Source organism: Pongo pygmaeus, chromosome 14, assembly GCF_028885625.2.
Source record: "Pongo pygmaeus isolate AG05252 chromosome 14, NHGRI_mPonPyg2-v2.0_pri, whole genome shotgun sequence".
Lineage (NCBI taxonomy): Eukaryota > Metazoa > Chordata > Mammalia > Primates > Hominidae > Pongo > Pongo pygmaeus.
The window spans coordinates 39,500,089-39,571,919 of record NC_072387.2 but is presented as its reverse complement, the minus strand read 5'-3'; the positions used below and the strand labels follow the sequence as shown (position 1 = coordinate 39,571,919).

Sequence of the window (71,831 nt, the reverse complement as noted above, 5' to 3'; positions counted from 1 at the left end):
GGCTGGGAGTGAGTGAGCGAGGAACAGAGGTCAGAGACGAGGCCAGAAAGGGAAGGACTGGGGTGAGTCACACAGGCCCTGGGAGACTCTGGCTTTTAGTTTGAGTGAGATGGGGCCCATTGGTGGATCTGGAGGGCTTGGGCCTATAGTTTTATAGGATCTCCATGGCTGCTGTGAGAGAATAGGCTGAAGGGGCAGGATGGAAGCAGGGAGACCAGTGAGGAGGCGCTTGCTGAAATCCAGAAAAGAGAAGATCATGATTCTTACTAGATGGTAGCAGCGGTGCTGGAGAGAAGAGGGCAGGTTCTGGGCATATTATGACTGTGGAACCAACAGTAGAATGCAGGTTGTAGGAGAGAAAAGTCAAAGGTGGCCACTAGGTTTTTGGCCTGAGCAACCGCAAGGATGGATTTAGCCCCAACTGAGATGGGGAAGCTGGTGGAACAGATTTGAGGGAGAAGATCTGGGTTTGGGGTTTGGACTTCATTTTGACTTCCATTATCTATCCAAGTGCAGGTAACCATGTGTGAGCCAAGATCATTGGAAACACCAGGCTGAGATTCAGGGAGAGACCTGGGCTAGAGATACAAATTTGGAGCTGACAGATACCAATGATACTGGGAGGTATCAGTAAGAGAGTGATGCAGACATGGAAGCAGAGATGAACGAGGACTGAACTCTGGGGGCTCCAACATCAAGTCAGGGAGATGTAGAGGGATGAGAAAGGGAGACAGAGAAGCAGCAGCCAGGGGAGAGAAGGAAAACCAAGACCGATTGGGGTTTTGAACCCAAGTGAGAGAAGTATATGAAGAAAGCCTGGGTGATTAGGTGCTTCAAATGCTGACAGCAGATGAGATGAAGATCAGTACGTGGATTTAGCAACAGGAGGGGCACTGGTGACTCTTATGAGAGTGGTTTTGGTGGCATTGTGGGGACACAGAGTAGGTTGGAGGTGTTCCTAGAGAGAATGTGGGGAGAGGAATTGGGAAGGGTGAGTCTAGGCAACTTTTGTCAGGAGTTTCACTCCAAAGGCTTTCTGAGCTTCAATATCTCATCTTAGCATGGTGCCTGGCACTTGGTAAATACTCAAAAAAAGTCACTAGAATGATGTCGATCTGGGCATGAATCCTTTCTACAGTCTGATTGTCTAGCTCTCAAGAGAGACTTGTTCAATGAAATCATAATAGTTTAGAGCTGTAAGCAATTGTAGTGACCTCAGCTTTCTGTGATGTGGGAAGAAAGAAGAGATAGACCGAAAACTTTCTTTAGAATAAGGAGTCTGCATCTGAGTTGGAAGGGTCCTCAGAGCTCACACCCAATCGTGTGATTGAGCCAGAGGGGAGACTGAGGCCTAATGTCACAGCTCTGTTAGTGGCTGAGCTGGGGCTAAAACTAAGACTTTCTTGTTCTGAAGTCATTGCTTTTGATGTGTCCAAACAAATACTGGATTTTGAGCTGCTTCAGCCTCCAAAGGCTGAATTTCCATTTCTTAGGATTCAATTCCATTATCTTTCTGGAAAACTGAATTTCTTAGTTCCAAGAAAGTCTAATGAACGTTCCCAAGAATCTCTTTGACCACTGATTATCTCTTTCTAACACGTTGGTGACTTAAATGTCAGTGAATCAGAACTTTATAAAGGATGCTTTCCTTGAAAGATAATGTGATGTGCACTCCTAGGCCATAAACCAGAGAGCTGGAGGGGGCTTAGAGCAGACTTCTAGCAAGAAAATGACAAGGTGATATTCCATGGAAGGCTGACACCTTGGGCATGAGTCGTTACAGATCCTCCATGATGTTCAGATGTTCAGCGGCAAATGGGTCTAGATTTTAAAAGATAAAAAGAAGGAGAAAACTAGGATTTCAGCCTTCTCAAAGGCTCAGAAATGCTCAGGCACCACTAGCCTGGAAGGCATCAAAAAAGAAATGGCTGGCGTCATTGTGTGGGTGGCTGACTGCTGAGTCGCTTAAAATGGTGTTAACTATTTTGTGCATTACAAATGCACCACTTGGTGAGTTCAAACCAGGCCCTTAAAGTCCAGGGGTGGGGCTGGTGAGTGGAGCTGGGAGGAGGAGGAGAGGAGGGAGAGAAGGTAACTAAAAGATAGTTACAGTTAGGAAAAAAGGGAAGATAATCCCAGCGAATGAAATATCTGGAGAAGATCTCCAGCAAGAGTGACCCAAGTCATTACCATCCTCTCCATGATAAATATACAACGCTGACCTTCTCTGCTTCTGCCTCCTCCCCAGTGGGTGGGCCTGGCCGGGCAGCAGGCAGGACCGTCTGTGTTCGGGCTCTTCAGGGATTCCTGTCTTCTGTTGCTGCTGCTGCTGCTGCTGTTTCTGTTTTTGCTCAGGTAGGCAGAGAGCCCAACCAAAGATCCTAAAGAAGACCAAAGGCAGCAACTCAGGCAGCTTTCTCGGGTTACACCTTCTCAATGCCCTAGGGATGAATAATAACATTTCCTTTTCCTGGGATCAGAGATTTATTCTGCTCCAGGGCCAGAATCTCCCTTTGATACTAGGCTGTCCCAGTATAAGTCCCGGAACCTGAAGGGCTCTAACAGCCCAAGTCTAGGGGATGGCAGGTGGGATCCTAGCTTTGGGGGTCAGAAAAACTGGAGTCGAGTCCCAGTTCCTCCTCTTTCAGCTAAGTGACCTCGTGGGCAAATTTATCTGGGCTTAAGTTTCCTCGTCTGTAAAATGGTGATGAGCACAATTCATACCCAATGGGATACCATGAAGACGAAATCATGTAACGCATGTGAGTGGTCCTTGACCTTGGCTACGAATGAAAGTCACTGGGAAGTGCCTAAAAAATACAGATACCTGGGCTGTACCCCCTTGAATAATGGTTTTTGCTCTTGGCTGTGTACTAGAATCGCTGCAGGGGCTTTTAAAAGTCTCAATGCCCAGGCCAATTAGGTCAGAATCTCTGAGCATAAAACCCACGGAACGAGCTGTTATAAAGTCCCCAGATGATTCCAGTGGGCACCCAAGACTGAGAGTCACTGACAAACATGAAAATTACTGAAACCTAGTAAGCCAAACACATGTAAAGAATCATCATCAGCATCAACTGAAAATTAAATGTGATAATAGTGACACTGGCTATCTGGATGGGGCTTTCCAACATACTCTCGAAAGCTTCACAATATGAATATAAAGTTTAATACAGTAAGTGTGAAAAATTAAGAAGGTCTTCAAGAGACAAGTTGTTAGGAAACATCACGGTAGATTATTGTGATTAAAGAATGCCTCATGCACACACAAGTCACCCACAGGTCTTCTCAAAGGTAGAATCTGCTTCAGCAGTTCTGGGGTGGGGCCTGAGGCCCTGCCTTTCTAACACATGCCCAAGTAATGCCCCTGCTGTGGGCCCCAGGGTTAAATGCACAGGCTCTGGGGACAGATGAGGTTCATGTGCCCAGCCTTCCATAGCTGAGTTGTGTGACTCAGGGTACCATTCTTCATGTTTTCTGTCGTCAATGAACCTCCCCTCCCTGTCCCCGTTTGTGGAGAGTGCACCCCTCCTGTACTCTAATCTTCTGGGTTAGTTGAATCGTCCCACCCCTGCTCTTCTGGGTTAGTTGAATTGTCATTGTCCCTGAGCCAGACTGGTTCAATCCTGGGGTGGTTGAGGATCAAGAGCATCAGCCAGTCCCTGTGCAGTTTAGCAGGGCAAAGGCTCATGGCCCTCTGAGGGGAGCGGTGTGCAGAGGGAATTAGGTGAGGGAGGAATAGAGATGAAGCAGCATTGGAGTCCCTGTTCCGTGGAGCTGCTTTCCTGCCCTTCCTGTGTTATATAAGCCATCCAAAAAATTCTTTTCGTTCAAGTCAGTTTGAGCTGGGTTTTTCTCAATGCAGTGTTGGCGGCGGGGGGTGGGGGGGGTGGGGGGGTGGGGAGCAAAGGCCCCAAGAAATGGCTTAACTATTCTATACTTTAGTTTTCTTACCTGTGAGATGGAGTGAATAGTAAGTGGGATGTAAATCATAAGGTTGTTATGGAGATTAAATAACATAATACATGTAAGGCACTTTGTACAGTGCCTGCCCTTAAGTAAGCATTCCAGTTAGGAACATCCACGGCTGGCCAGAGGTCTGCATCCATTTCAGGGATTCCTGGGATCCACGGAATGGTCCATCGTAAAGGCATTAGATTCCTGGTTCAAATTTGGATCAGTCTGACCTCTTAAAGTCTACCGGGTGCTGAGAGAGTGTGTCCTCAGTCTAGTCCAGACAAACTGACTCCCACATGAATAGCACAGCCTCACCCTGCCACCCTCCCCACTCCTTTGACCTGAGATCAGCTTGGTAAAGTCCATGCCCAGACTTAGTGATTCACTGGGGGCTGTAAGATTGAGGGTGAGTCAGAAGCTGGGTTCTCCCTGGGCCTTTCTGGGAATTCACTTGCTCTAAGTCTATCTTCCAGAAACTCGGCGTGTCTTCAGGTTCTGGGCTTTCACTGATGGCTGTCACATCCAGCATGCCTTTCTTGAAATTTTCTAAAAATTTCCAAATTCCATTTCGTACAAATGCCCCATATCAACTGTCCATGTCAATATCACTGTATATTTCACATAATGTAGCACATTAGGGGTGCTCAAACGGTATAGCCTGACATGACTTGCAGTGGATTTTGCTCTGATTTCAAGTCAACATACAGTAATGGAGCTCTCAGTGCGTGTGAAGCCCATGGTAGGAGTGCCCTCCCTCACTCTGCCTCCCTGGCGGCCACGTGGTGTGAAGCTTATGAAACTAAAGGCAAACTAAGCAGTGGAGGATGCTACATTTTTGAGCTGCACTGGGAGTTATTAGCAGAGTGTGGGATGCCTGTTGCAATGCTGAAACTACAAAGGTGGGAGCCATCCGAGAACCCAACACCCCAAAAGAGCATATCACAAGCATGATAGGCATAAAAGCAGTACCTATTACTAGAGCGCTGGGCCCATGGATGGAGCTGGAAATGACAGCTTTCATAGAATCCTACTAGTTCAGCTAGAAATAAAAAAGTGAGAAAACGCTAATTAATAAGATCACCCCACAGGTCACAAGAGTTTGTAACAACGTCTAAAGCATTCTTTCAAAATGCATTTCATGAGGAAGAAAGGAACCACTTGCTCAAAAGATAGGAATGTTTCAAAAAAGCACACGTCTGTGTGGGCAGACGCGTGTAGGTGGCCTGGTGGAGTGTGGAGTGGGTGACGGTCTCTTCCCGTTACACTCGCTTGAGGCGAACACTAGAACAGACAATCCCTGGGTATCCTTTCTGACAGACCGTGTTCAAGTTTCTACTGGCTATTTTAGATTTTTCTGAGAAAATCGGAATGTTGCCTGCATAGCTGCAGGGCTTTTACAGAGAAAACAATTTGTCCTTCCCTAGAAATCATTTTTAAATTGGAAGCTACGCTGAATATCATACCGGGAGGAAAAAAACTGCCCCTGACCCCCGTCTTTGAAAATCAAGAGCTGGACTCTGGAACAAATGTGCAGGAATTAGGGAACCAGGGCTTTTGGGCAGGACCCTGAGAAAAGGCCAGGGGCAGTCTTAGCTGCATGGGACCAGATTCCATGGGGTTTGAGGAGCTCCTCTCCTCTCAGGCCACGTTTCCCAGCAGAAGTCCTTATTAGGAATATGGGTGTGGCTGGGAGCCAGTGGTTCACACCTGTAATCCCAGCACTTTGGGAGGCTGAGGCAGGAGGATTGCTTGAGTCCAGGAGTTTGAGACCAGCTGGGCAACATAGCAAGAACCCATCTCTACAAAAATTAAAGAAATAAAAAGAATATGAGCATGTAAATTGGATAACGCTATCCTGGTGCTGGAAGTGCAACACATTAGCTGCAAAGGATGATGCATTTGTCACTTAGCTCACAGGCAAAGTGCTAGGCTCAGAGGATGCTGGGAATATAGTAGCTTTTGGTTCTAACCCTCACAGAGTTTGGCAACCAGAGACCAAAAGAAACAGGAAGAGGAAAGGTAAGTAAATTCGGAGCTAAAGGACAACAGGACTGAGGGGCCAGTGGGCCACCTGTAGAGCAGAATGGTGCAGGTCCCTGGAGCTGTCCTGTGCCTTCTTTTCTCTGTTGGACAAGGCTTCCCCAAGGTGGCTCACATGGCAGTCCCCTCAAGGAGCAAGGTCATGAACATACCGCTGAGGCAAGGGGCAGAACAGGACAGCAGACTGGAGAACTCTCCCGCTGGATGGCTTCTCTCTCCAAGGTCCTTTTCCACACTGCCCAGGCCAATGCTGGCTTTGTTTTCTGTCCGAAATGCAGACTGGGCCTCTTGGGCGGCACTGGCTCTGCATCTTGGGCTTGTTCCTTCCACCTTCTGAGGCACAAGGGTCTGACTAGGGCCAGGCAGAGGAAGCATATTATCTGGGATGGTGGAGTTGGGGGCTGTCAATTCAGGGGGATGAAACATCCATAAGCAACAAAAAGCACAGTTCTGTCAGGCTGAGTGGAAGAAGCCAGGCCAAAAAGGCCACATATTGTAGGATCCCATTCACATGAAATGGGACATAAAAGGGAAATCTATAGAGACAAAAAGTAGATCAGTGGGCCGGGTGCGGTGGCTCACGCCCATAATCCCAGCACTTTGGGAGGCTGAGGCAGGTGGATCAACTGAGGTCAGGAGTTCGAGAACAGCCTGGCCAACATGGCGAAACCCCGTCTCTATTAAAAATACAAAAATTAGCCGAGTGTGGTGGGGGTGCCGGTAATCCCAGCTACTCAGGAGGCTGAGGCAGGAGAATCACTTGAACCTGGAAGGCGGAGGTTGCAGTGAACAGAAATTGCACCACTGCACTCCAGCCTGGGTGACAGTGAGACTCCACCTCAACAAAAAAAAAAAAAAAAAAAAGAAAAGAAAAGAAAAGAAAAAGAAAAAAGGTAGATCCATGGTTGCCTGGAGTTGGGAGTGGGGATGGGCAGGAGGGAATCTTATCAGGGTCATGGAAATGTTCTGAAATTGGATTATGGTAATATTTGCACAACTCACACTTATAAACTGTACACTTAAATGAGTGAATTTTATGATATAAATTGTACCTCAATAAAGTTGAAGAAAAAAGAACCCTATTCTACATTCCAGCTACCCTTGAGAAACACGTCATATTACTACGTATGCTTGTTTATTCAGATTATTGTTTTGTTTTTTTTCTTTCTTCTTTTTTCAGGTTATTGTTTTCTTTTTGTACCTAGCTTTCTTAATTCAAATTTCTGTTCTATTGCAGGATTGGTACTTAATTTTCTTCTCTTTGTGTTCACTTTGTTGGTTTTCATCTTTTAGACAAATGCTATTTTCTTGGCCCAATTTTTCTTTCCCTTTAATTTTCCTTTTCACTTATCAAATGTTTGGTGATGTTTCTGTTTTTCCTTTCATTGTATTGTATTTCCCACGACTCTTTTCTTACATATGGCTTCATAATTAAGAACGTTCTCTGCCTGGCCGAAGCCTGATGTGTTTAGACAGAGTTAAGAGGCGTGGGCATGAGACCGTGCTCCCCCACTGGCTGCTCTCATCACAGCCATCCTCGGGACACTGCTCCCCTCCTGTTCCTTTGGCTGGTGTGTCCACTCTGCACGTGGTTTCTGGGCTCTCTTGACATAAAGGACACTGTCTTACGTCTTTATGCATTTGAGAAATACAAATATAGCTTCTCAGAGCCAATAGAAGTCTCAGGGAGTCAATCTCACATTGGTAATTACGTTACTGGTCCTAAGACACTCTGACCATTTGAGTTGCCTCTTACTCCAACATGAGGAAGGAAACCCCATCTGCTATCTCCAGACTCAAAAGACACCTGGGATAAATAAGGCTCTCCCAAGCCAATCACAGCACAAAGCTCAAACTGATTAATTTCACTAGCTTCAGAAAAACAGATGTGTATCATTCTTTATACTATTCTGTGTATTTCATGGAACATTTAATTTTGTTTTCAGCTAGGTTTGAGAAGTTATCTCCAGACCATCGGTGACTTATTAAAGAATACTTATGATTTCTTATTTATTTGACTGCTTGTGGGATGTATCTGGAGAGAGACAGAGGACAGGCTGGCAAATTCTTTTTTTTTGTAGAGATAATATTTCACTCTGTCACTCAGATTGGAGTGCAGGAGTGTGATCATAGCTCCGGGTAACCTCCAACTCCTGGGCTCAAGTGATTCTCCTGCCTTAGCCTCCCAAATAGCTGAGACTACAAATGTAGACCACTGCACCTGGCTAATTTAAAGACATTTTTTGTAGAGACAGGGTCTTGCCATGTTATCCTCAAGAGATCCTTACTCTTTGGCTTCCCAAAGTGCTGGGATTACAGACATGAGCCACCTCATCTTATCACAAATTCTAGCTTACTTTTACTTTTTTTTTTAACCTGAGTAACCCAGTCTCCATGCACTTTCCAATGGATATAGTTTACATTTGGAGAGGTCACTGCATTATTAATGGTAATGTTTGGCATGTTCTTAATTTTGGGCATCTTTTTCCAAGTTCTAAGGGGAAAAACATAAAAATCTCAAAAGATGAGAATGACTCGCCATCGCACATCCTTCTCATTCTAGCTAGGAGCCTTTTCTCAGGCTCTTTCAGGTCAGGAATCACCCCCTGCCCCCATAGCCTTCACTCATATAATTCTTCTCATTCTCGGAGGCCTTAATAATCATCCTCAGGGCCTCTCTGCATATGCCAGACCATTTGAGCTCTCCTTTTTCTGGATTCCAGAAAAGTTGAGCATGTAGCTGCCATTTTTGATGTGTGCTACTCTTATTTCCTCATAAGATGTATACAGCCTGAAGGCAAGTGTGCTTCCTTTAGAGTCCCACGAGCCCCAGCAGTGAGCAGGACTCAACAAACTGACTGGGTGAGGGCTCCAAGGACTAACCTGTGTGTTCCAGTAAGGGCTTGAGCAGCCTTTCAAAATATGATATTGCACTTTTGAAGTCAGTCCCGCAAAGAAGTGGACCTTGCTTGTAGTCAACATGTATGAAAGCAAATGGTGGCATCTGTGAAGTCCCATGTCATAAAAGTTCTTGAATAATTGATTAACTCAAATGAGGGCTCTGAGACAGGCTGTCCTTTCTTTCCATGGCCAAGGCAGGAACAAAGCGGTTGGTGCAATGAGGAATGATGAACTGTGGAAGACACCATGGATGTCCACCCAACAGGCAATCTCTGCCTTCTTCCGAACAAAATCAAGGCACAGATCTCCTAATCTCAGGGGCCTATTGTGACTCAGTTCTGGCCAGTGAAATGAAGTGAAATCAGCAGAGGAGCTCTGGGAAAACTTTTTCTTGTCTAATAAAATGTGAAACTAGTGTGAGACATACGTCCTCTCTTTCCCCTCTCTGTATGTGTATGTGTGTGTGTGTCTGTCTATCTGTTTTTCCTTTCCCCTGGTTGGCCCTCTTCTTCCTGATTCCAAACACAATTGAGATGTCTGGAGCTATAGCAGCCATTTTGAGACCATGAGGCCACAGTGTGAAAGACAAAAAGCCAAGATGCTAAGGATGGTGAAATGAGAGGATGAAGACTCAAAACTCTTGACTACATCATTAATCAGCTAAACCCATGTGGGCAACCACCTATATCCGGACATGTTTGTTAAAAGAAAACCCTTTTATTCTCTATGAGTCATTTTTTCCTGTTACTTAATAATAGCAAACATTTATTAAGTTCTTACTATGTGTCAAGCACTGTTCCAAGCACTTTATACCTTTATAGTTATTGATCCATTTACTCTGTTTTTTTTGAAACAGAGTCTTGCTCTGTGGCCCAAGCTGGAGTGCAGTGGCAGGATCTTGGCTCACTGCAACCTCCACCTCCCAGGTTCAAGTGATTCTCCTGCCTCAGCCTCCCCAGTAGCTGGGATTACAGGCTCCTGCCACCACACCAAGCTAATTTTTGTATTTTTAGTAGATACAGGGTTTTGCCATGTTGGCCAGACTGATCTCAAACTTTTGACCTAAAGTGTGTGCTCCAACCACATCAGCCTCCCAAAGTGCTGGGATTATAGGCATGAGCCACCACGCCTGGCCTCTTGATCCATTTACCTTAAACACAACTCTATGAGATAAGCACTATTCATTATTCCCTTTTTAGGGATGAGGAAACTGAGACACAGAAAGGTAAGTATCTTGCCAAAGTTAGCAAGTAGCAGGATGAGGATTCAAACCCAGGCAGTCTGGATTGCAGCTTAAAACATTCATAACGGATGGATTAACTATACATAATAGTCTACAATGGACATTCCATAGTTCAACAAATCATAGAATTGTGGGACTGTTTTAGAGTTGTGAGGGATCCTTTGAGATGAGTGAATATGTTACAGTAGATATAACCTGGAATGGTGATCTCTGCCTTATGGAAACCTGTAGGCAAGATGTTTTTATACAGTTTAGCAGCAATTATGGAAATGCATTGTCTTCTTCAAGGCAGTCCCCATATTGGAATTTCCCCTTAGTAGTTGTTTTCCCATTTTATTAAGCATTTCATAATAAAGTTCTCCTCCTCTGCACTTTTTAATTGCTATCATGGCAGTATATTATCTTGTTTAAATTACTCATTACTTTTGACTGTATTTTTTTCTTTCTTTTTTTTTTTTTGAAACAGAGTCTTGCTCTGTTGCCCCCGAGCTGGAGTGCAGTGGCGCTATCTCGGCTCACTGCAACCTCCACCTCCAGAGTTCAAGCGATTCTCCTGCTTCAACCTCCTGAGTAGCTGGGATTACAGGCAAACACCACTGTGCCTGGCTAAGTTTTGTATTTTCAGTAGAGACGAGGTTTTGCCATGTTGGCCAGGCTGGTCTCAAACTCCTGACCTCATGTGATCCACCCACCTCCGCCTCCCAAAGTGCTGGGATTACAGGTGTGAGCCACCGCACCCAGCCACTTTTGACTACTTTTTAAGTGTTATGTTTGTACGTTTTGATCCACTACAAAGTTATTTCTTGGTAATCTTCTGTGAATAGTAGTCTTGTCAGACACTCTTGGTTTCTAACCAACAATTACTCAGCACTCACTCCTGATTTGGTGTAACCCTTGCTAGACTTTCTCACCTCATGGAGGAGTGAGGGAGAGTCTACATGAGGACTCACTTTCTCTCCAGGTGAGCTTCCTGTCAAGCTTCCTCATGTCTTGGAGATGCTTTTCCATCAGGCCTTTCTTTGCCTGATGAAGTTCTTTACTGCTGAGTTTCTTGAACATTCCACACAAGTCCCTGCATCCTCTTCTCACCTATTCACACAGTCCAGAAAGTTAGAAGCTAGAGTAGGTCTCAATCTTCACACTTCAGAACTCTCAAGATCTATGCTTTGTCTTGTTTCAGCTTTCAGAGGATGGCGCCTCAGAGACTAATGCTGAGTACTTGACAACCTCCATTTTACCTGTGGAATTGTCCTTTTAAGATTTATTTTATTGTGTAAATTTACTTGGCTTCCATAACAATACCCCACAGCATCTAATCTCATTGGTTAAATGAAACATCTCTTTTTGAAAAGCAATTTTCAAATAGCAGTTTAAAAAGTCTGATATTGTTTCTTTATGAATTGTCTGTTCTCCAACAATAGAGCAAATAATAAGTACATCTCCTCAGCCTGCTGCTTCCTTTGTGATACTTTGAGAATCCTTCAACTCATTTTTTTTTTGTCAACTAATCTTCTCCTAATTGAATTTCCCTCAAATAAAATTTTTTTCTGGCCCTCTTCCACTAAGCTGTCCTTCGTAATACCATTCACCATCTCTGTTGCCTTTCTGTAGATACAGTTAATTTCTGGGACAGAAAATGGGGCAGAAGATAAAAACCAGCCAAGTTTACAGGCTTAGTGAGATTACAGAGATAGTGATGATGATCAGAAATCAAAGGTAACTGATTTGAAACATGCATTCATATTTCAAGAAAGAAAACTAGGAAAAATATTTAAACTTCTTGGAATTACTTCATGGAAATGTGGATTCAGTCACTTGTGAGTGTATTAATTGATGGGGACAAAGTCTCTAAAATAAGGACTTCATTGTAATTTATTTTTCATTCTGATAATAGTTTCTGTATTGCCCACCAATATTTCCTTAATTTAGAGAAGACTCATAATCTGTTTTTTAACCTCCAGCAGGCATGAAGCAGATAGATTTCCTGGGATACTAATGATACAAGCTGTTCTCTTTTGAGAGCATCTACAGGAGAGATTTAAAGTCTTTCTTCTTTTTTTTTTTTTTTTTGTTATATAGATGAAGGCTTCCTGTGTTGCCCAGGCTGGTCTTGAATGCCTGGCCTCGCCTTCTTATGCGCCAGGACAACAGACCTGAGCCACCGTGCCTCCCTTAAAGTCTTTCTTCTATCAGTTTATTTCATCTACTGTGATACTGGTTTGGTCAGATCCAGACAACAGTTCTCCATGATGCTGGGTTGGTGAATTTGTGTCATCAGCCAATTGTTCACTTTGAACTTCATCTTTCAGCTTGTCAAAAAATGATCTAATATTTATCCAAGCACCAGCATGAATCCCTAAGGAAGCAGGATGGAGGAGGTCATCAATGCAACCAGGACCTCCAGTCCTTGCCCTGTCCGGGACGCCCTGAGAGGCGGTGCAGAGCTGTGGGTGTGGTCTCTGAGAGCCCACTCCCACATGCCACAAGGTCAGGGGCATCTGGAAGACCCAGAACCACGGCTGTGAAAGGCCTCTGCCATGTGAGACTCTTGATCTTAGCAGAGGCATTGAGCAATTGTCTGTGTGTGTGTGTGTGTGTGTGTGTGTGTGTGTGTCGTGACAAGGGCCTGTTCATTTTAGGGCAAAGCTCTAATCAGTTCATTCTTTTTTACCCAGACACAACTGACAGATACTGTGAATTGTCCTGCTGTGACTCTTCAGAGGGACAATTCCTGAAACTGTTATTATCAGTACTTTCTCTTTTCTATTTTCTCCTTAAAGATGTGCTTGTATTATATCCTTTGAGCAAATGAGCAAACACCTCTACTTAAAGTGAAGCAAATCATATGAGTGAATCTCACCCGGAGGGATGTTTGTAGTAACAGGCCACAGGGCTGTTCTCAGCTGTGGCCTATTCAACAGTCTAATCCAGGACTTGGATGAACACATAGAAACACTGCTAAATTTACTGATGACACAATGGTGAGAGAGACAGCGAATCTACTGCATGCCAATATTAGCAGTGAAAATTATTTTAGCCAAATAGGATAAGAATGCAAAAAAGTCAATAACATGAAATTTAGCATCAATGAAAGCTCTGGATTTAGGTTCAAAATAGGAATTTGTAAGTAAAGGATGTGGACTATATGGCTCGAATATGGGCCATATTACACCAATGGACAAGGTGGGCTATAAGGTGCTGTGTGGCATCCAGTCCTGAGCACTCGGGCCACTGTTGGGAAGAGAAAGCCAGGACGGTGAGGCATCCTGAAACAAGGTCATATGAAGAACAGCTGAGAAAACTAGAAATGGTCACCTGTGAGAGGGAAAGGCTTAGTAGTCATTTTCAAGCTCTTGAAAATTGGACATTTTTGGACATTATGTTTTGTTAATTTTTCTTTTGTTTCAAAATTTATTTTGATTTTTATTGAAATTATGTACATTTTTTGAAATCATACGCTTTTCCAATGGGAAAGGGGAATCCTAAAACCTACACCAGATGAGGACAACCCTAGAAAAAAAGATAAACTAGGAGATGCTTATGCAATGCAAAAAGACTCCTCATTTTTCTGGAAGGATTTTCCTCAGTAGTTTGTCAAACAGAAATCAATCACTTTCAGCTGAATAGTGTATCTGACAGAAGTTGGTAGGGAAGGAAAGTATTGAGGAATTTGAAGTTTTCGCGTGACCTCCTGCTAATTGAATAGCATGTCAAAAAAATAAAGCATATCTCAAATAATATTTAGTCAATGGGCAAATAAGATCCTGTTTATCAAAAGTCCTTTTGTATTCAACTTTCCAGCAACACAGCCATCATGTGCAGTTGATGAGTACGTATGCTCACAAGTAGTTACCTGAACATACTCCTTCAGCCACCTCTCCGGTAATGAAGAAGTTAATGTCTTCCAATTAGTTTCTGAGCATTTTATAATGCTTAACTAATTGTAAACTAAAAACAAAATCCCTTGAATTCAATATCTAATGACAGACCCAGCATCCATTGACCTGCCACCCACCCATCCACTATCTATCCTCCATTGATTCTCCATCCTTCCCCCATGTATTCATCCATCCATCCATCCAACCATCCATCCATCTATTCACCCATCATCCATGCATCCTCCAACCATTACTCACCTATCCTCCATTCATCCTCCATCTATTCATCTATCCATCCTTCATCCATCCATCATCCACCCAACTGTCCAAGGTCTACTAGAGATTCAGAAATAAAAGCTCTAGTTTCTAGGTTCTATTAATAGTAGTGCCCACTCTAGTGAGAGAGACAGATTGTGGACAGAACATTCTGATTCAGGGATAAAAATCTCAATCGCTGAGGTATGTACAGGACTTCATAGAGACTGCATTGTATAGAGAGGAGAAGACCTCCCTGAGGAGAAGATGCTCAGTGGAGGCCCAGAAGGGCACTACAGTCAGGCAAAGGAGAGCACCAATGCAAAAGCATGGGGCCATGAGAGAAGGGGCTGCTTGTTTGATGCTTACCTGCTCCAGAACATGGGGGTTGAGGGGATGTGAAGGCACCATCAGAGATGAACCAGGAAAAGTAAGCAGAGCCCCAGTCCTGAAATGTTTTGTGGGTCACACTGAAGAGTTTAGGTTTTTGAGTGGGAGAGAGACATCAGCACCTCTCACAATCTTTTCTGCTACTCTCTTGTCTGAGGGAGCAGGATCATTAGAGTCATCATCCAATAGAGAAGTCGGAGCAAGTTGTCTACAGCTTAAAACCCTGCAATGGCACCACCTGCCATAAGGTCCAATATCACCTGACCCCCTTATAGCTCCCTGATCTCATTCCCTCCACTCTTAACCCACACCTATCCTGCCCCAGCCACCCCAGCCTGTGTGCTGTTCCTTGAAGCCCCCGTGTACGTGTATGTTCTTACCTTAGGTCATATCTCTGAGTCTTCTCTCTGCAAGGAATGCCCTTCCCACAGATCCTCAGGTGGCTCCCTCCCTTACCTCCTTTGGTCATATGTCAACTTCTCAGTGAGGCCTACCCTGCCTGCCCTACTGAAAACTCCACGCACATGTGTGCACACCAGGAATTCTTGATCCCTTACCCTGCTTTATTTTTTCACAGCACTTACCACCTTCAAAATTATTATGATATAATTATGTTTATTGTCTTTCTCCTTCCACTAGTCTGAAGGTTGTGGTCTCTGTTTTGTTCACTGACCCCCAAGCACCTAGGACAAAACCTCACACATGCAGATGCTCAATCAATGTTTGCTGAATGAACATGAGATTAGATTCATTTTCTCTTTTGACAAAAACCACCCAGTGAAAATATGAAGAGTGATGTGCAAGGATTTGAAATTGGGCCTGGTGAGACCATTTAGAAGTTTGTTGCTGTGATGATGCTGACAGATTGAATGAAGCAGTTGCCGTAGGGAGGGAGAGGAGGGTGGGGAGGGCATGGGCTAGAGTTATTAAGGAGATAGAAATGTCAGGATTTGGTGGCTAAGTACAGGCTTGTGCCTCATAATGATGCTTCAGTCAGTGATGGACAGCATGTACGACAGTGGTCTCATAGATTATGCAGCATATATAGGAACATGACAAATGGCATTTGATAATGGCATCGCAGAGGAAGTAGAGGAAATGAATGATATTCAGCAATGGTGCTGGGACACTTGGTTTCCCATATAAAAATATACATAAATAAAAATATGTATGCAATCTAGGTTCATGTGAGTATGTCCTATGATGTTTGCACAATGATGAAATTGCCTAAAGACGCATTTCTCAGAACGTATCTCCGTGATTAGTGACACACGACTGTCTCTGGATATGGGATATAAGCAGCTAGGATGACTTAGCTGGCATGGACCACAGGGCAGTGGTGGTGTCATTCACAGAGTCAGGGGGGAGAGAAGAGATGCTATTTTTGGTGGATGGCAAAGGCATGATGAGGTTAGTTTCACACATACTGTCCTTTGGTTCTCCGTGGGACAACTGAGTGGACGTAAAATGTCTTTATATATTACAGCGTGCATATTGACTTTACAATTTATTTCTTTTCCTCCTGGACAGCCACTACCAAGCACATACAATATGCCTTGAATATCTACCAAAATAAAAATAACCAACCACAATAATTTACTTCTTATCTTACAGTCATTGGCCTTCCTTCTGGTCCTGTTTGAGACTTAAAAAAAAATCACTATATAAGGTAAAAAACACATGTCTTCACCCATTGTCTGTTTTCACACTGATATCCAGAGAGTCTTATCCCACAACACCCTCAGATGCTATCTAACGTTTCCTAAAATGATGATGTCCTTAGCTAGTTTACCTCAGACAGAAGCAAATTCACAGCAATCCAATTCTTAGGGAAACCACTAGATTTTTTTTAAAAGAAAATAGCTGGCAAGAATCTGGCTTCTCTGTAGTTTCTCCAAGCAGTAACCTTCTCTCATGACAAACTGTACCCACTTGCTAGAAACTCAGCAACTTGGTTTTTCCCGTTCTGCGTGGCTCCCAGATGGCCACCAGCTGGCCGGAGCTATTTCCTGCATTCTAATCCCTTTCTGCGTCCTCCTGGTTCTCTTTTTGATCTCCCACGTCTGTCCCCTCCTCCTTCTGACACCCACCATACTATACCCCGCTTTGGAAGCACCTATTTTCTAAGAAAATCTTGAGGAATTTTTTGGAGGCATTACGTCTTTTTTGTTTTGAAACTTTTGGATTGTAAGGAAAACCAGCTGCAGAGCTAGCCAGAGGCCCCAGCTCTGCTCCATCAGCAGAAGGACAGCTGTCTCTGAGGGCAGGATGAGGACCCCCGCCTTGCAGGGGTCATGGCAGACTGTTTTGTGACAAGGCCATTGGGGGACAAATGGACCTGACATTCTCCAGAAACCAGGCTTCAGTCTTTGAGCTGCACTCCTCTTCCTTCAAAAGCGTGGCAAGGAGACGCCTATTCCCCCGGCGTACTCATGGACCAGCGAGAGCCACTGAGAGATGCATCACTGGATCCTATCTAAGCACTTGTTGTTCCATCTCCCTGTGACCAGAGTATTGTACCACAATCCCAGTTGTTTGCAATAAATGGCTTGTCTTGATTTTCCAGATTATAGCTAGAAGATTGCCTCAAACGATGAATTGTAGAGTGGAGCAGGATGTCTGTGTGTCTGCGTCTTCATCCGGGTTTTTCAGGCCAGTGAGTGTCGGGTCTGCATCTTGGAGGAAAGGGCTTTGGTGGGGTCTCCATTAAGACCTCTGTACAGGGAGGGTTTCTGTAGAGGAGCATGTCTGACTGGGTGGTGGTAGGAGATTCCCAGGTGAGGGGTGGAGGCTACTGATATGCCAGGCTAGTGTCAATGCCTGTGTGTGCATAGGGGTCTGTGTGGATGACTGTGTGTGTGTGCACAAGGGGGTCTATGTATGTATGTGCACAGGGGGGTCTATGTGTCTGTGTGCACACATGGGGTCTGTGTGGGTGACTGTGTGTGTATGCACAGGGTGTGCGTGTGGGTGACTGTGTGTGCACATATGTGTGTGTGCACAGGGGATCTGTGTGGGTGACTGTGTGTGTGTGCACAGGGGGTCTGTGTGTGTGTGTGCACACAGGGGTCTGTGTGGGTGACTGTGTATGAGCACAGGGGGTCTGTGTGTGTGTGCACAATGGTTCTGTGTGGGTGACTGTGTGTGTGCACAGGGGATCTGTGTGGGTGACTATGTGTGTAGGCGGCTCTATGTGTGTGTGTGCACAGGGGGTCTGTGTGGGTGACTATGTGTGTAGAGGGGTCTGTGTGTGTGTGTGCACAGTGGGTCTGTGTGGGTGACTGTGTGTGTGCACAGGGGGTCTGTGTGGGTGACTGTGTGTGTGCACAGGGGGTCTGTGTTGGTGACTATGTGTGTAGGGGGTTCTCTGTGTGTGTGCACAGAGGGTCTATGTGGGTGACTGTGTATGTGTGTGGGGGGGTCTGTGTGTGTGTGTGCACCGGGGGTCTATGTGGGTGACTGTGTATGTGTGTAGGGGGGTCTGTGTGTGTGCATGCACAGGGGGTCTGTGTGGGTGATTATGTGCATGTGTGCACAGTGGGTCGGTGTGGGTGACTGTGTGTGTGCACACGGGGTCTGTGTGTGTGCACAGGGATTTGTGTGGGTGACTGTGTGTGTGCACAGATCTTTGTGGGTGATGATGTGTGTGTGCACAGGGGGTCTCTGTGTGTGCGCACAGGGGGTCTGTGTGTGTGTGTGCACACAAGGGGTCTCTGTGTGTGTATGCACAGGGTGTGTGTGTGGGTGACTGTGTGTGCACACAAGTGTGTGTGCACAGGAGGTCTGTGTGGGTGACTCTGTGTGTGGGTACACAGAGAATCTCTGTGGGCAAGTGTGTGTGCACAGGGGGTCTGTGTAGGTGACTGTGTGTGTGTGTATGGGGGTCTGTGTGTGTGACAGTGTACAGGGGTCCGTGTGTGTGACGGTGTACGGGGGTCTGTGTGTGTGCATGCACAGGGGGTTTGTGTGAGTGACTATGTGCATGTGTGCACAGTGGATCTGTATGGGTGATTGTGTGTGTGCACAAGAGATCTTTATAGGTGACTGCATGCGTGTGCACAGGGGTCTATGTGGATGTTTGTGTGTGTGTGCACAAGGAACCTGTGTGGGCGACTGTGTGTGTGCACAGGGGTCTGTGTGGGTGTCTGTGTGTGTGCATGGGGGTCTGTGTGGGTGATCATGTGTTATGTGTGCACAGGGGGTCTGTGTGGGTGACTGTGTATGTGTGTAGGGGGGTCTGTGTGTGTGTGTCCACAGGGGGTCTGTGTGGGTGACTGCGTGTGTAGGGGGGTCTGTGTGTGTGTGCACAGGGGGTCTGTGTGGGTGACTGTGTGTGTAGGGGGTGTCTGTGTGTGTGCACAGGGGGCTGTGTGGGTGACTGTGTATGTGTGTAGGAGGTCTGTGTGTGTGTGTGCACAGGGAGTCTGTGGATGACTGTATGTGTATGGGGGGTCAGTGTGTGTGTGCACGGGGGTCTGTGTGGGTGACTGTGTATGTGTGTGTGGGGGTCTGTGTGTGTGCATGCACGGGGGTCTGTGTGGGTGATTATGTGCATGTGTGCACAGTGGGTCGGTGTGGGTGACTGTGTGTGTGTGCATGTGCACAGTGGATCTATTTGGTTGGCTGTGTGTATGTGCACAGGGGATCTGTATAGGTGACTCCATGGGTGCACATGGGATCTGAGTTTGTGTGCAGGTGCATATTTGTGTACCTGGCACTGTGAGGGTATGTGGGGTGTGGTGGAGGTGTGTGGGTTGCTTTGGAGGGGTATCTGTTCTGTGATGGGTTTTGTGGGGTGACATGAGGAGATGAGCTGGGGCAAGTGACACAAGGGGACCTGTGGAGGATGTGTTGAGGTGTCTGCCAGGGTGTTGGGTGTACTTTGAGATATTTGGGGGTATGTTTGGGGTACCTGTGAAGGTGTCTGTGTGGGTGTCAGTGGGGATCTTGTGGATGTCTATGTGGTGGTGTGTGTGGTTTGTGAGTTGTGTTGGTGAGGGTGATTGTGGGGCATCTGTAGGGTGTCTTTGAAGTGAGTCTAGAGTTTCTATAAAGTGGGTGTGCAGATATTCATGGGATGCCTGTGGGGCATCTGTTAGGGTCTATGCATTTGGGTTTGGGGATTTTTGTGGGGTGTTTCTGGCTGTTTGTGGGTCTGCCCTGTGGACAAGTGCCTGTGAAGGTGGTCTGTGTACCTAGGAAGTGACTTTGGTGGCCTTTCTGTGTGCTCTGCCTGTGGGTGGCTGTGTCTGTGAACTTAGCTCCATGAAAGCAAGAAGCCTATGAGAATTCCGCCAGGGCCAAGCCTGGCCTTGGTGCTTCACTGTCCTAACTTGTGTCTGGCCCTCCCATTCCTGGCCAAGGCCCACAGCCACCACAGATGACCTGCTGATACCTCTGCTGAAATCAGTGGCCACTAGCCAACAGCTTGGCAAAAGTGTCAGCTCCCTCCTGAGACGAAATCAGAGGTGAGTCACTCCTGATCCCAGCCTGTATGGTCACTTGCTGGGTGGCTCTCACACCGATTCCCAGGGCACCTGCAAACATGCCTGTGGATGTCCCAGCCTGTAAAACCATGCACCTGTCACCTTCAGAACAAATGTGTTGGGGCTGAGAAGGGAGTGTGTCACTCCTTTTCCTGACATCTTCCAGATGATGTAAAAGAGCAAGAGGCACTTGAATTTCAATCTGCTGTTCTCCAAAGGGACTCATTCCCTCCCTTTAAGGGAAATGAGACGTTTCAAAGATCACACTTTAAATTTTACCCAGAAACTTAAAATAAACCAAAGATCGTTCTATTTAGAAGAATCCCGGGTCTCCTCATCCACAGACCATCATGGGTGAATCGGTATTTATATTTATATTTGATGTGCAGCGTTGGCACTCGGTATGAACAATTAGATCCTTTCAGCATCTCCAGGAGACAGCTTGCATCGCTCCCAGGGAAGCTGAAGCTGAAGGAGGTCACACTCCTGCCCAGGCTCCACATGGGCCTGCATCCCAGAGCAGCCTTATCCACATGGGGTGCTCCTGGGCCCCTCCATTCAGGGGGTCTCCAAGGCCGTCAGGGTTTTCTCTCAGCTAGCTCATTCCAGGGGTGCACACAGAGTCCCAAGCAAAAGCAGGCACTGGCAAGGAGGCCGGCAAGTGAGCTTCTCGTGATCCTGAGCAGTACAGCTGCACTTGCCTTGAGGGCAGTGAGATGCTATTTTAAGCCGCCCTTGAATTGCCATCACAAAGTGATTTTAGCCAGTCTTGCCTTTTTGTTTGAAAAAGGTATTATTTTGCTAACTTCAAAGCCAAAATCCAAGGATGTTTATTCCTTACCCTTTCCTATTCATTTCAGGAAAATGCCTCTGGTTTCCAAGAAGCACACAGGGAGCCACTTCTTCACTGCTAGCTCCTGCAGGGTTTTGCTACCCGATCCCCGCCCTGCAGGTGCTGGTTTGCCTCCTGAGCCCTGTCCTAAGGACACTCTGCACATTGCCTCCTGGTGAGTGAGCTGGGGGACTTCTTCTGGATACATCTGAATTACTTCATTCGCACCTCAAGCCTCTCTGGGAGGAAAGCTGGTGCAGGAACTAGTGTTTTAGGATTATGAGGGAGGACGTGGAGGCAGAGATGATGACGGGGCTAAAGCCAAGCTTCAGGGAGCCTTTGGGCAGGAAGCGGAGCTTCGGGCTCCTAGGCATGTCCTCTCACTCTCTCTCATTGCCCCTAGCAATGAAGCGATGCGTGTCTCCAAGATACGAGGTGCTCTTCTCTCCAGCAGTGTAAGATCTGTTGGAAAGATGAGACATGTCTACAAAACCCGACCATGAGTGGGTGACTGAGAAAGGCCTTGGGAGGTGCCGAGAAGGGGCATTACAGAAGGAGGCTGTGTCCTGTGATCGGGGAGATTTTTTGAAAGCAAGGGGATGAGATCTGAGCACCAAAGATGGGAGAGGAATTTGAAAAGCTGGGATGGAGGGAAGGACACATTCTTGTTGCGAAGTTTGTAAGACAAGATGCTGAGGAAGGTAAGCACAGGCAGACTCTGAAGAGACCCCACTCCACTGCCCATGAGGAGGCAGATTCGGCAGGCTGGGCTGTGGCGGAGAGGAGTGGAAAGAAGGTAGGGGCCGGGTGCGGTGGCTCATGCCTATAATCACAGCACTTTGGGAGCCCAAGACAGGAGGATTGTTTGAGGCTAGGAGTTTGAGACCAGCCTGTGCAACATAGTGAGACCCTGTCTCTACCAAAAAAAAAAAAAAAAAGGAATTAGCCAGGCACAGTGTCATGTACCTGTAGTCCCAGCTACTCAAGAAGCTGAGCCCAGGAGTTCAAAGCTGTAGTGAGCTATGATGGTGCCACTGCACTCCACATTCCAGTCTGGGTGACAGAGCTAGACCCTGTCTGAAAAAAAAAAAAAGGAGAAAGAAATAAAACAAAAGGGAGAGGCAACAGGAAAAGAGAATAAGAGAATTCTCTGATGACAAAGGGGTTTTCACATCATCAGCAAAAATTCCCAGGGGACATACAGTGTGTTATTTCCTTGATAATTTATTTTTTGGGCTATGTGGCAAAGACTGGCAAATTATTCACCAAACCCATTTCCCTTTATGTGCTGTTCAACTTCCCCAGCTTCTGTGGCAATTATGGTGGCCATGTGACTGACTTCTGGAGTATGAGCAGAAGTGACGCACAGCACTGCAGGCATAGCACATACAATCACCCTGCATGACCACCCACTCCTTCTCTTCCCCAGAATGCTGCCCGCTGCAGAGGACCCAAAGCCCTAGGGGGGAGCCTGGGTCCCCGAATCACCCACCAGACGCATGCAAGCAGCTATTACATGAGCAGAAAGTGAATTTCTATTGTGAGAAGCCACTAAACTTGGGAGTTATTCGTTATAGCAGCTTGCCTGCCCTGACTAATACAGACTGATTCATACTAATATGTTATATCTGATTCTCAACATTTTATGTTTAGCTGAAATGTTCATCCTGACATTTGCTATGACTAGTTTAGGTTTCATTCCTCTATCCCCTGAACCAGGCAGAATGCTCTGTTGCACTAAATGCACCAACTCTGGAGGTCCATAATGGTATTGCACCGTGATAGAAGAATATCGGAGCAAAGCTGGGAAATGGACACACCAGGGGAAGCGAATGTGATGTTACAATCCGAGAAAATTAGAAAGGAGAAGAAAAAGAAAATCCCAATCTTAAACCATCTTGAGAACATTTGCTAGTTTATTCCTTTACCCCATGGCAACAGTTACATAAAGTGATTATGTCCTTGCTTTAAAAAAGTGCTATTCCTCTTCTTTCAAGATTACATTTAAACTTTAATATTTACCTTAATAGTTCACTTACAGATGCCAGAAGCAGAACAGTCACACATCCCTGCAACAAAATTTAAAAAAGAAAAGAAAAATAAATTTCTTGCAGAAGTAAAAACACAACATATTCCATTTATTTCCCACACACTAAAATCTTGTCCTCTCTCAGTAGAAACAACAAGCAATATTTTTCCGTGTAAAAGGGAGTGGAGAGTTTTCCAGGCTTCTCTGTTTCTCCCCAAACAGATGGGCTTTCACATTCAAGAGACACTGGAGCTGCCATAACCTTGAGTGGACATGAGCTTGGCCAGATTGCACTGTCCAAATGCCAGGACCCAGGGCCCCGGGGAGGTCTCTGGTGCATGCGGCTGTGCTCTTGGAGGATCTTGATCACTCCGGCACATTCCTTGCAGCAATCTGCACCTGGAACAGCATTTGATATGGAAGGAAACACTAGTATAATATCAAGGTGTGTATAATTGCAAAACTTGCTGTCTCCGGTGTGAAATAAATTTGGCTAATTTGTTGTTAGGAGCTATCATAGTATTTTTTTGGTATCAAAGTCACTGGAGACTGTATCCCTGAATAAGTGCCAGGCACTGGCTCTGAACTGGCTAAATGCTTTGCATGTGTTATTTCATTAAATCCCCACAATAATCCTATGGAGTTGGTAATTTTATTATTTCCATTTTACAGGTGAGGAGACTGAGGCAGAAAGAGGTTGAATGATGTGCCCAAGGGAACAGAAGTCATGAGTAGCAGAGCTGGGCTTGCTAAACCTCGTATGGTCTTCAAGCTCAGGTCCATCAGCACTGGAACAAGCTATGGTGTTAGTTGAGTTCACAGTAGGTCATGTCATTTTCCTGCCAAATTATCTCAGTCTGGGTACAAATAAAATCTCAGCCTGCTGCTTTTTTTTTTTAACCTCTGTATGACATACACCAAAAATTCTGTGTCAAGTGTATCTTATATAAGATTTTTCCAGTGCATAATCTATTAATGGGAATTGCATCAGCATCATTGGGTTCTGTCACTTTTTCATGCCATTATAGCACCATTTAGAAGCTCATTTAATTTCACAAAGTCACCATATACTGTTCCCTTCCCTCCATGTCTCTCTTCCTTAGCTAACGTGTCACTTTCTCACTCCACACTCCCTCATTAGAGCCCGGCAATCTGACTTCTCTCCCTGATCCTCCACTGACATTTTTCTCACCACTGGTTCCATTTCTAATAAATCGCATGGGGTTTTCTCAGTCTCTCTTCTTCCTCAAGCTCCCTGGATGTTCAGCTGCTAATCACCTCTTCCCTCCAGACATCCCTTCTCCCTTAGCTTCTGCTGGCTCCTTTCCTCTCTGTTACCCCAACACTTCCTCCCTCCAGTGCTCTTCGAGTCTTACTGCTGAGCAGTCTTCCCTAAGCCAACGATATTCATGACTACATCTCTCCCTGAATCCCAAACCGAGATTTGCGGCTTCCAACAGGACCCTTGCACTTGGGGGACCTTGGCTGTTCTAAAGCCATCTCACTCTCAACATACACAGCATCAAACCTTAGGCCTTAGCTTGGCCTGCCAGGAAGTTGAGCAGCTCCATTTGCTTACAGCACCCTCCATTCTCTTGGTATGCTGGGACTGGGATCCTATGCTTGGAGCTCGATAAGAATGATTGGAATGTATCTAGCCTAGTGGCTGGCATGGAAAAGATGCTCTGTAAAGCCATTTCCTCTTTCCTTTTCCTTCTCTCTTCTGCCCAGTGTTTATGGAGTCACCAGGTCTGTTGAGCATGGAAGGAAATGCCAGCTTTATTCCATTCCATCCACCCCACGGCCACTCCACTGACCCTTCGTCCATCAGCCTGGAATAGCATCTAGCCTTTGAGCCCTTCTCCCAGCCCACATTTCCCCAGGGAACCACCCTGTTCACTGACACGAGGTAAATCTTTCCAATCCATGGCTACCACTCTGCAGCTTTCCTGCTAACCAGATCACAGTGGAGCCCTGTTATCAGTTAGATTAGATCAGGGCCCTTCAGCTTGACTTTCAAAGCCTTCCATGCATGGGGCCTGTCATTCATTCAACATTTCCACCTCCACACACAAAAATGAGAGCTCTTTCCTTTAGTCCACCCAGTGGCCCCACCTCTTCTCTGCCTGCCATCTCTGTGTCTTGCTCACATTGTTCCATTTATCAGATACACTTTCCCTCCCCAGAGTTTGCTTGTTCAGGATCTTGCTGACCCATAAAGATGGTCTTACTTACTCAGTCCAAAATGTTCTTTATTTCCTCTGAATTCCTCTAGCATTTACAGTCAAGATCCCATACCCTCTGACTACCACTAATAGAATACACTGGGTTCTTACTGTTGTAAAGACTGATTCAATCACTCCTGAAAATAACTTGGAGAGAGATATGTCCACCTGTTCTTGCCAGTGAGGAAACTGAGGCTCACAAGGTGAACACCCCAGAATTGCATCTGGGATTTTGTTCCGAAGACCACATCCTCACTCCTCACTGTGCTAGATTCTCCTGTATTTGTTGCTTTTTGTCTCCCAATAGGATTTAATGGCACAGATCATTTATTGTGCTATTTTGTTGCTTTTCCAATGGGCCTAGCTAAGGACTGAGAACATGATATTCGTTTGATAAACACTCACTGATTTTGGCTTCTGACTTCCAGACTTAATAATATTGTGACCCCCAAATGAGGCAGGCAATTTATGTAAGCAGTGATCACCAAAATTATTTGCCCTGATAAATAACATAATAATCAGCACCAGGCCAAAGTGACCAGTGATATCCAGATGACAAACTGCTTAACCTTGGCTGTCTCCTTCCTTTTCCTCCTTAAAAATAAGAAAACCAAGGTAAAACGCCTAAGAGCTCATTGCTATTCTGAAATCATTTTGCTTCCAACTCTTATTTAAATCATCTCAAGGTTTTGTTGACATTATCTGCCAAAGATTGTAATTCATCTTTCCAAAAAGGAGAGAAGCATCAACCCATCAAACAATGCCGTTCCTTCTACAGAGAGCTGAGGTCTGAGTTTCCCTCCCGACTGCTGGGGCAACTGCTCGCTACCAGGCCAGCTGCTTGCGCAGGGCCCCTGGATGCATTTCTAAAGGGTCATATTTACAGTGTCGGATGGCTGGGCACTGTGGAGCTTAATGGGATTCCTAATAAAGGCAGCCTTCATTAAGACGGGAGTACAGGCAAGGTGCCCTTGCTTTTGAGGAAAGGACGACCCAGTGCAAGACGGATGCTCCCCCTTGGCTTGGAAATCACGCGGGTCAAGTGCCTTGTCATGCATTAACAGCCTTTTAAGTTCCTAGGCAGATTAAGAGGAGCAGTGTAGATAAATAAAAGAAGAGGAATCATGCGATCTGTCTTGGTGGCATAAACATTGAGACACAGCAGCTGCATTTAAACACAGCAATTTGCTAAACGAGTGGTTGGCGACTTTCCAGATGGCCAATGTGACACAGGGCTTGGATGAATCCTTTATTCGATCATGCATCTGTCTAGACAGAGACATTTAAGGCCAGGTTATAGCCACCGCAGGAGTGGCAGCAGCAGCAGCAGCAGCAGCAGCAGCAGCTTTGAAAACCTTATATAAAACATGCTCGGTACTGCCCGTAAGGCAGCTTGGCCACAGATCAGCTGGAGAGGGTGCGGCAGCATGGTGTGCGCGGAGCCTCCAGGAAAGCTGTCTTCTCAGCTGAATGACAGCCAGCTTGGAACAGGGGCTCTCTCTGTGCCCGTCTTCCTACTGTGTCACTTCACACACCTACCTGAAGAGATGGGTGGGTGATCTTAGGGGGATAAGGCAGCAATGTCAGTGTAGAAAGCAGCAATACTGGTTGTGTTCTATGTCCCTTTTTAAAAAATGTGCATGTTAAAGTCATTTCACATGTGGTTTATCTTGATTTTTCTAGTTGATTTAAAAATTCCCTAAGTAGATGTAGATAAAAACAGATGCTTAGCTTTCAGCCATGACCCTACTTTGCCTTCCCTTTTCCCTACTCCTAGCATTCAATTCAGTCTTGGATTGAGGACTTTGCTAGAGACGATATCCTGAAGTTAGTGGCTGTAGAGGCTAGGGGTAGAAAAGATGACCACTCAGCCCCAGTTCAACTGATTGATTTAAACCAAGTCAGGTAAACTGGAGGCACCCAATGGGCCTTTGGCCTGACTCTAATAAAAACAGGCAGCCAGAGGGCTTCACTGGGCTGCAATGGGGACTTACAGGAAATGCAGCTCTACTGATTGGTTTCCCTCTGGTAAGTTGTATCTCCAAGCCTATTTTATTTTTATTCTTTTATTAAAAAGTTTCCACGGGCAAGGGTTTCACTGTGTTCTTCAGCAGCCATTCGAGTGTTGTTACTGGAACGTTCTAATCGTTTAGTAAGCAGCTCTGCCCCACCCCATCCCTGGAACCCTCAGGGCCAGCCACGATTCTTCGCCCTCCACACAGAGCAGCAGCTTCCGTTTACTTCTGACTCACGAGGAGCATTTTAACCTGATGAATCACCAGCAGCACTTCCTGTGACATTCTGGGGAAAACTACAGTTTGCTTAGGAAGGACTCTGAAGCACTTCACTTGCTGTGGTGTTTGATCTGCATGGGGTGGAAAAATTTCACTTCTGCTCTGTGCGGACACACCGAAGCCTTCTCACCAACTCTTGGAAGTTTCCTATCATCAGGGCTAGGTCTACTCCACAGTCAGCCTGAAATGAATGGATTAAATGAACAAGGCTGTCCCAGGGAGGATACAGCATATCCCCCCCACTGATCTCACCCAGATGCCACTCCTTTTGTAACTGTTCTGGGCTTAGTTTACTCATCTGAACCACAAAGCACAGAGAATTATCTAAGGGATGATGTTCTCAATTCTCCCAAAGATGGTACCTCACCAGCGCCATTCTTCAGGTGTAGGTAAGAAACAAATCCATACATAAGAGAAATGCTTTAGGGTGTGGTTGGCCTAGACCTTATCAATGGAGGGCTTTGATAGTAAGAGCCCAGGCAAGGGTAAGGGAGTTGCCCTATTACCTAAGTTATGCCACAAGGTGAGAACAATGAGCTCTGGAACAGTTCCAAATTCGTTCAAGTCCTGGCAGTGAGAAAACAGAAAGGGTAGAAAAGTCAGTGTTTTAACCTTCTACAGAAACAGTTCTCCTAGTATGTCAAATGTAATGCAGGTGAATATTATTGAAAGATCTTCAACTGCATGATCGAGGGCCAGGTATTACAAATCTAAAGCTGCCCCAAGTACAGTCACTCACCAAAACAGCCTTTGTGGCATGTGGTGACAAACCAAGTTCCCCTGGCCGTTGTCAGCGTATTGCAGAGGTGGCTTTCCTTATGCTGAGTATGACTGGGCCCCTGATTGCCAGGATACATGGCAATTAAGAAGCATGCAAATTGTGAAAACCTTGAAAACCAAAAGGTGATTAGGTGACAGATTAGGTGACAAGGCAGGCAGTCAGTGCTTCAGCTTCATAAATAAGCTTGTTTTTTCTGTTACACAAAACCTGAGGCTATGCTAGATGCCAACATGAGCTCTTTAATGCGACGTTCACGTTAAGCCTTTTTATAACCTAATGAAAATTTGATTTTTTAAAATGAGCATCAAATGAGGCCTGAAATACTGTTTGAAAATGTCACGACTTTTTAACATTTAAATATAGCTTTACACACAGTCACCCTTGATTGACATTTTATTCCATTTCAGGGCTGTTAATTAGGAACCGTAGATACTAGCAACAAAGATTAAAGCAGCAGAGGCCGAAAACTTCCTGAAATAAAATGCAGCCTTGATTTGCTCAGAACCCACATCAAAGCGGAAGCACGGATCCTGGCTCATGCACATCTGGTCCACTAGGGGGCAGTGAATGATCGCGCCTCCAGCGGGCGGGCTTGTTCTACATTCTCCTGAAGCGTGCAGGCCTTTCACACAAGTGAGCTGCGCTGCCGCCAAGGCAGGTGTAGGGAGTAGCCAGTTATTGCTACTAGCATAATATGCCAGAAGGATGAAGCGAAATGATCATTTGAAAAACTGAAAAATGAAAAAAGTTCATTTCTATCAATAAATTTGCATGATAAGGAACAGGTGGTGCCGCTGTACCTGCCTGGGTCCTGTTCCCTGGCTTCTGGTGGAAGGCAGTGACTAGGCTGGGCTGCACCCAGAAGGGCAGCCAGGGAGAGGGGTAGACCCAGGGAGCCCCGTTTACGCAGTTGCTGGGGCTGGCAACCACCGGGCACGAGTGACCAAGGCGGGCTTCCCCTACTCATCCTGTCCCTGTGCCGGGGTCCTTTTGGGGGAGTCCCAGGCCCGGAAGCCGCGCAGCACACATCCAGGGGCACCATCCGAGCCGTAGGCTGTGTGGATGCCCCCTGGAGCACGGCAGTTCCCAGATCATCCCCCCTCCCACCACGTGGGGGCCCTGTAGAGAGAAAGGCAACACCGAGCAAAATTAGGAATTGGGGCCAGCTGGATTTCAATGTCTGCGTGTTCCCTTCTCATTCTTCTTCAATCCCCTCCTTGATTCAAGAATCCGGTGCCCTCCTGTCTTTGTCCAGTCCAAACCTATTCTTCTAGGATATCCAGTCATTCACCTTTCACTGTGTTTGCTTCACCACCTCCCAAGGGAATTTGCATTTAAGCCTATTTATTTATTTTTTGAGACAAGATCTCCCTCTGTCACCCAGGCTAGAGTGCAGTGAAGCAATCATAGCTCACCGCAGCCTCAAACTCCTAGGCTTAAACGATCCTCTCACCTCAGTCTTCTGAGTAGCTAGTATTACAGGCGCATGCCACCATGCCTGGCTAATTTTCTATTTTTTATTTTTTGTAGAGGCAGAGTCTTGCTAGGTTGCCCAGGCTGGTCTTGAAATCCTGGCCTCAAGCAATCCTCCTGCCTCAGCCTCCCAAAACTCTGTGTTTACAGGCATGAGCCACCTTGATTGGCAAGACTTATTTCTAATTCTGAAGCAAAATACAGAGAAAAGGTTTCTCCCTCGTGGCCCTGATTGACAAGAATCTCCCCTACAAATGGGAAGGAAACCAGATGTGCCATTTCCCCCAGCACTGTGACTTCGGTGATTTTAGAGTGACTTCTGTGTTCCCAGACCCATTTCTTCACATAGTCACCTGGAACATCTCTTTTGTTTTCTCGAGAGTCAGTGAAGCCTCGTGGGCAGGTGCACAGGCTACGTAGACCTGCTTGGGTTCAAATCCCAGCTCTGCCACCTCCTAGGGGCATAGAATCTTGGGCCAATTGCATAGCTGCTATGAGCCTCCATTTCCCCATTGTCACAAATGGCATGGTCATAACCACCTCGTGGGGATGTCGTGAGGACTGAACGGAAAGCACTAAAAAGAGCGCAAGGCATTCAAACCAGCACTCGCACCTGCTCCCTCGGCATGGCTTGTTCACCAACGCCGCATTTCCTTTTCCGCTTCTCTCTTTGTTTTGCCTCCGCTTGAGACACAGATGCTCCTGTCCTCGTCCCTCCCCCTCACTTCTCCCTGAAAGGATGGCAGATGGTCTTCTGGCCCCTGACTCAGCGCCTTCCACTCTCCTTCCACCCTCCACACCTACCTGGCCATTGCCGTAGAGAATCAGGTACTTGTCAGGATCCATGGAACTAAAGCAAAGAATGCAAAAGCAAAACCCCATCTTCAGACATTAAGAATGACAGACTCGTTGTGGGGTGTGTGTGTGTGTGGTGTGTGTGTGTGTGGTGTGTGTGTGTGTGGTGTGGGGTGTGTGTGTGTGTGTGGTGGGGAATCCGACACATGTCTTCTGTGTCAGGCCCATGTTCTATTTGTAGAACAGTCTTGGAAATAGACACTTGTTTACTTCGCCTGGATCAGGAGTGATTTCAGATTCTCTTCATTTAATCGTCTACTTCCACTGTGCAGATTTATAATTAAAATAAGAAACTTATTTATAAAACCAGAGTGGGAGCCGAGAGATGGCTGCAAGGAGATGCTTCTGCTGTTGAGGCCTCTGTGCAGTAGGCTCTAAGTTACACTGGGTGGCCTGGAAGGAGTTGCAGGGACCTCCCGGACATGGCCACAGATCTCTCACATCATAGGGGAGGGACAGGGCTATTGGCTCCCTAAACCCAGCATATGAGGTGGAGAGTGAGGACATTTCTCTCAGAGAGAGGCTGGGTTTGCATGAGGAATTTCTGTGACCCTTTGCTTTGGGTAGGCACTTTGAGCTGGGTGCCACTGGCTGGTGCCAGGACCAGGGTAAGCAAGCAGCTCCCCTCAATGGAGGAAGTCTGAAGTATGGGTGGGGCTGGCAGGAGGGTGGAGGGGACAACGGCAGGCGGAGGGGACAAGGAGGCCAGGAAAGAGAAGAAGGAGCGGGAGGAGTGGAGAATGAGATGGCAAGATACAAGTGGTGTGACCTTTCCCAGTGACCCCACAAACCTTCACTGATGTCTATGAAAATCAGAAAATGATTTGTGATGGTGCGGTTGGACCTCTTGTCAAAAACCAGTGAAGGGGCTGAATAGATGCAAGAGGTGGAGGCCGTGCCAACTTCTGGAAATTAACATTGCCATGGTAAGGCTTTGACATTGTGTGATGTTGTGCAGCTACATTAAATTTAATGCATAATCTGTCAGTTTATATGGGACTTATTTGTCGTGCTTTTATTTCCAAAGACAGAGGCATCTTCTAGAAATATTTCTTTCTTGTGTCAGTATGAGAAATCTGTATGTCTTTTAAACACATGAGTTATTATTCTCTCACAGACACTCTGAAGCCTACATTGGATGTTGTTTCCTTCTTTTTTCTGGGGTTATGGGAGCTCAAAGGGAAATGTGTTGTTCATTTCTAAAAAGTGTTTAGGGTATTATGAAATACATTTTCTTCATTGACTTTATCTTCATATATGTGTGTGTGTATATAAATATATATATATATATGGGCTTCACCTCCATTCATAAATGTGTGTGTACATATAATCTTTTATTCTATTCTATATAAATTGCTGGAAGTATTCCCAAATTCTTTTTTAGACAGTGTTGTTATTAATAAGCAAAAACATAAATAAATACATTTTACCTGTCCTGGAAGTTCTGACACTTTAATCGTTTGCTGTACAGAAATATTCCTCAAGTTTTGTTGTAGTCAAATCTGCCCTGACTTCTGGCTTTAGAGTTCTGCTTTTGCAAAGGACTTTCATCACCCATGTTGTTATGAAGCTATTCTCCTGTATTTTCTCCTTCTATATAGTTATAAGATATTGAGATCTTTATTCTAGCTGGAATTTATTTTGATACATACTATGGTATAGGGACTTAACTGTTACCTAAATAAATAACCAACAGTTATTTGTTAGACTTTTTCCTCCCTAATTTGAAACGTCAGTTTTGTCAAATATTTTTTTCCATGTAAACAGGTCTGTCACTGACCTGTTTGTCTTTTCTTTGCCCCAGTATTTCACTGCTTTTGTTGCCTGTAACTTAACAGCATGGTTTACTACCTATAGTTCAAGTCCTTCTTCAATTTAAAACAATTCTTTTAGACATAGGGTCTTGCTCTGTTGCCCAGGCTGGAGTGCAGTGATGCCGTCACAGCTCACTGTACCCTCGCACTCCTGGTCTTGAGCTATCCTCCCATCTCAGTCTCCAGAGTAGCTGGGACCACAGGCGCATGCCATCACACATGGCTATTTTTTATTATTATTATTTTTAGTGGAGATGGGATCTCTCTATGTTGCCCATGCTGGTCTTGAACTCTTGGGCTCAAAGGATTCTCTCACCTCAGCTTCCCAAGGTGCTGGAATTACAGGCGTGAGCCACTGCACTCCATCTCTCTCTCATTCCTTTTCAGCAGTTTCTTGGCCGTTATTGCATATTTACCTTTCCAGATGAACTTTAGAATCAACTTGTTAAGCTCCAAAGCAGTCTCACAGAGATTTTGATGAAAATTGCATTGAATTTGGCATTTAATTTTGGGATATCTTCCCAATATCCAATTTACTTATCCAGGAACATAGATACTTTCCATATATTTGGGCTTTCTTTCATGTCTTTAGAAAGGTTGTTATTAAGGTTATTTCTGAGTGTATTTAATAATCTGCCAGTCGATTTCTTCTTCAAACAGAGAGGAAGTGGGAAAGATAGTAAAAAGTCAAGTTCCCTGGGGCCAAGAAGTTTCATCATGAAGCCATATTCATCTGCAAAGATTTGACAACTTTTTCCCAGCAAAGACCAGTTCAGTCCATGTAGGATATAGAAATTATTAGCTAAGAAGGTCTGGACAGTTGAGTAGGTTACAAAAACAAACAAACAAATACGTGTTCTTCAAGAAGACAAAGATTTGAGGCTCTGACAAGCTATCAAAAAGACCTGTTAGGACCAAATTTTTTTCTCTGTAGCTCACACTTTTACAGATTTTAAACAGAGAATTTAGCTCCTTGCACACCATCCTTCTCCTCAACACTACTCTGTTCATAATTCTTGGTGATTTTAAAAGCCATTGTAGATAATCCTTCCAGTTTACCGATTTCTCATGTCTTTCACTTTATATCTCCCAATGGTCTTGTCTCACACCCAACTCCAGCCACTCACTGTCATGGTCACACTTGTAGTTTTTGCCAATAGTGTAATGGGAACCCCTCCAGAATCTCCATTTCGAACATTCTACCTCCAATATTTCCTCCAATAATTCTACCTCCAATATCCTCCACATCCACCTCCAGCACTGGAACTTTCAAACCCCTGGTCCTAACACATGCTCGCTATCCCTGGCCCTTTCCGGCCTCATTTTCCTTCTTGCTTGGCTTAAACTCCACGGCCAATTATAACCACTTCCTCGTGTCCACCCTCAACTCCCTTGCTTTCTCTCCTTTTTTGCTCTCATTTGGCAAAACATCACCACTGCTTAACTCTGACTTTCCACGTACCTCATGCCCGAATTCACGTGAAAATGTGGTCGGAGAAAAACCTCAGAACTGTGCTGAGTGGTCTGACTTCAAATTCGTGACCACAAACCACGAATAGTTTCTCACTGTTTCCTGGCAGCCGTCTGTCCTCTCCCACTTTCCAAGACCATTTCACTTCCTCCTTTCTCTGCAAGTCTCCAACACCTGTTCCCCAGTTCTCATTCTCAGATGAGACCTTGCTGCCTAAGTCACCACGAAACCCAAGGCCCTCAAAAGAGAAGCTGCACCAGACCCCACCACAGAGGCGCACATGCCTGCACCTGGACCGCTGCTCAGCCTTCCCTGGGGTCCCTCCAGGTGAGCAGCCTTGCTCCTTCCTGAGGCCAGCCCTCCACTGTGCATGGGAGCACAGCCCTCTTGCCTACCCAAGAAATACCTGTTTGGCGTTTGTCCCCTTACTCTCCTGCATCCTTGATTTTCCAGTTTTTACCAGATCTTCCCATCAGCACATAAACATGCTGTATTCCTGCCACTGGGGAAAAGAGAAAGGCTGGGGGAGGTGGCTCATGCCTATAATGCCAGAACTTCAGGAGGCAGAGGTGGAACAATCTCTTGAGCCCAAGAGTTTGAGACCAGCCTGTGCAACATAGCTAGACCGCATCTCAACAAAAACAACAACAAAAATAAGAAAATTAGTTGGGTGTTTTGGCCCACACCTGTAGTCCCAGCTACTCCGGAGGTTGAGATGGGAGGATCACTTGAGCCCAGTAGGTAGAGGCTGCAGTGAAGCGTTATTATACCACTGCACTGCAGCCTGGGTGACAGTGAGACCCTGTCTCAAAAAAGAAAGAAGAAAGAAAGAGAAAAAGAAAGAGAGAAAGGAAGGAAGGAAGGGAGGAAGGAAGGAAGGGAGGAAGGGAAGAAGGGAGGAAGGAAGGAAGGAAAGAAAAAAGAATTTGTCTTGACCTTGACCGCCTTCCCATCCAACTATCAGGGCATTTCTCTCTGTCTTTTTTTATTTTTTTCTATGGCAAAGTCACTTGAGAAAGAGATTCATGCTGCTGTCTCCTTTCTCGCTTCCCTCTGTTTTCTTGACAGTATTCTCAGCAAGCTTTGTCCCCGCCTTCTGCAAAAGCTGTCTTGCTGGTCAGCAGTGACGTCCATGCTGCTAAGGCCAATGGAAATGCTGGGCCTCATCTTCCTAGAAGCTGCACTTGACCATGGCCTCCCCAGGCTCTCGTGCCCGCGTTCAGCCCTCGCCACCTACCCGTAAGCCGCTGGTGAATACATTCATTAGCACATGGCTTTCACTTCCTCCCTCCATGCTAACAGCTCCTACTGTCCCAGGTCACATGCGCTGACCATCCTGGATGTCTGATGCCCTTCCCTGGCCTTTGTTTCCTCATAGCGCTCACCATGTCCTACCATCCTGTGTGACTCTATGTTATGAGAATGGCTTGTTGTTTAGGGCAGGTTCCACTGGGGCAGGGGTTCTTGCCTACTTTCTTTGTGAACATATCCCAAGTGCCCAGAGCAGTGCTGGCCCCATCACAGGCTATGTGGATCTCTGTTGTTGATGTGTTTGCTCACTTCCAGGTTGGCCATGCAAGCTCCTTGCACACACCAGCCGCACCCCACCACACAGCCTCTGGATGTGCCTGGAAGCTCTGTAGTGCATCGCTGCTCTCCCTCCAGTCCTACCTCGGTGCTGCCCAGAGAGCTCCGCCTGGTCCCCATTCACCTACTATCTCGTTCCTCCCATGCCACATTTTTTCTCCTTAGCCCTCACTCTCTAACATACCCCTGTTAGTTTTGTATATTGCCTGTCTCTGCCCACTATAATGGGAGCTCTCTGAGCATAGGGTTTATCTGTTTCTTTCTTTGCCGTAGGCCCAGCACTAATAACAGGGTCTGTATCTGTTTGTGGAAGAGACTTGCTGAGAAAGCATGCTTTATAAAGTTCTGTGTGTTTACAGCTGTGTCCTGATCAGCTCCCAGGCCAGTACCTCATCATCGTGAGTCTGTTCTACATGAGAGTCCCGCACCATCTGAATGCGCTGTGTCTGGCCTGGATGCTGCACCCCGACTCCTCAGGGTAACCGTCATTCACCTTTGGCTGCTCAGCCTCCAAGCCACATGCCATGGTCAGCATCGGCCACTATCACAGCTGGTCCTGGAGCCCGCAGGGCTCCCTCTCTTGGGCCCAGTACTCCCACTACTCCCTCCCCAACTGATATGGTTTGGCTGTGTCTCCATCCAAGTCTCATCTTAAATTGTAGTTCCCATAAGTCGCACGTGTTGTGGGAGGGAGTTGTGGGAGATACTTTAATCATGGGGTGCGGTTTTCCCCATACTGTTCTCATGTTAGTGAATAAGTCCCACCAGATGTGGTGATTTCATAAGTGGTTTCCCCTTTTGCTTGGTTTTCATTCTCTCTCGTCTGCCGCCATGTAAGATGTGCCTTTGGCTTTCCACCATGATTGTGAGGCCTCCCCAGCCACATGGAACTGTGAGTTCATTAAATCTCTTTTTTTTTAAAAAAATAAATTACCCAGTATCATGTATGTCTTTATTAGCAGTGTGAGAACAGACTAATACACCAACTACACGCACACACTACTGTGGCCTCCTGGACTTCTGAGTCCCAGTCACCACTCAGCCAAGCTCAGGGCTGCAGCCTCACTCACTCATGGCCTTGCTCCCAGTTGGATGAATGTTGGTGCCTAGCACAGTGTCTGGCACAGCTAGACACGCCCCCAAATCCATTCATTCCTTCATTCTGCAAATATTTACTGAACCGACACTATATGCCCAGCATTGCTGTAGGCCCTTATACAAGAGATAAAGCCCTTACTATCACATCACTTATATTCTGATGAGGGGAGGCACATCATAAATAAATTACCAAATAAATAGATTGTGTGTCAGGTGATGGAGAGTGCCGTGGAGATAAATAAAGCAGGGTACGGGCTATAAGGAGCTCTGGGCCTGGGTGGGGTAGTGTGGAGAGTGTATATGGATAGAGGTGGTGAGAAAAGGCTTCTTTGAGGTGACATTCCAGTGAGCCACACGGCATGGACAGAGTGGTGTGAGAAAAGCACAAGGGAGGAAGATTTTCCCCAGAATTAAAACAGAGCCCCCCTAGGCTGGGGAAAGGTTACCACTAGGAGAGAAGCCACAAGGGACGGGGAGGAAGAGAGGGCAGTGGGTATCCAGTCTCAGCTTCCCAAAAGGGCTGCTGGGGGCAGTGAGCCCCCAAGGAGGAGTGACTGCGTGGGCTCGAGGCAGACAGTGCCAGGGGCAGCCTTGTGCAGAGTCTTGGCTCAGAGACAGCCATAGGGCCCAAAGTCCCTGTGTGGCTCGGGATGAAGATCAGATGGCTTCCACCATGGGATCCCAGAACCATTGTACAACATCGGTGAGGGAACCCCCGAAATGACTGGTATTATGGTGGGTGGTGGGAACTCAAAATAAAAATGAACTTGAGTTTAGGAAAGTAAATCAAGTTCTATTTTTTGCATATCTGAAGTTAGGAACTGAGATTCACACTTGCTACATTACATTAAAATCAGGCACAACGTACAGCGGTTGCATCCCTGGTGTATCTTTTAGGAATCTTTGCCCCTGGATACTGGCATATTTTTCTCACAACAAGACTGCTGGAAAGTGGAAAGTGGAAAGTGGAAAGAGTTGCCTTCGGTGGAGATCTTTGCCCTGCTGCTGCTCACCCTGAAAGGAGTCTCCGATCCTGCTTCAAAGTGCAAAGCCGCTGACTTCTCTAAGAGAGATAGACTCCGATGTCATGTCTGCCAAAAAAATCCCAGAAACACATCCATCCTGAGGAAGGGAGCCCAGAAATTATTCATATCACTCTGCAGCTCTGGCAGGATACCAGATCCTGGGAATTAGAGGCATCTGAAACGTTCCAGTGTGCTGCAGCAACAGCAATACACTTGGGGGGTCAACGTCTAAAAAGACGGAGCTTTGCAAAGAGGATATCTTTGATTTCTTTTTAAGATGCAAAGAGGCCCAGGTTAAAACTTATTATTTCCTTCTTTCTTCAGGAATTTCTCATCTCTAGCTAATCTGTGTATCGGAATATGGATGAAGGGAGCAAAGGACACCATCTCATTTGGGAGTCAGGGGAAGCAAAAGGAAGTTTTACCCAACTAGCTGCAGCTGGGTGATCCACGAGAGCATTTTGTCACATCTAATAACCTGACATTTTCCACAGAGCTTAGGACAGAGCTCCAGATGCAGGGCATGTTCACATATGGACACTGGAAAGAACCAGGGAGCCAGGGAATTGGAGAGACCCAGCGATGTTTGGATTGTCTCCAGATTTTTCTTTGAACTTTCCTCAACTTCAAAGCATTTATGATAAGTGAGTCCATCTCTGACAAATCTTGGCATTCTAAATTCTAATGATCTTGTCATCTCTGTATTGGAAATGCTTTTGATTTTTTAGAAGAACCGTTTTTTTTTCTCTCTCTGAAATGCAGTAGGATAAAGCACAGAACAAATCTCTCGGTTTTCCCTTCAAAATGGAGAGAATCATTGACTCTTGCTTATGAAAGGTGACAGACATAGGGATGGATGAACACTGTCTACAAGGGGCAAATTGGTAATTTTTTTAGGTATGAAAAAGGGAAGGACCAGTCAGATTATAAATCACCCTGAGGGGTCTCTAGTTATTGATGTTAGATTCTTCTCCTCCACACATCAGCCTTCCAAATAAAGTAAATGGCTTCTCAATGCTCTCAACTCATAACCCAGCCAAGGAAAGAACATAGGCCATTTTTACTTAGTGTGTGCTTGACTTGAACTCAATTGATTGTGCTAAGGCAGTGAAGGGCAGCTGAGATTCCTCACATTTGTTAGAAAGCTCATTTGGGGTATCATGGTGATTACCATATCTTGAGAAAGCCAGCAAATGTCTTCACGTCAACTTGGATGAAAACCAGAAAACAATGGTGACACCATCCCTTTTGCACCTCAAGGAAGCTGGGAGGAAGTGCAGATCATCCGTGTCCAGAAAGGCCTTAATGCACTGGGATAGGAGCAGGATTCCATGATGATCTGTTGAGGGTTGTTGAACAAAGCATAACCAGATCTGCCCAGAGTTTGTGGGCTTAGTTGCCCACAAAGAGGAGAGACAGGAGGCAGTGAACTAATCAGCCAGGCTGTGTGTAAAATGATGGGGATGCACACTGGGGCCGGGATTACAGAAATGAGGGGACAAAAGCCACAAGCGTAGGTCAGTGATTGGAAGTGGAAGTATGGGAGAGGAGGCACCCACAGAGAATTCCAAGGTTCCTAAATTGAATGGTGAAATGGAAGCTGATCCAACTCATGGAGCTAGAAAACACTGGAAAAACTGCAGGATTTGTGGGGAACACAGTTATGTTTTGGCATTCCACATTGGAAAGGCCTGTAGGACATCCTTGTGGACATGCCCCTGGTGTTTAGAGGGCAGAAGGCAAGCAGGGGCCTTCAGTGGAAATCTCTGCTGCTGCTGCTCACACTGGAAGGGGTCCCCCAGCCTGCCTCAGTGTGGAGCCATGGACGTCTCTAAAAGAGGTAGACTCCAGTGGCATCAAGAAGTGGGCTTAAGTCAAGGCTGAAGCCATGAAAATGAAAGGCAATACCTAATACTGAGAGAATATGGTTCATGGGAAGGCCAAAGATGGCACCTGAGGCAGAGGAGGGGCAGTTCAAGCAGAACCAGTGCAAGGCACTGTCCTAAAAGGCAAGGCAAGACAAGTGGCATCTACTGCCTTTGATATAAAGAAGGCTCAAAAGAGGGGGAGGGACTTGCCTCTTAGGAGTCACTGTGAGAGGCATGGGGTAGTAACACAGGGCAGGGGTGGTGTCTTGGCACGTGGGGAAGGACCCAGGCATGAATGTCGGGAGGCCCCGCGTGCAAGGTGAGGGCAGCTCCCACTCCAGCCTTTGCTCCAGCTGTTCCTCTCTCTGGGCTGCTCTCCCCAGGTATCCCCTTGGTCCCCTGGCTCACCCTCTTGCTTCCTTACCGTCTCAGTTCAAATGACACCTTCTCATTGACCTAGCCATCTCCGTTAATACTGCAGCCAACAGCCCCGCCCTTTCCACCGACGCTCATACAAGTGCATCCTTGGGCTTACTTTTCCTTTTTGTTTGCTTTTATCACTTTCTAACACACTATATAATGTATATCTTTATAGTAATTTAATTTACATCTTGATAATATTTTTAAAACATACTATATAATTTATATCTATTAGGTTGGTGCCAAAGTAAAACTGCAATTACTTTTTTACAACCTAATATAATTTTCAAAATATTTCTAACATACTATATAATTTATATCTTTATAATAATATATGACATTATATAACAATATCTTTATGTATGTAATATTCATTGTCGCTCTCCCTCTACTCAAATGATCTCTCCTTGCGAGCAGAACATCTTATTTCTTTTGTACATTGAAGCTTCCCCTGCACCCAGAAGAGCGTTTGGCTCTCAGTAGTCCCATACAGTATTTGTTGTGGAATGAACGTTGCTGACTATGACAGAAGACCGAGAGTGCTAATGTCTGGAATAGAGATATAAAGAAACCACTCCAGAGGCCCAGAAGAGGAAGGAATTAATTTCAGATCAGAGGACTGGCAGAGGCTCCGTGAAGACAGCGACATCTGAGTCAGATCTTGGGGACTGGTAAGATTTTCACTGTCAGAAGTGGATGCTGCGTGGCCTGTGACCGTGCTCCTGGCTGGGGAGCTGCTCGCCTGTGCGGGGAGAGGTGAGTGGCCCAGTGGGCTGTAACACGAGCTCCTTGAGGAGCATGGCCAGGGGCAGAGTGCAGGCCGGAAGGGACCTCCATCCACAGTCACTGCTGCGGGCTTGGACATGCCTGGCAGACTTCAAAGTGGAGACAGTGAGAAGAGAGTTGGATACAAGCCTGGAACCTGGGAGAAAGATCTGCGCTAGAGATACCACCGTGGGAACCACCTGCATACCGGTGGTTATCTGGAGATCACCAGAGGGAATGAGTATAGATGGAGAAGAGAACCAGGATGGAAGCCAAGACGCTCGAAGGATAAGAGGTCAGGGAGAAGGAGAGGAACAGCAAGGACCAGCTAGATCAAATGATGGTTCTCATCAGAGGAGCTCAGAGAACTGGCAGCGGACCTTCAACATGGTGTTGGCGGCCCCGGAAAGAACTGCCTGGCAGAGGGGCAGGGGAGTGGCGGGAGTAGACAGGGGAGATGACGTATGGATGATTCTGATCCTTTTAAGAAGTTGTGCTACAAGGAAACGGAACAATGGCTGGTTGAAAAAAGGGAGATAGAGAAGAATTTTGTTTGTTCAATAAGGGAAAAACATCAGCATTTTAATTAGCTAGTGGGAAGGAGGCAGTAGAGAGTGGAAAGGAAGGAAAGTGAAGGGAGATTTGCAAGAGAGCTCCCTTGAGTGGGCGGGAGACGCTGGGATCTGAGATCAAGTGGAGAGATTGGCTGTGGATGCAACGTGGAAAGGCCATCTGGTGTAGCCAACCGGAGTCCGTGATCTGGGTGCTGGTAGGTACAGTGGGGGATGGGGGTGGGGGAGTGGGGGAGTGGAAACCAGTGGATGTTCCTGCTGGATGGTTTTGATGTTCCCAGTGAGGTGGGAAATGAGGCCAACAGCTGAGAGGAAGATGAAAGTGGGATTGTTGGGGATTTGGGAAGAGAGGAGGAAGAGCGGAATTATAGACTTGGCATGAGCACACTCAGGAGTGGTAGGTGACTGCCTGGGGATCTCAAGGGCCCACTGGAGTTTAAAGCAGCTCCGTCGCAGGCTTCCATGTGTCCTCCAGCTGTACTCATGCCCTCTCTTCACTTCTCTAATCTCCACTCCTCACTCAGCCTTTGAACTCGTTGAGGTCTGGTGCACACAGCATGCTTAATGAATGTTTGCTAAGTGGAACTGAGGTCTACAGCACTTCAGGAAGGGCCAACAAAAAGGCAAAGGCAGACAGCTGAGGACATCTCCAGGTAGGCCAAGAGGGAAGGGGTGGGGAGTAGTGTGGTTTTTGGGATCCTGTCCTCTCTCCTGGCCTTTCTCTGCTACTGTGGTGGGTATGGTGTTGGAGAGAGGATGAGGGGTAGAAGAGCAAATGGAAAGGATCTTAAAGCTCATCTCACCCAAACTGAACACAGCTGAATGGCCTCATGGGCCACCCAGACCTGGAGTGACCTCTGGCCCCTCGGCCCTCAGCCCTGCACCTCTAGCCAGTAACAAATCCAGCTGACCCGACCTCCTGAAAAGCTCTGGAATTGTTTCCTTCTCTACCCCAGCTGCTGTTTCAGCCTTTCTTGGCTCCTTCAGCATTTCTTATCTGGATCATAATAACAATTGTTACTATTTACTGAGCATTTACTGTATGCCAGTCACTAGCTGATGGGCTTTTATGTTTGTTCGTTCATTGAGTCCTCAAAAGAAACCCCTCATTTTGCAGATGAGGAACCTCAGGCCCTTGAATGTCTGCAATACTCTCCCTATCAGTCTGTCTGTCTCCCGTCTAATCCATCCCTCAATCCCCACCAGTGTGAGCGTCCTTAGACATCTATTTAGAATCTGCACAGTGTTTAGGTTGCAGAACAAAGTCCTTGGCAGGGGCACAGATGACTTTTCATTAGCAAACCCTGACTGTCTTTCCTGATCCCCTCATGCTTCTTTCCTTCAAAGGGGCCCTTTACTCCAAAATAAGTCAGCTTCTCCAAAGAATTCAATGCCTCCCAGCCCCCTTCCAGCCCTATGCCCGCCGCTACCCACCATGCTCATTTGGCTCCTGTGGATTGAAATGTCCTTTCTGTCCCTCAGCCTGCCTCCCTACTGTCCTGCAGCCCCACCGTGACTGCCCTGGGAGGGCTTTGCTGACAGCCCCCATCACTCCCCCAGTCTGAAGTGGTGTGCCCCCTCTCTGGGTGCCCTCACACCCACTGCAAATCTCTACCCAGCTCCCAGTCCCCACATGCCAAGGTGGGTTGTCTTGTCTGCCTCCCTGAGGTGGACATCCTGAGAAAGCAGTGTTTCTAAAATCTATTTTGGAGCTCATTTCATAGCCAAGTAGGACTCAAGATACAAACATCCTTTTGACACAGAACAGAAGAGGAATGTCTCTAATTTAGAAGTGAAGCCAGTGTCTATTTGGTCTCTCACCGGTATGTTTTTTAAGAAAATGCTCTAAAATTTTAAGTTTTTATTGCAACAAATCCTCTGGATTAGGTTGATGTCATGTCCCCTAGGAAAGTAATTTTTTTTTTCTGTTGTTGTTAGTTTATTTTATATTCAAATAGAGCAATGTCTTGCCCTGGTTAGCAGACAAATTAGCAGTAGGTCAGGCTGGGATAAAAAATTACTTATTTTTTAATGTATTTGTTTGTTATTCAAAACATATTTGTTGAATGCCTTCTTATGATCCAAGAGCCCTATTAGGCAGGTACATTTATCACTTATCAAAAACAGTTCTCTTGCCTTTTTGCTTTATTTTTTATCAAAAATTTTTAAGGCTGAGGCATGCCTTGGAGTCTGCAGTGCTGTGAAAGCAACAAAATAGGAGTTGTATTGTATTTGAAATCATATATTAAAGGTAATGATACAGTGAGCGCCACACGTGGTAATTAGTTTACAATGTGCTCCTACAAATGCACTCAGACACCATGATTAGTGCTCCCTGGAGCCTTCAGCCCATGAAACTAGCGATCATGGTTCTCACCAGAACTCAACTCTCCCAGGGTATTATGATAAATATCATGTTGGTTCTAATATTACTCTAAGTGTTTAGGCCTGGATGTGAGAGGGGATGGCGAGATGAAATGGAGATAAAACACAAAGCTTATGCTTTAGTTGCTTAGCCAGAAATAGGTAAGGAATGAGCCAGTCACCCTTCAATGAGGTTTTAGGGTGACAGAGGGACAACTCTCCCCCAGCCCCTTCCTGCACATATATGTGCCCAGTCTGTGGGAGTTATAATGGGTTATAAGTGCTGTTTCAAACTGATTTTCTATTGGGTGTGTCTACAAGCTTAACAAGAAAGAAAGAGAAAAAAAAAAAGAAAGAAAAAAGAAAGAAAGAGAAAGGAAGGAAGGAAAGAAACAAAGAGAGAGAGAGAGAAGTCTAGTTGCCACTTCACAGGAGCAGAGAAGCATCCTGAGCCTCAGTCCTAGTTTCCTGGGACAGCCCTCTGACAGATGCCAGGCTGCAGATGAGGGGCTGTCAGAGAATGACATCATCAGCCAACAGTGCCATTGGCTGAGGAGGCTAGTGTGTAGACAGTACTATTGGCTCCATCTCAGATGAGGCCCTCAGGAAGGGAGAGTGGCATGGTTGGAGTGCACCACCTAAGTCAGTAAACATGCAGTGTTGGGCCTGAATGCCTTGGCCTCCCCCAACAAATCCATGTGTTGAAGGCCTAAGACCCCGTGTGATGGTCTTTGGAGACACTACCTTGGAGTTGATGAGGTCATGAGGTAGTGGCCCTCGCAATAGGATTTGTGTTCTTATAGGAGACACCAAGGAGCACTCTTTCTCTCTTTCTCCTCCCTCTCTTTCCTCCTTTTCTCTCTCTGCCCTCACTCATTGAGGAAGGGCCACATGAGCACGCAGTGAGAAGGCGGCCATCTGCAAGCCAGGAAGAGTGCCCTCGTCGGAAACAGAATGGGTGGGCACCTTGGTCTCGAATGCCCAGCCTCCAGAACTGCGGGAAAACAAGTTTCTGTGGTTTGAGCTGCCCAGTCTGTGGTATCCTGCAGCTTCAGCAGACGCATACATTCACCAAAGTGTGCACACCTCGAGGTTAGGCATCCTGTGTGCTCAATCCACAGCAAAGGGCACACACACAGCTTCAAGCCCCAGGAGTCGAGGGGGCAGAATAGGGTCCTCATGACTGCCTGGGTCCACGGCATCCCTAGACTTGTATGAATTTGGAATGCTGTCCATCTAGCCCTGCCTCGTCAGGAGTCCATATAATCATGATGATAAGAAAACCAGCATGTATAAAGCCCCTTCTGCATGCCAGGGAGCTACTATCACAAGAACGCCTCCCAACAATGCAGGAGGTGAGTACTGTTTTTATTCTACCAATTTTCACAGACAAGGAAGCTGAGGCACAAAGCGTTCGGACAACTTCCTGGGACTCCAAGTGAGGTTTGACTTCATAGTCTAAGCCTTTGCTTATTCAGTTATTTAAGAAAATACTTAACAGCTGTTATGTGCCATGCACTGTCTAGGCTTACAGTGGGAAGAAAGCAGACGTGGTTCCTGCCCCCACTGTGTAGTGAATGGGACCGCCAATAGACAATTCACCATCTATACTCATGGCCTATGCTACACGCAATAAGGAAAGGAACAGGGTCATGAGGACATAGTTAGATGAGGCGTTTAGGAAAGGATGGTCAGAGGAGGGGAGATTTCAATCAAGATCTGAAAGGAAAGGCTGGTGTAGCGTCTCAGACAGAGGGACAGCATGTGCCAAGGCCCTGAGACAGAAAAGAGCTGAGTGAGACAGGATTTGAGTGAGGTCGGAGCAGCTGGGGCTCCCAAGTCAGGAGAGGATTGGAAGGCGAGGGGTCTAAGTGGCTTTGAGGGCCAGGTGTGGGAACAGAAGCCCCGGGGGCCATCAAGCATGGTTCCTGCCATTCGCAGCACACTGGGATTAGAAAAGGAAAGAGTGTTCTGCATGTGGAGCACTTGCTGTTGGGTGTTGTGTTAGGGGCCTTATCTACAGCATGCGTTTCATCTCAACCACAGCTCAGTGAGGCCAGTCGTATAAGTTCTGTTTTGCAGATGAGACACCTGAGGCTGAGAATGAAGACATGACTTGCTCAGGTTCCCAGAGATGAGTAAGAGGGCTGAGAAGGGAGCCAGACCCCTCGGCCTTTGGAGCCTACATGGGTCCACCACTCTGTCCTGCCCTCCCCAGAGCCCAGGGCTGCACTAGGAGGAACCAAGATCCCCTGATGCTGGACGCTGGGGTCTTACGAGGGTGGTTACGGGGTAGATGCAAAGTGCAGAGGGTCTGGGAGCCTGGGCCCCGTCAGGGCATGGGGAAGCTGCAGCACCACCTCCAACCTTTGTCATGGGGTGTGAGTGGGTGCTGCCTTCTGGATGGGAATCGGGGTTTTGGATGAGCTGGGAAGGAACCCGGGGTCCCACAGGGCAGGAGCTGCACGCCAGCGGGGAAAAGGCCTCCTTGTCTTATGTGAAAGGTACTCCAGGGCAGGGCAGGGTGGGGCAGGGCAACTGAGCCTGACTTGTGTCTCCTAGGCTTTTGTTCTGCAAGAACCCACTCGGTGACAGTTTTGCTTTTCAATCTTTCATTCTAAATCCATTAACTTTTTTCTATATTTCTCAATACACAAAATGATTGATAGGAGAGAGACGAAAGAGAGACCTATTTCACTGCAATTGTTGAGCAGCTGAAAGAGATTTCTATCTCATCCGGAGAAGGAGGAGGAGGTGGAAAGGAAAGGCAAAATGAGCCTGGACCTTCTTTTCATCCACTTAAATAAGAATTTCTGACTTGGTCAATCCACGAATGTTTCCTGAGCACCTACCATGCACCAGTTGATACGTAGGTGCCAGAGAGTAGACAGCAAATCTTAAGGCACTGGTGTCACCCACAAATGACTAAGGACCTGCACACTAGTGGCCACAGTTCAAGGCTGAGGAATCTCCTGGGGACACTCACTTCTGCTTATGACTGACATTCTAGGCAATCTTCACAATGATGTGTGAGCTGGAAAGAATGGTAGGATTATAGCAGGACCACCTGCTCTATGAGACTTATGGCTCGTTGGGAACCAGGTCTTATTCGCATGTGCATCTCCATGTCCAACAACATCAGCGCATAGTAAATGCTCAACAAATGTTGTTGGACAGATGGCTGGGGTAAGGGGCAACACAGAGAACAGTATGGAGGCGACAGTGTTTGATGCATGGAGGTTCCCTGTTCAGTTAGGTTAGTGCTTCCCCAGCCTAAAGGCACAGCAAGGCAAAGGCTGGAAAGGTAGAAGGGAGTGGATGCCTCAGAAGGGTTTGGACGTTACTGTGTTGGAGAAGAAACTGGTAACTATTAAGAAGCAGAGTAATGTGATCAGAGTTGAATTTCAGGAAATGAATCCAGTCTCATTTAAAACAGAAATGAATTTGTAACCGCGTGACTCTGAAAATAATTTCACCTCCCTGGTTCCCCTGTCCTTGCTAGATGCAGGAAGCTCCCTCTTTGCTGGGCACAAAGAGGGAGCTGTGCCATGGTTGTGACAGGCTGTCTGGAACCCTGACATTTACTGATTGAACACAGCTGCCCCAGGAGAGAGGAGGCCAGGTTCTAATGTCCAGGGGTAGCCACCCACAACCAGGCCTCCTGGCCCCGCAGACGCCTTCCCTTGCCAGCAGTCCAGCTCCATAGCCACAGCTTCCAGGCCACCAAGCTGACAGTAGGGCTCTACATTAGAGAGCTCCTACAGCTGGGTTTCATGGTTCCTGTTTAAAAATCAAGCACACTTGGAGTAGACTTTAAGCTTCCCACTTCATCTTTGTAGAAATATTTTGTATTCCACAAATTCCACAAAACAGAGGCACCCAACAGTGACCTAGCAGGGTGGAGCTTGAGGCCTCCCTCCCAGCTCTCCCCAATTGGGAACATTTCTTTGGCCTGGTTCTAAATCTGCCCATGGGGCTGGTCTTTCTCCATCAGGAGGCCAACACAATTTTCAACCACCTGAGCTCTGGATTCCAGCAGAGGGGTATTCAGATCCCAACTCAGCATTCAGTGCCCTCATCTGTGAAATGGGATCATAACAGTCCCTGCCTTATAGGAGAGTGGCGAGGATTAAATGAGATGATGTGGGAGAAAGGGCTCAGTCCAGTATCTGGGGCTTGCAAAGTGCTCAGAATGTGAGCTGCTGTTTGATGTTGATAATACGAAAAGGGTTAGCTCTGCAAAGCAGAGGGTTGAAGGCCTCTTTCTCTATACTAAAGGGTTCACTTGATGCCTCCCTAATTCCCTGCTTCCTAAGCTGCAGCATGGACCCCTTCCCTCCTATGATAGCTTGTCTATCTTGGAGATGATGAAAAGAAGAATTTTGTGGGTGTGAGAAAAACAACTCACTGCTTTGACTTGTTCACACAGGTCACTCTCAAGTCCATAGGCCTTGCCTTTGTCTCAGTGCTAAACGGCTTTTTTTCACTTCCTTTCTACCTGTCCTGCAGTTCAAAAGTGGTTCCCTGCCTCCCAATGTCATATGCCCTGCCTCAACTTCTGGTTTGTCAACTCAGAGAGCCTCTATAAGATCCTGCTCCAATCTCTGAACTTCTGTGTGTTTAAAACACATGATAAAGTTGTTGAGGGTACTTTAAAAAATCAAACTGGACTGAATGTATAAATCTAAATTTGTTGCTTTTAGAATAGTTAATATTCATTATGTTAATTATATTTATATTTTGATAAATACGTTAATGATTTAAATATATTAATACATGTATACATTGTGATATGTAACATTAAAATTAATTATATTTAATAGCCTAGATGGTTGGAGGTTGTATTTAACTTTTCATTCAAGTGGTTAAATACTAGGGAACCAGTAACTTCTGGAGGAGACAAGGTAGAGAGGAGAAAACCATTGCAAGAAGCTGAGCTTCCAAGGAGTTCGTGGGGTGTCCTGGTGGGCAGCTCTGTGAGAACCTCAATCACTCTCCCTTCTCATAGCCATGCCCCCCAGACTCCAGAACCAAACAGTCTCGTTTTTCAGCCTAGACCCACTCACTCATAATTCATCCTCCTACAGTGTTGAAATTACTCTTTAAAAAGAAAATTATTATTATTTTTTTATGGGCAGTGGTCAATGGCCTAGAAATTGCTTTTGCTTCAACATTGATTTGACATTTTCCAAATCTTCTTCCCATCAAGCCACACCAGCTTTGACCTGGCCCATTACTGAGACGAGTCAAGCAGTGCCCAGGACCCTGCATATCTGTTTTCATGATGTTGCCATTGATTAAAACCTCAGGGCCTCCTTTCCCAGCCTGAGACTCGCTCTTCTGAAGTGCTTCAGCAGTGAGTGTGATCATCTTTCTACAGAGGATTTTAGTTTTTGGATCAGTTCAGAGCACTGCAGACAAAATTTTCTGGCTAATAAAATAGGAAAACTATGTTGAATATAAAATAAGGTGTACTAAAAAGTACCAAGGCTAATGTTTTTCTAGTCTGGCCCATACCTTGGCCTCAGAAGTATTCCCCAAAAGAAAATCTTAGTCTGTGTTGGGGGCAATGACAACATCACTGCAATAGGCCAAAGTGATAACCTTGCGTGGTAGCTTCAATTGATACATGAGTTTTAGTATTTTTTGAAAAGGGTCTCATAACTTTATCTTCATACCACAAACATGTATCTGTTTGTGTGAATTCACACATGAAAATGGATTCCATAACACAGTGATTGTTCACTTCTCTTTTTTTTATTTTACTTTTTATTTGAGAAGGAGTCTTGCTCTGTCGCCCAGGCTGGAGTGCAGTGGCGCAGTCTCGCCTCACTGCAACCTCTGCCTCCTGGGTTCAAGCAATTCTCCTGCCTCAGCTCCCAACACCCAAGGAGCTGGGACCACAGGTGTGCACCACCACATTGGGTAATCTTTTTGTATTTTTGGTAGGTACGGGGTTTCACCATGTTGCCCAGGCTGGTCTCAAACTCCTGAGCTCAAATGATTTGCCTACCTCGGCTTCCCAAAGTGCTGGAATTACAGGCGTGAGCCACCACTCTTGGCCGATTGTTCATTTCTGGGTTGAAGAGCAGCATCACTCTGCTGGTCCTGATGATCAGTTTATTGCAGTGTAGCATGCTGATGACATCTGTCATCCACCTGGGGTTCCGGCTGGTGGACTTGTCCTAAAGGGTTGGAGGGTGGAAATGAACAAGTATATGCCTTTTTAATAATCAGACATTTTCCGTTGTCTCAAGCCATTCTTGCCTGTAGTATGCATGTTTAACATCATACAATTTTCTTTATTTTCTCCTTCAAGTGGAAATAATTTGTTTCATAGATTTGGAGAGTCAACTTTATTCTCTCTCTCTAGGGAGGGCATATTCTGCATCCCGAGGGCTTTGGGGCAGCTATAATATCTGGGATAGATTATACATTTCCTGAGGGCAGAGACTGGGTTTCTGTGTTCCCAGCACCCAGCACAATGCCTGGTCTATGACAGAGACTCAAATATTTGTTGAGATAATAAAAAAATGGCTTTAAAAATAGAACATATCCTGGAATGGGTCAGGCATTGTCATTCCTAAGCATACTTCCCCAGTGCTTTTTGTCTTTTGAATTTCTGATTCTGTCATTCAGTAAGTTCTCTGAAGAGAAGCCCTAACATAGCTACCTAAACTGATATAACCGTTAATGGGGGGAGGAAGGGAAGATTCTTTTCTATTTGTCATTCATTAAGACATACCATAAATCACATGATGGAATCACATGTAATTCATCATTCCATCTGATTTTAGAAGCAAAATGAAGCTTTATCTTGCACTACATAGAGAGATCATATTTTATTTGCATTCTACAGACTAGCAAAATCCAGCATGAATATATTATATTCAAGGACACAATTTATGTAATCACACCACTTAAGAAGCAGTTTAAAATAGCAAATAAAATCAAACTGTAGCACTCAGCATCCTTATCAAATGAAAATCACATACAAAGACCCGCTTTCTTCTTTTCAACTTCAGCTGCAGGGACCAGAAATAAATAGCTCCATCTTCTCTGATCATGATTAAGGTGTCGTCAGGCATAGAGAGAATGCGCAGCACGGGACCCCCATATGACAGCCTCCGCAGCACAGCAGGCAGCAGGAAGGAAACCTCTTTCTGTCGGGCCAAAGCATTAGCTCGCTCCAAATACTCTAGCTGCAGATACGTGCGGAAGCCACCCTGGAGGATAAAGGACAATTCATGAAACGTCCTCTGTCTTTCTGGCTTTCAAAAATTCTCCTTACCATCTGGGCATGGATAATGCCTTTCTTGGACATAACATCATTATTAGCACATAAACGCGGCTGCCAAAATCTTGGGGGGTAATAACTGGGGTGTGCCTGTTGAGCTGAGCCCAGAAGTCTGCTACCCAGCTGCTGGGCTGGCTTCTGCTGCCAGTTCTTTCTCTAAAGAGGATGATGATGATGGTTGTTATTGAGAGTGTACCATGTTCCATGCAATACAGACCTTCCTCTCAATTCTCAAGATAACTGTGGGAGATGGGTTCTATTGTTCACCCCATTTTACAAATTGGGAAACTTTAGCTTAGAGAGGTTAAATAACTTGCCTACAATCATAACTAGTAAGTGGCTGGCCAGAGACATGAGTCCCCATGGGTGTGACAACTCCGCAGTCCTACCCACCAGGATGTGTGCCTCATTTCGAATCTTAGCAGTACACCTGCAGAAAAAACCTCTGTGGTCAGAGTGAAGGGATTGGGGATATTTGGGACTTGGGAAATTTAAATTTTCTCTCCACTTTCCCCTAAAGCCCTACTTCATTAGAAGCTTTCCTTCTTTTCCCTGGAATCCTGAATGTTCCTTTTCAAATCAGATGACAATGAGACCACTTGTATTTAATTTGGTGGGGGAACTGGCCAAAAATCTGAATAGAGAGGTGTTTTTTGTTGTTGTTGTTGTTTTTTACAGAGTCTCGCTCCATCGCCCAGGCTAGAGTGCAGTGGCGCAATCTCTGCTCCCTGCAACCTCCACCTCCTGGATTCAAGCAATTCTACTGCCTCAGCCTCCGCAGTAGCTGGGACTGCAAGCGCATGCCAAAATTCCAGGCTAATTTTTGTATTTTCAGTAGAGATGTGGTTTCACCACTTTGGCCAGGCTGGTCTTGAACTCCTGACCTCCAGTGATCTGCCCACCTCGGCCTTCCAAAGTGCTGGGATTACAAGCTTGAGCCAGGATGCCTGGCCTGAATAGAGAGGTGTCTTACTGCTCAACTTGTCATTTTAAAACAATTCATTCTAGGACAATGAAGTACACTGACGGACACGAAGATGAAGAATGTTAAAAGCAGCCTTCTTAGCCTCTCATTATACATCCCAAATTTGGAAATATTAATAAGGATGATAATCATATTTGCTGAAAATTTATTCTGTGGCATCTCTGTTCCAAACACTCATCTGATTATCACCAGGTGCCACTGCCGATGGCATTTCTTGCTCACTGGTGTGCTCTTGCTTTTGGGTGAAGTCGTGGACACACTCTTCAATCCTTAGTTTTAGGATATCCTTCTAGGAACTTGCCGTAGTTACCAAAATTCCTAGTTGAACTACTCCAAGTATAGCCAGACATGGTAAGAATTTGAAGACTGTGGGCAAGCATGTCCCCTTGGTTCAACTTCAGGTTGGTCAAAGGACCTGAGGGGCAAAGGGTTCTCCAGAAAGGAGTGGGCTGGGAAATAAATACATTATGCGAATTCCCTAGAACTCCAAATCTGATTCACAAAAAAACCAACTTACCCCACTGAATTCTGCCCAGTGCTTCACAGTCTGTTTTCATGAACAGTTGTTCTATTTGTTTAATACTCTAGAGAGAAAAAAAACAACAAAACAAATCTGTTTATAGAAATTACTAGATTGCTGGGGAAAGGGATATAGAAGGAGGAGGAAATCTTCATATAAATTTCACATTCAAAAATGCATAATACTCAAAGATCTCTGGAACTCCAAAACATTAATAGGATGATTAATTGAAATTCAGTGCAGACGCCAAAGCCCTTCTCCAGTGGGAGACCTGGGCTCCTAGACCTTTTATTTTTTAAATCAAGCCCTAATTCGCAGAAGAATCTCTGTGTTCCTCAGTGTTCAGGAATTCCCCCTCTGCCCTGGTCAGTTCCTGACCAAACACTAGTCTCTGTTTAGGCACCTCATTTTGAGTTAAACAGCAAACCAAGTTCAAAGGACAAGGATGGGGAGGATACTCACTTGGGTGTAAACTGAGACAAAAAGACGTGTAAGTCATGAGAATTATTTTCAAGTATTAGCAGGATCATTCTGTAGGAGAGAGAGATTTTTTTCTGGGTGGCTATACAGGCAGACTATTAGATGAACCCAGTGATCCCTGCCTCCTGATGTTCATGGCCTATATTACTCTCATGTTCTGAGTAACTTTCTTGTAGCCAATAGAATACCTCAACTTTGAGGGGATGTCACTTCTGTGATGACATTACATGAGATCATAGTTTGTCTTGCCAGCAGACTTGCTCCCTTGCTGGCTGTGATGAAGCTGGCTACCATACTGTTAGTTGCCCTATAACAAAGCCCACGTGGCCAGGAACTAAGGGCAGCCTCTGGCCAACAGCCAGCAAGGAATTGAGACCATTAGTCCAACAACCTGCAAGGAACTTAATCCTGGCAACAGTCACGTGAGCTTCGAAGCAGATCCTTCCCCAGCGAAGCTTTCAAATGAGGCCCCCAACCTCATGAGACCCAGCTGAGGGTCTCCCCTCTGAGGACCCAGCTAGGCTATGCCTGGATTCCTCACTTACAAACACAATGAGACATGAGGCGGTTGGATCACTTGAGGTCAGGAGTTCAAGACCAGCCTGACCAACATGGTGAAACCTCGTCTCTACTAAATACAAAAAATTAGCTGGGCGCGGTGTTGCATGCCTGTAATCCCAGCTACTTGGGAGGCTGAATCAGGAGAATTGCTTGAACCCGGAAGGCGGAGGTTACAGCGAGCTGAGATTGCACCATTGCATTCCAACCTAGGCAACAAGAGCAAAACTCTGTCTCAAAAAAAAAAGTATATTGTTTTAAGCTACTAAGTTTTTGATAATTTATTGTGGAGCAATGAATAACTAAGTATAGAAATTGGGCTACAGGGGAGAATGTCAATAAAGACTAATTTCAGCTCATAGAGGAGAAAAAATATCTAAGGTCAGAGCTTTCCAACCTTGAAATGGGCTGCCCTATAAGGTATTGAGTTCTTTTTACCTGAACGCATTCAAGCACATACTGGCTCATGGCTTAGCAGAGAAGAGAATTTGAGAACTGAAGGGGTTAAACATTAAAACAACTCTAAGGTCCTTTCAAGCCCCAAGATCTATAATTTCATGAACGTATGTAGAAGGCAGCTTCAACAGAGCTGGTTGTATTACATGTCTGTGTTGGGAAGTCAGGTGTTGGTTTTCTCATATATCCCAGGGTGTCTGCCTTTGAGCAGTAATACAGTGAAATGGAGAAGATGAGGTGATGCCTGGTATCCAACACACCAGGGCATTGCGTGATGGTGAGTCTAACACCCAGGGCCAGTGTAGGGGCCATGAAGAAAGACCCTGGCTGTGCAACCAAGCTCAGCACCTATTCCTTCTAAGTCATGCTCCAGTGGAGACATGTCACATTCCTGGGGGTGGGCTGACAGTGCCAAACTTCACCATGGCCACTAGACAATACAATGCACACAATATTTAACACAGATTTTTGGAATAAATGTACAAACAAACCAAAACACCCAGAGGTATGGCTTCAACAAGAGCCTAGGGTCAGAGATGGAACAGAAAGCAGAAAAGCCCAGGAGGAGTAGCATTTACACACTGGGCTCAGGCTGCCCCTGAGACCACCTCGGTGACCGTGGAGCCAAATCTCAGGGAGCTGTGTGTACCCCTGGGCACTCTGAGGTTCCAGACAGGATGGCAGCAGGGAAGGGCCATGCAGTGTTGTAAGCTGCATGGTGAGGCTGTGGGCCATCAGATGGGCTCTTGTTGGCCCTGCAGCACTGTGGGCTGTGCCCAGAGAGACCCAGCCTCCTTCCAGCCCAGAGCTGAGGAGGAGCACGTGCTTCTGCATGAAAGGGCATGATTCTCAGTGAGACACTCAGGGACACTGAACTCTGCCTCCACACAGTGATTCAGTCACTGGAGACACTTAGACTGAGCACCAATGGTATGTCAAACACTGTGCCAGATGCTGAGGCTCCAGAGCTGAAAGCTGTGCTTTTGTGACGTTCACTGTCTAGCAAGGTCACAGACAAGCAAACCAACCATGTAATGGAAAACGATAAGTTCTATATGGGTAACTGCAGACCAGTATCAGTTTTAAAGGAGGAGGAGCATCTAAGTACAGTATTTCTAGGAAAGTTAAGACACCCTCTTGGCTTCTCAAGGAAGCCAAAGGGTTTGGTATGCTTCTGGGCTGAGACCTCCGTTCCTCTAGATGCCACCTACATCTGAAATATCCTACACATTGTGCCCTTCCTGAATGTATGCTTTAGCACTCCTTCCCTTTCTTGGCACTGAATTTTAATGAAGTAAGTCAGTATTGCATAGAAAGAGCAAAGGAGATACTTCCTGGTTCTTAGCAGGTATTAGAATACAAAACCCTAGAATAGTGGAAAAGAAATGAGCAAAGACCACATTTGCTTGGTTCCTTTGCAGCTAGATAGGACATATGATTAATTTCTGACTAAAAAGTTGCAAATGCAGGTGTCATGGGCAGCTTCTGGGAGTTGTCTTTAAAAGGAAGGGGTGAGTCTTTTCTTGACACGACTCCCTTCCTGCTGGCTGGAATGAGAGCATGTTGGCTGGAGTCTGAGCAGCCACCTTGGGCCATGAGGAGGAACACACAGGCTGAGGATGGCAGAACTGTAGAGTAGAAGGGGTCTGGTCCTTGAAAATTTTATGAAGCTACATGACCCCCCGACTTCCTACATGAGAGAGGAAAAAGCTTCTGCCTCACTTAGGCCTTTGAGGTTATGCATATTCTGTCACCTGTAGTTAAAGCCAATCCTAACTGATATAATGAGCTTTAGAGAGAGACTAGAGTTTCAATCCCAAATCTATTCCTTAGTAGCTGAGGGGTTTCAAGCAAGTTACTCAGATTCTTTAAACCTCATTCTTTTCAGCTATGAAATAGGGATAAGAATCCTTTTGAGGGGGCTCTTTTGATATTCTGGAGACTGATGAAATAAAATATATAAAGATCCTAAAGCAACGTGGACACATAGTTGGAAGTCAATGACTGTTTGATACATAAGTGAACAGAGAAATGGTCTCATGGCTCCTCAGTGATGCACTGGGTAACACTTTGCTGAGCAAAAATGGCCCCGGATAATGTGATGTCTGTCCTGGACCCCCACCGCCTCTCCTCGCGTATGCTCCACTGCATGTGTGGAACAGGCAGCATGGTGACTCTTGCCTCTGTGCTTTTGCAGATGCTGTTCCCTCCACCTAGGAGGCTTTGCCTCTCTCTCCCTCCTTTATGGAGCAATTCCCTTCATCCCTCAAAACTCAGCCCAAGGTTCACCTTGCAGGAGGCTCCCTTACTCATTGGTCTGGGTTGGGTGCTGCCACTGCACCCAGGCTTAATTCTACCGCAGCTCTGATCTTCTCCAGGACACAGACCATGACTTGACTGACTGCACCGTGGGGGCTAAGACAAAGCCTCCCACAGTAAATATGTATTGAAAGAAGGAGGGAAGGAAGGAAGGAAGGAGGGAAAGAAGGAGGGAAGGAAGGAAGGAGGGAAGGAAGGAAGGAAGGAAAGAAGGAAGGAAGGAAGGAAGGGGAAGGTAGGAAGGAAGGAATAAAGCAATGGGTAGATGACCACGCAGGCAGGCATTCTAAAAGTGTAGGTAATGACATTATTTTGGTTTAAAATATCTGGGATATTGCTAAAACACTGAATAATTTATCCATTTAAATAAGACGCTCCTCTCTCTTCCTAATAGGAAGTTTGTTTAGTTTCACACAAATGAAGGTGCTGTGGTCTGAATGTTTGTGTTCTCCCAAAATTCATATGTTGAAATCCTACCTCCCAATAGGATAGTACTGGGAGGTGGGGCCTTTGGGAAGTGATTAGTTCATGAGGGCAGATCCCTCATGCATGAGATTAGTGGCCTTATAAAAGGAGGCCCCAGAGAGACCTCTCACCCCTCACCATGTGAGCACACTGTGAGACGGTGCCGTCCAGGAGCAAGGAAGCAGGCCCTCACCAGGCAGTGAATCTGCCTTCATCTTGGACTTTGCAGCCTCCAGAACTGTAAGAAACAAATTTTTATTGTTTATAAGCCACCAAGTCTAAGGTGTTTTGTTACAGCAACCCAAAAAGACTAAGACAGGAAGGGACACTTTTAAAAAATATGTGTTATTTAACATTCCCTTTCCCACAGCAAGTGAAATACTAAGCACGCCTAAACTCCCACTGTAGCCATGGAATCTGGGGCTCTGCCCTTGAAAAGGGCACCTGGGGACTTCACCAGCCTACAGTCTGACAAGAGTGTGTTTTTGTTCAAACTCCAGGAGCAAGATCATAGCGCTTTCCCTTGAATACTTTTTTCCTATAATTTCAGACATAATCATGAAACCTTAACAAATAGAGTTTAAACAGCTTGTTCCTTTATAATATATATTTTATTTTATGATATGAGTGCAACCTTATTCATTAAGATTTCATATTCTAGGCTAACCAAGGTGACAGAGAAAAAGTTTAAAATACCTAATTCCAGCAGATTGAGGTAAGGGAAATGCCCAAACTCTCCAGACAAAAATACATATAAAACCAGTGATGTAATAAAAGTCTTTCTCCTTTTTTTTTTTTTTTTTTTTTTTGAGTTGGAGTTTTGCTCTGGTTGCCCAGGCTGGAGCACAATGGCTCGATCTCGGCTCACTGCAACCTCTGCCTTCCAGGTTCAAGCGATTCTCCTGTCTCAGCCTCCTGAGTAGCTGGAATTACAGGCATGGGCCACCATGCCCAGCTAATTTTGTATTTTTAGTAGAGACAGAGTTTCTCCATGTTGGTCAGGCTGGTCTTGAATTCCTGACCTCAAATGATCTGCCAGCCCTGGCCTCCCAAAGTGCTGGGATTACAGGCGTGAGCCACCGGGCCCGGCCTTTTCTCGTTTTTAAGGTAAGTCTTTAAATATCTTGTTGGTCTAGTGTACTAAGTAATTTAAATATATTTTACCATGTAAACTGTTCAGTAAATCAGATGGGTTTTAAGTAGAAATTACAGTTCAGAGCTGAGAGTGATCTTACAGATAGATCATCTGGCCTAATTCGTTCATATGGTTAAAGTTTTAACTGTGGTTTCAACGATCCAACGTTTATAAAACCCATTTACTTTATTCTGTGACCTCATACTCTGTTTCATTATGCGTTTGAAAGTTTCCAGATCCAGCAGCTGTCTTCCTCTTTTCATACTCATGAAAGCACAAAAGAATAATTAGCTATGAGCATAGCTGCATTTTCTTTAGTCTAGGAGCCAAAGTCCAAAGAATTGAATGTCTAATTAGACTTACCTAAACTCTGTCAATTTCTAACATGTATCTCTTTTGTTCATTTCTCTGATGCATTCACAATTTGTTTCTAATTCCATTAGGAAGTGACAATTTAAAAAGAATTTAATCTTCATTGCTATTTTATAGAATTAAAAGGATTTTCACTGAAAAATCAATCTTCAAAAAGAAAATCAAATTACCCCAATGAATATTTTGAAAGTTCACCTGGCCAATTCCTACCTGAAAGGGTGCATTTAAGCTCTGTAACTCTTCAAGGGTCATTTGGTATTATCTTATCAAAACAAAAAGAAAATAAATTAAAAACGTATAATGCTAATAGTAATATCTATAAAATACAATTTCTGGAAACCCATAATTTCTCTCTTTATGAGTCCAGTGAGATAAGCTGAGCCTCCAGGTAACTTTGGATATTCCAGCCCTCACTGTTGTGAGTCTCTATGCCAATTCAATTGATTCCACAACCCCAAATTCTAGGGTAGGATTGGCTTTACTGGGTGGAAGGAAGGAGGAGGTAGAGAGGTAGTGGGAGGAGAGGGAGGATAGGCGAGGCTTTGACTTGAGAGAGAAAAGAGAAAGCCTCCGCATCCCCTCAGAAAAAGGATCAGGAACTAGACTGAATGAGAAAAGGGAGTCTACAAATATTTTACTGTGTCAGATTCCAAAGACTCTGTCCCCTGTCAGGGGTCCTGTGTGTTAGAGCTGCCTCAGCCACATCCTCTATTCTCCAGCCCATCTCTCACCCATGCTGAGCCAGGAGGAGGCCTTGGGGGAACTGACCTGCCATCTCTTTTTCTGGGGTAAATTTTTCTGAAGCTGTGGCCATTGGATGCAGGTACTCTGGTGTTAGCGAAACTGGATCTCTTTTAGTCAATAAACGGATCACCAGAGAATACCTCCTCCTCACCTTCAGTCTCTTAGCTACTGTCTCACCAATTTGCCTTTTATAAATGAAAATCCCCAAACATCTGGCTTAGAATGAATACACTATCACCAGCGAGTACAGCCAAGTCAGGCTCTGATGTTCTTACACTGTCTCATGAGGCCTGAGGCAAATAGCAAAGGAGGAAACTGGCTTTTCTTCCAATAGGATCATCTCCTGAAATCTCTGTATACCAGTCTCCAAGGTGGTGGCCCTTCCTGTAAAACTCAGACTGACACCAAAGCTATTGGGAGATCTGCGATTTTATAAAATTAAAGCATCTTTCAAATTCTGACTTGAATGATCTCACAATTACTTTTCATCGGGGAACAAAACCAAAGACCCAGGTCTAGAGTGGAGACACATGTAGCCTGAAGTTTCTACTTGAAAATTCTTTGTAGGGCTCTTCTGGCAAGACCCGAACCCAGGAGGTAATTTCAAAAGTTAACTGGGAGAAGATCTTACCATTATTTAAATATATGCAAAAGATATTTCATCAAACTGAGAGCCATTTCCCTTATCAGACAAAAGACATTACCACTGAGTTAATTCAAAGTGTTCTTTGGTCAAAGCCTTCTCTAGGATCCAAAAAAGCAGATGAGATTTTACCAGGCTCACACACAACACATGAGAAAAACATACTTGGGTCTGAGCTTTAATAAAAAGATCTTGTCTCGGCCAGGCGCGGTGGCTCACGCCCAGCACTTTGGGAGGCCGAGGCGGGCGGATCACGAGGTCAGAAGATTGAGACCATCCTGGCTAACACGGTGAAACTCTGTCTCTACTAAAAATACAAAAAATTAGCCTGGCATGGTGGCGGGCACCTGTAGTCCCCACTACTTGGGAGGCTGAGGCAGGAGAATGGCGTGAACCCAGGAGGCAGAGCTTGCAGTGAGCCAAGATCGTGCCACTGCACTCTAGCCTGGGCGGCATAGCAAGACTCCATCTCAAAATAAATAAATAAATAAATAAATAAATAAAAAGATCCTGTCTCTAAGAACACCTATATGACTTCTCCTGAGTTCTAGACGTGAAATCCAGAAGGTGAAACAACTTTTTAAGGATTTGAAAATTATTTCTCTTAAGGTTGGAAAATTATAGGAAAGACATGCTACTGTCACAATTTTTCACATTGTATTTTTCTGAGCCCTTACAATTCTAAATATCAGATATAAATACTTTATTAGTTCAAAAGTTACATAAAACACATTTGTTTTGCAGATTTGTACAAAGGAATCAAAATATATTGCCTATATGTTATCCCTACCACAAACTTTCATTTTTTCCACTGTACCTGAATATTTTTTCATCTTAGCTTCAATACTTCCTGAAATTTTTTACTGCGATGGATTGCCTGTCCACTAACTACCATTTTATGTGGAATTGGTCTTTTGCCTTTCTCTACCTTCATCACTGAAAAAGAAAAAACAACAACAACAAAAATTGCCCTACCTCCCAGGAGGGGGCTCCCCAATCCAGAAAGAGACTAACTCATCTTCTCGCAATACATTTCCTGGAAATGCTGCTGAGAGAGTGGAGTGAAAGCCATCATTAATAATAGCAATGAAGGGCATGAAATCTAAAGGGAGTGTGATTATATAATTTATAAAGGGTTTTACAGTAATTTTCATTTAAGCATAAAATGCAACCAAAAAGCCTTTTTCCCTTCACAACTTCTCCTCAGAGCCATCCGCAACAAATATCCCACCTCACCCCACCTCCACCAAACAAGCATGACACACCCACACCTGTCATGCCTTCGGAGCCGGCTGAGGTTTGCTGTCTGTCCTCTGGGGTCACGCTACCATCACAGCCTCTGGCCACATCTTCTCTCACTTCCTGCCTCCCTTCTCCCACCCTCCACAAAAATAAGGAAATGGTTGAAAGTTAACTACAGAAGATTTGTCAGGCTCTTGGCACACACTATGTTAACTAAATTTCCTTTGCACTTAAGAAAACAATTCTTAAATCTCACAGACCCCATCAAATTTTCATATGTCACCAAGGGAAGCAAAAACCCAGTGATCATTAGCCAACTTCTTTTTTAAAGGCAGCAATATAAATACGTTTTGGAGAAACACAGCTAGAAAACAGGGCCATTATTGTGCTTTTCCTTGAAAATATAAATCAGGCCTTCACATAATTGCATGTTTTTAAGGCAAATTTGGAACACAAAGCAGAGAAAACATATGTCCCTTCTGGGTACTCCTGTGTTTGGCAGGGCTTGGAAATTCGTAACTGCCATCGACAGCAAGTCACATTGTATCACTAAAAAGCTTGAATGACTTGTTTTCCTACAAATAAAAACAGAGGGAAAAGCCTGACTATTTCATATCCAAACTATCACAGCTATAGTGACAACCATAAATAATTTAGTCTGCAATTGTGGATTCAATTTTTAAAGATATTATCTACTGCCCAGCAATGCATTTTGTTTCATTCAAGCACAATTTCATAGAAAACTACCTGGATAATTCCCTAATATCCTATATTACAGGGAATTCACGGAGCTATGATTCTGCTTGTCCTTACATTGCAGTTTCCCCAAAGCAAGTAGGTTTTATGATTAGAGTGGTTTTCCCATAAGGGTTCATTTGCCTGCTGGTTGCTCATTGGCATTGCAAATGAGCTCTCCTATTGTTACAACGCAGCATCTCCTTGCCTCTCACTGTAAGAGTCTCCTCTGTTGGGGTGGTTTAGGGATAATTTCATGTCTACCACAAGGGAATTGACTAATTCATCGAATATAGTATCCTTTTGAAATTCTGTTTCTTGAGTGGCTGTCTCTACAGCTTCAGAAAACAGACAGATATAATCAATGGTCTTAAGATTCTAAAAGAGAAAGTGACTCCAGAAGGTTTGGGGCTTCCCCGGGGTTGAAATTCAGAGGATTCCCCAGCAGCTTGTCCAGATGAAGAGGAAAGGAGGGAAGGCTAAGGGGAGCTTGTCAGTGAATCTAGATTGTTAAACCACTTGTGTAAAAGTGGAGACCAGATATTGCTTAAGCAAGGGAAGGAGAGCAAAAATGGTGGGGGCGATTGTGCTGGGAACTTTCAAACCCACTACAAGCTGAAACTTGAAAGAGGGTTGTCTTTTTAGCCATGTTAGGAACTAAAAATTACAAAAGTACTTTAATTTTAAAATAATGATTGCAGGCTTGACAGCACTGTCAGTCACTAATATCTAGCCTCTCTTGAGGTTATTATGTGCCAAGCACTGAGTCTTTTACATGCACGTTTCTCTTAATCCTCTCAACAACTCTGTAAGAGAGATACAATTATTGTCTCCATTTTATAGATCAGGAAACTGAGGCACAGAAAAGTTGATGAACTTGCCAGGCTTCCCACAGCTAGTAAGTGCTGGAACCAGGATCCCAGCACAGGAGAGCCACGATGCTCACTGGTCACTCAAGCCCAGCTCTCCAGACTCTGCTTGAGGTCCCCAGCTACCTCCAGGGACAGCATAGATGGATGAGCAGAGGTGGAGCAGTGTGGACTTGCCGGCCTCTAATGTCCCCTATCACCTCTCTTCTCATCCAGTGTAAAATTAGTGTAAATTGTTCTAATCCAAGTTGCTGGTCCCTTAGAAATGAACCTTAAATGCCTTTACTTGAAGGTGTTCTTCCTTTATTATTCTTTTAAAATAGTTAAAAGTAACGGTGACCTTTAAAGAGTCAGATCCTTCCCCTTCCCCCAGTGAGTATTAAAGACTTCCTACCATCAGGATATCACAGCTTATGTGAGCTTTTAAGAGGATCCAAATTTGTTGCAAGGCACAGCCCAAGCATTTTCCAGCTTGCTTCTCTAAATTAATCTGAGATGAGTACATTGCTGCTTTTCCAGCTGCTCGGGTATATTCCATGGCCTCTTAGTGGCTTAGAAATAAAGAGAGTTGCTTCCTCCAGCTTTACCAAATAAGCATGGCAGAGCTCATCTTGCCTGTGTATACCAGTCAGCTGTAGCAGTGGAGGGGGATGTTGAGAAGGCTGTTGAGGCAATGGCCACCCTAATAGGGAAGGTTGGGATGGATTAGCTCTGTGTCCTGAGCACTGGAGGGTGGAGTGGGCCTTAAGCAATGCATCTGTACCATGAGCAAGGCATTGGAGGAAGGCAGAGAAGATGAAGCTGGAAGGCACCATCCAACCCATAGAGTCATCCCCCTTCCTTTACAGTGGGGAAACTGAGACCCAGATAAGTGTCTTGTCTAAGGTCACATCACGGATTAGTGGCAGGAATAGAAGGCTTGTTTTTTTCTACATTAGAAATAGGATTAATTTATCCTCTTCCTGGAACAAGTTGATTGAATTGAATACAAAATTGGGAAGAACAAGGATGTTCCAAGTTGTCAAATTCCCTCCTGTAGATTCCCTCACACCCTCTCTCCTGACTGCCCTCCACCCAGCCCTGCCCTGCCAGGAGATGCCAGGTCCCTGCCAGGTCCTGTATTGTATCTTCTTTCTAGTGGGTCTCCCGAGGGCCCCTCCTTGCTGTCCATCTGTAACTTTTCCACCTGTTAGGTTGCAAAGGGAACCAAAGGCTCTAGCCGTATCCTCTGGAGTTCTAGGCACCAGATGCTCAAATCAAGATCAAAAAAGGGAAAGCCAAGAGTCTGGGGACAGGATGAATCAGAGCAAATCCAACCTTACTGCTCATTGTTGTGGTAAACTGTAAAAATGGCCCACACTCTTTGCCATATAATTTGGAGCTTGGCTTGTGACTTTGGTCAACGGAAAATTAGAAAACATGATGCCAAAGAGGCTTTAAAAGGTATGCACAATGGGTGTGTCCTCTCGCTCATTTGATCTCCTTGAGAACATGCCCACACTCGTCTGCTGGAAGAGGAAAGGTACACGGAGCAAGCCAAGGTGCCCCGGTTCCCAGCCAAGTTCATTTTAGGTCAGCCAATGGCCTGCCGGGTTTCAGATGTGTGATCCAGCCAACTACGGCCAACAGAATTCTCCAGCTGATGAGCAGGCACCTGAGAAAACCAGTGAGTACTCTTGTGTGCCACTGAGGTTTTGTGGTAATGTGTTATGCAGCATGACTCTGGCAATCCATAACTGATACACTGTCTATTAACTCACATTCTAGTTGGTTCTACCACAGGCACATAGCCTGAAGCATCACCCCTTCCTATGGTATGTGTTGTAAATCATGACTTTCAAATTTTCTCTTATATCATAATCCTCAGTAAGAATCTGTTAAACATATATATATGCACACATGCTATCGATTATATACACACACTCACATATACACCATATTTTGTGAAACACTATTGACCTTTAATTTGTGTAATGTGCTCTTATTTTTTTTCTATTCTATTTCCTTTTCTCTAAGCCTAAGTTGTGCCTACTATACACTAAGTTGATGTCATGACTCACTAGGGGGCAGAGAGCTGCAGTTTGAAAATCACATCACGCTTTGCCACAAGACTTTCTTATGTTAGCAATTCAACAGGTATTTTCTGTGCTCTTGGTATCCTTCTCAGTAACGGGCACAAATAAGCACTCAACAAATGTTTGTTGAATTTAACTGAATTGAGAGAAGCTTACAGTTATGAACTTCCTGGGTTTGTGTCCCTAATCCCTGCATTCGAGATCTAACTTTATTTCCCAAGATTTCAGAGATATGACAATGACAGTACCCTTCTTGGAGTGCTGTATGAGTCATTCTTCATAGTTCTAGCAAATTGAAGAATCATTTCCAACACTGGCCCTACTGGTGGTCTGTCTGCCCACTCTTAGTGCACCTGCCTGCAGAAGCAAGAATGCAGTCCTGCGTCCGCCCCGCCTGATCGTGTGAGGGTGGGAAGACGGAGGGCAAGTGCCGTATCATATCACTCATTGCTTCTCTTATGTTAGGCTGGTGTCTGGCACACAGTAGGTGCTCAGAAAACACCTGTTGAATTGAACCGAAGTGACATCAGGCCTCCAGGTCTGTTTCTTTATCTTTAATGGAAGGAAATTCGACCAGGTTCTTTCCAGCTTTAAAAATCTAATTCTAAGTAGTGTCAACTAAATCTGACTGTCTGCAGAGGTGGAATAAACAGCTACTACATGCTGTGCTCCAGCTGTGTCAGGAAAGGCCCCTCCCCTTACAGACACGCTCCCCACTGATGTGCCGGGCAGGCCAACTGGAGCGGCACAGCTTGGCATTAAGGTGTTCAGCCTTGTCGAAATACAAAAACGTCTGCAAAGGTACATGCAAGCTATTATCAGTCTTTTACACCAGATTGAGAAAGCAACTTCCAGAACTTTGCCTGGGAGCAGACCTTGAGAGAGGAAGGAGTACTATACGAAGGAGTTGACCTGCGGTGCTAGGGGAACAAGCTTGGGGTCCTCAGAGATGGAAGGAGTGTGGTGACACTGAAGGCGAACTCTTACTGGCTCACAAATGGCCCAGTTCAGCCGCTTGCTGTCTTCCCTGGGCTCTTTCCCAGTGTCTCTCAGCCAAGAAGTGAGAGGTGAAGCTCAGAACCTCTTCATCTCCTCTATCTAAAGGCAATATTTTGCTCTATGAGCAATGCTGGCTCTTGCATGTTCTAAGGCAAATTAAAAATAGCTGCTGTGTGCTTATTTTCCTGCAGCGAATTTAAATGTATGCCACTGAGGCCATCACTTTTTACTTTGAAGTGGCATCATCCCACGTCCTCCCACACAGCCTGGATCCTGCACCCGCCCCCACACACCTCATGCTGGGAGCTTCAGATCCTGTCACTATTCCAAGCTGGCAATGAGGAGCCTCGGGCCTCAGAGGCACCCCACCAAACATAGTCCAGTCACAAGCAATATGGCTTGGATAACTGCAGTCCCCGAACTGGCTAACCCAATTAGCAAAGGATGGAAACCAGGTGGAGTTATTTCCATATCTTGGCTATTGTCAACAGTGCTGCTATGAACATGGGTGTGCAGACACCTCTTTGAGATCCTGATTTCAGTTCTTTTGGGTATACATTCAGAAGTCGGATTGCTGGATCATATGGTAGTTCTATTTTTAATTGTTTGAGGAACCTCTATAAAGTTTCAGTTATGCAAGTTGAATTAGTTCTAGGGATCTGCTGCATAGCATTGCACCTATAGCCAACGATACTACCAAAGTCGTCAATAGTGAATGCACTTACAATTTTGTTAATAGGGTATATCTCATAGTAAGTGGTCTTAACACACACACACACACACAAACACACACGGCATAGGAAAAGTTTTGGAGGTAATGGATATGTTTATTACTTTTTTTGTGATGATGGTTTCATGGGTGTATGCATATGTCCAAATTCATCAAATTGTATACATTCAATATGCACAGTTTATTATATATCTAGTTGATAAATAAAGCTAGTTGATAAATAAAGATCAATAAAAAAGCTCAATATTGTATATGTAGTTGATAAATAAAGCTCAAAAAAAAAAAACCCAAAAAAACAAAAAACCCAGGTTGGCCACAGTTAAAAACCCACTCTCAGCCATTAAGTATGTCCGATAAAGCCCTGCCATCCTCTGACAGCTACCAAAACTTCCTACTTTATCCCAGCAGACTGAAAAAAGACTTGCTGGGAAAGGGAAGGTTGAAGTGGAGCCAATACAGATGACTTCTGTGTGCCCCAACTTGAGAGGGGACCAGCAATAGATTCCTCATGAGGCTCCACCATGCTTGAAAGTGCATCACACACAGGGCAACAGGTTTCAGACTTTCTTGACTGTGATCATTTCACAGGACTCAAATGACTCCATCTTCACTTGGAAACAAAAGTTTCACACTGCTTGTGCTTATGCTGGAAGCTGTACTCTGACAGTAACTGTTGGTCAGTATTTTAGATGCCAATCATATTCCAGTAAATCAATTTTCTGACCCATTGATCTCACCCACAGTATGAAGATCCCTGCCTTCAGGAAAGCCTCTTTTGTTATATTATTTGCACGGGTCACTAAGGGAAAAGGAAAAAAACCCAGTTCTTAACTCCTTGTGATCCATTTCCACCTTACTGTTCAACATTAGTTTTATTTCTGCTGTCCATCAAGGCCCATCTCAAATGCTACCTCCTCCAAGAAGCCTTCCTTGTTCCCAAAGCCACAAGTAATTTCCCCCTCTCAGTTTCCCTGTTAGGATTACATGTCGTTTGGATACAGTCTTCCTCTCCCATTGAGTTCCTGCTTCCTAGAAATTAGCCATGAGTCCATCATCTGCACAGATTTTGCCATTTTGGTGTTATTTACTGAATATTTTTCTTTAAGTAGCCTCACTTATTTTACATACTACCTTCTTTAGCCTCATTCTAAACAAAAGTAGTCTTGAAATAATGGATTTCATGTACTTGTTATATTCTTACAGCATGTTAACATGTAAATGACATTATTAAAATTTTAAAAATCTCATTATGATACCACCTGAAAACATCTCTTTTGAGGAAAAAATGTGCTAGCTGTGTAAAGCCTTGAGGGGCTGGATTTTGTTTAAGTTTGATTTTTCTCTAGGGCCTAGTCTATGGAATTGCTCCATAAATGTTTGCTGAATTGAAATCAAGTGCAGGGGATTACTGGAAATTATTTATACACTAACATTGTTAGCATGAATCTGATTTATCCAAAGAGGTGATTGTCACTCTGGAAAGTAAAGAATGGGATTGGACTGGAAAGGAAGTGGGCATAGAAAGGGAAGCCTTGGTGGGTATGGGAAAATGAGAGGAAGAAACTCGCAGAAGCTGGCCACGTGTGTACGGGGGTGGCTGGGAGGTGTGCGAGTTTGGGGAGGGGAGTTATAGGCAGCAAAGGCAGGATGCCACCTTCCGCAGCAGGCCACCAAGCACCTGTTCTGAACCTGGGCTTTAAACGGGGTCATTGGCAGAAGGCTAACCTCCTGGCCGTGCCTAGGGGATTCCAGCCCCGTACCAAGGTCCCGCCTGGCAGACTGCCCTGGCCCACCGATGTTGCTGCGCCCCTACCTTTTCTGCGCTTGGGCTCCTAGCCAGGCCTGCGCGGTGCAGAAGCTCCTCGGTTCCCACGGAGTGGCTGTGCGTTCTCCGCCGGGTGAGGCAGGCCCACAGCAGCCAGCCCAGGGGTCGGCACTCGGCGGCCCCTGCTGGTCCACCGGCCGAGACCCAGCGGGGCAGGTTTGGGCTAGAAGAATCACGGGTCCCTCAGGATCGCCGCTGTGTTCAGGATGCTGCGCAGACCCCACCCGAGACACTGGCCCATCAGGGTCTCGGTGAGACTGGGCCCACCCAGCCCGCATGCGACTCCATTCTGTGCAGCCACAACAGCCACCTTCCCAGAGGTGGTTCCAGCCACGAAAATGACTCTAGAGGGTAGGGGGATAGGCTCTCTGCCTGTATTGATCAAGATGGAAGACATCAGGCTGAAAGCCCTTCTCACCCACTTTAGGAAGAAAAGAAAGAAAAGCAGGAGCCTGGCACGGTGGCACGTGGCTGTATTCTCAGCTGCTCAGGAGGCCAAGGCAGGAGACCTCTCTTGAACCCAGGAGAGGTCGAGACCAGCCTGGACAACATTGCAAGACCCTGTCTCAAAAGATAATCATAAAAATAATACTTCTTTCTCATTTATTCATAAATAATGAATGAAAAACAGGACAAGAAAGAGGTCTCTATCCCAGCCACTCATTTCTTAAATACTTTTAGTTCTGCACATGTAATATAACAAGTAAGTAGTAAACTACTAAGGAAAAAATCCACAGAAGGTAAAGATTGTAATCACATAAAGTCTACAACAAAGTGAATCTGACATGTATTTCATGATAATTTTGATTGTATTACATGGTAATTAGATATAAGTGACAGTTTGTTTAAGCAATAATCATAATTACGGTTAATTTTACAACAGCACTTTGGGGGCTGCTCAGGAAAATTCCCAAAGGTGCCTGAGATCGCGGTTCTTCCATATGAGTGTTTCCGTCTTGAGGAAACAGAGGTAACAATAGATTCTAGGCTTCTATGCCCAAGCACTGCGCCCTTTCGTGTCTGTGCTTAGGAGAGCATAATGGCTACTAGTCCCTTGCTTAAACTTCCTCCGTTTAAAGATCTTGCTTGCTGGATCCTCTTGAAATAGAGAGATTAGGGGAAAACTCATCTCTCTGGTTGCCAAATAGGGTCGCGGAAGTTTGCAAGCTCATTTCATCTTGCCCGTAATTTGGCTCAGGGGAAAGGAAGTTGTCTCATTTAGGGACCAGCTGTAGGTTATAAGCTGGACTGCAGGTCTTCTGTCCCCTGTCATTAGAGGACTGCCATCTTCAGGGCTCAGGATTTGTGGGTAATTAACAGTGCCCCCTTTAGGCAGGAGGCTGGGAGCATCGTGGTAAAACCTGGATGTGGCTTGGATTCTACGTGTAGGAAGCCATACTACAGAGTCTGTGAAACCCTTTAAGGACACTCTCAGCCGGGCGCGGTGGCTCACGCCTGTAATCCCAGCATTTTGGGAGGCTGAGGCGGGCGGATCACGAGGTCAGGAGTTCGAGACCATCCTGGCTAACACAGTGAAATCCTGTCTCCACTAAAAAATACAAAAAATTAGCCGGGCGTGGTGGCGGGTGCCTGTAGTCCCAGCTACTCAGGAGGCTGAGGCAGGAGGATGGCGTGAACCCAGGAGGCGGAGCTTGCAGTGAGCCTGGATCGCACCACTACACTCCAGCCTGGGCGACAGAGCGAGACTCCATCTCAAAAAAAAAAAAAAAGGACACTCTCACTCTTGGTGACCTGATTTTTTTTTTTTTTTGAAACGGAGTCTCGCTCTGTCACCAGGCTGGAGTGCAGTGGCGCCATCTCAGCTAACTACAAGCTCTGCCTCCCGAGTTCAAGCGATTCTCCTGCTTCAGCCTCCCAAGTAGCTGGGGCTACAGGCATGCACCACCATGCCCAGCTAATTTTTGTATTTTTAGTAGAGATGGGGTTTCACCATGCTGGCCAGGATGGTGTCGATCTTTTGACCTCATGATCCACCCGCCTCAGCCTCCCAAAGTGCTGGGATTACAGGAGTGAGCCACCATGCCCGGCCCGGTGCCCTGATATTTTATTTCACTGTGTCCAAAGAACACAGAGTCTACCCTAGAGGAAAGAATCCAACAGCAGGCCCTACACTCCAAAAGGCCAAACCAAGCTTCTCTGGGGTCAGGTAAAGGGAAGGTGGAGAGACAGGGTGAGCTGAGTGAAGCAGGATTTGGGCGGATGGGAGATGGGAGAGGGAGTAGAGATGATTCTGGAGCATGGAGCACTTAAACGAAGTACTTGGGGCAACCAAAGTGAGAGCACTGGGACTTGGCAGGAAGGGGACTGATGGGGGAGAGAAGGATAGGAGATGGGAGCATTATAGATGCATCACCTTTTTAGCTAGGGTAGTCAAGTATAGAGCTACAGCTGTACAGGTTATGATATTTAATTTCCCCAACTGTCAAGTGGTGATCATCACAGTGCCTGCCTCATAGAGCGAAAAGCAAAGCTAATGTTATAATGTGTGGGCAGTGTTTAGAGTAGTGCAAGGCATGTAGCAGGTGCTCCATGCATGTTGACTATTATCATTATTATCACTGAGGCCAGGACAGCCTCCTACTGTCATACAAGAGGCTGACCACAAGCCCTTGACGCTCTAGCTCACAGCTGATTGGGTACAATATAAAGGATATCCATCAATCCGAGGACTATTGAAAAGATGGGCTGGACCAATGCGAGTCTCTCTCAGTGTTTAAACCAGCACATTTGCAAAGTATCCTGGTGGGACCGAAAGAAGCAGGCATGTGGAGTGAGCTGAGTTGTATAAACAGTGGGGCTCCAGGGTAAAAATTTTGAGCTATTTGTTCTTGGATCCCTGACTATCCTTTGAATCCAAAGCCACTCTCCCTCCAGCTTAATAAGGACCAGCCCTGAGACAGCTTCTTGCTCTAAGATTTCTGTGAGATTTTTTGTTATTCCACCTGTGTCCCTACCACGAAGCCCTTTGGCTTGAGTCATCTCCAGGGGATTCTGTTCCTTGCAATCCAAAAAGCCAAAATAGAAGGAACTAATTGTCTTTCTGGTGGAATGTCCACACATGATTCCTATCTTCTCTTTGCTTTTCTCTTTATTTTCTACAGTGAGACTAAACAATCAATTTATAATTTTCTATAATGAACACTTATTTTGTAGCCAGAAAAAAAGAGGTATTGCTTAAATGAAAGAGTTAGCCCATCCATTTGTAGCAAGCAGAAGGTTTGCAGGAAAAAGACCAAGGAACTTTAGGTCAGATCTGTGTTCAAGTGGCTTTCTTTTTTCTTTTTTTTTGAGATATGATCTCACTGTGTTCCCAGACTGGAGTGGAGTGACGCGATTCCAGCTCCCTGCAGCCTTGACCTCCCGAGCTCAAGCTCAGCTCCCCCAAGTAGCTAGGGCCACAGGCATGCACCACCATGCCTGGCTAGTTTTTAAATCTTCTGTAGAGATAAGGCCTCACTATATTGCTCAGGCTGGCCTTGAACTCCTGGGCTCCAGTGATCCACTTGGCTTCGGCCTCTCAAAGTGCTAGGATTACAGGTGTGAGTCATTGTACCTGGCTGAAGTGGCTTGCTAACTATCCAGTCATGTGACCTTGGCCATGCTGCCTCACTCTCTGAGCCTTGCTCCTAAAATGAGAAGGTGTGCTAAGGAATCCCTAGGTTTCGTTGTGGTTATAAATACTGCTGCTATCCCAGCTTAGCAGAATCTGTGCCCACAAAGCTGTAGCTAGTCTGCAGG

General features: G+C 45.5%; 1 protein-coding gene across 1 annotated transcript; it reads right to left on the bottom strand.

Annotated features, from left to right (window-relative positions):
* Positions 1 to 49,490: 49,490 nt before the first annotated feature.
* Positions 49,491 to 68,350, bottom strand: LOC129011302 (uncharacterized). The gene is made up of 5 exons (XM_054446160.2): positions 68,061 to 68,350; positions 65,221 to 65,311; positions 52,423 to 52,452; positions 50,619 to 50,849; positions 49,491 to 49,808 (listed from the first exon to the last, which is right to left on the bottom strand). The coding sequence occupies exons 1-5, from the start codon at positions 68,348 to 68,350 to the stop codon at positions 49,620 to 49,622; spliced, it is 831 nt and encodes a 276-aa protein (XP_054302135.2). The 3' UTR covers positions 49,491 to 49,619.
* Positions 68,351 to 71,831: the final 3,481 nt, after the last annotated feature.

Bases quoted from the DNA above. Each gene is read 5' to 3' on its own strand.
- LOC129011302 (XM_054446160.2), bottom strand. From the start codon at position 68,350: ATGCGGGCTGGGTGGGCCCAGTCTCACCGAGACCCTGATGGGCCAGTG. The intron at 65,312-68,060 runs GTAGGGGCGCAG...GTACCTTTGCAG, and splicing joins GGAGCCCAAGCGCAGAAAAG to ACGTTTTTGTATTTCGACAA. The intron at 49,809-50,618 runs GTATGTGATTTT...CCAACCCTTTAG, and splicing joins AAAGAAGAAAGCGGGTCTTT to GACAAGTCCACCAGCCGGAA.